Below are 72,089 nucleotides of genomic sequence, written 5' to 3' on the forward strand. Positions count from 1 at the left end.
TTATTCAGTCCTGTAAACACTGCATCTTGATTTTGTGTGATACTTTCTTTTCCCATGAAGACTGGATTTACTACATTGCGTTACCTTCTTCGTAAAAAGTTCCACTTGTCTCCTCTTTACCCCATTCAAAGTGGAAGCTTATGTATCTGATAATGCACACTTCTCTTCTCGGTTTGAGGTGGGAGTGTGGGTGGGGATCAGCCTTGGGAGAGTTGATACGCTTTGACTGCAGAGGCTGCTGTGGACACGCAAGTTCACAGAAGAGACAACTGAAATCCTTCTTAATCAAGTTTGGTTTAAGGATCAGGACGCAGAATGTTACCCCCCCCAAATGAATTCACTTTATCTATTTATAGTAGTGTCCTTCCTTCCTGCACGTGTTGGTATGACTGACCTTTAGCTGCCATGAACTGGTATCTCCATGTAGATGGTTTCTGGTTTCCTTTTGTTCTGTGAGGGGACTGCCTACATCATACCAGGTGTTAAACATTTTGCTAAATATGTCCTTGCATTTAGCTGATGCGCCATCCGCATATAACTTGGTCTCTTTTCGCAGCTTACATCAAAACTCATAAATAATCCATTAAACACATAAAATGTACTTTCTTGCTATGTGTATTTTTAGTGATACACAGAAAAAAGGTGTCAAAATATTCTCCCTCAGATATGCTATCCACAGAAACTAAGTGCTGATTTATAAGCTACACATTATGGTGCAAATTGATTTTGTTCACCTGTGGGATAAAATACTATTTCGACTCATCTGGAGAGTAACTGCTCTTGGTTACATGGCATTGATATTTTGCCACTTCCAACAGTGTCATTTAATAGACCGATTTTTTGCCAACAGGGTCTTTTGATTTCTCCCTGAGCATAATATTTGTGTCACCTTAGTGGCCGGCTTTACAATCTTCCAGGTAATACAGTGCCTTGTGCTTGTTCTTGAGAGGAAAAGTGTTCGTTTGAATGATGCCTGGATAATTCTGTTCTCTTCCTCCTACACATGGGAAAAAAGAATAACCAACTTGGTTCTCTAAGTTGTGTGCTGTTCTTCTTTTCATGCGTCACCATTTTATGCCAGATGTGAGGTTTTTCGTTCCTATATTTCTAAACAAAGGGGAGTCACACCCGAGAACGTGCACTTGAGGACTGGCATTCAAGGTGCTCCATCCACGTCTAGACTTGACTTAGAAGACAAGATGCTGTTTTGGAGGTAGGTATAAGAAGCATATCAATGATCTGGAAAGACTTGGATTTGGATAGATTTACACAGATGCCAGAATAACTCCTCCCAATGGTGCTGGCATGTTGCTTTTGTGCAGTGGCCTTCTTGCTTCTCCTGTCAAGCCGCGAAGGTTGATCCTGGGCCAGGCTCAAAACTGGTTTGTCCAATACAATGCAGAAGAAAAGGCATCTCAAGCTTAAGCCTCAAGTGTTTTCTCAGCCTCTGTGTAGCTGGAACGCAGGGCTGCCATGGCAGGGGTGAGAGGCTGTAACCATGTGGAGACCTCTCAGCTGAAGCTTTAAAAGCGGTCACTCTCCAGCACACCTCGGATGACCTCAGTCACAAGAGTGACACCTGCAAGTCCAGCAGCTTCCCTCATACGAGCCTAGCCCAAACTGCAGACCTCACAACATGATGCATAAATACATTCCTCATATTTTTAAGTCATACACACCACGGGGAAATACAATGGTAGTAATTTTAAGACTTTATTCGATGATGAAGGAAAGTATCTGAGAAGTTGAGTTGCTGCTGCCACCCTGGGAGTGTCAGGAGTCCAGCGGAATTTGGGGAACCCTAACCCCATCGTGCTCACTTCGTCTGCTCTCTCAAATCTTTAGGCAAAGCGCATCATTACAAGTTGTAGAGGCCATAGATGGCATGTGCATAACTCAGAGTGAGAGCACATGGGACCTTCATTCTCTGGGGAAAAAAGATTTCATCATCTTCTCATAAGAGAATCAGGGGGAAGGTAGAGAGAGCTATGAATGTTACAGGGTTTATCATATTTCATTCTGATGAATATAAAAGAGAGCAGCCTCCAAGAAGCTGAGTGGGAGGTGGCAGGTGAGTTGGGTGTCTTTATCACGGAGTGAAGACAACCAGAGAGAAGATGTTAAATCTGTCTCCCCAAAAATACAGTAAGGGAGGAAAAAAAATGCCAAAACAATGGAGTTCTTCTGCGGTGAAATGGGTTAAGGACCTGGCATTATCACTGCTGAGGCTTGGGTCGCTGCTGCGGTGCGGGTGCAGTCTCTAGCTGGAGAACTTCCACATTCCTCGAGCATGGCCAATAAGTGGAGGAAAAAAAAAAAAACAGAAAAAATACAGTCGGGCTTTTTTTTTGGACACCATGTAATTAAAACAAACAAAAAAAAATGACTTCTGTAATTTGGAACAATTACATTCAATTATATTTTTATTCACTAACATTGCTCAGTATTAACACATATTTTAAGTATACTACCCTAGATAGTGGCCTATATAACATTTTTCCTGGCTTACTTTTCTGTGAGAGCACATGGAATATATTCCCCTGATAATTCTGAAGTAGATTCCACATGAGTGCACTGCACTGGAGCCCAGCAAACCGAAGCCCCCCAGTCCTGGACTGGATAATTCTTTCGTACCATATTTCTTCCTCAGTAGGGTATGAAGACATTTCATTTTCCTGTCCTCTGAAACAGCATTGAGAGTAAACCAAGATTTCCTTCAGCGATCTCTGGAGTTGCTTTTTATTTATAGCCAGCAAAGAAATAGGTAGAGACACTCTATGTGACAAATGATAACAATTACGTCCACTTTTCTCCATTAAGATATAAAATATATATTCAATTCTGACTTCCTGCATCTTGGGTGCAGGTAAAATTGCCTACATCTACATTTTGCTCCAAAATTATGAACTCATCATCGCAGGCACTCTCAAGCTGCCTACAGGAATGCTGAGACTCCTCTGCCTGGAAGGACAGCACCCTGAGCCTCAAAGTTACCTGAAACAGCTTGAGAGCAAAGTGAAGGACTTTATCTTTTGGAACTTTGCAGAGCGTATGTCGAGTCATTTGACGTGACCATGACCTTCGGGAAGAATGAAACAAAAATTCGACTTGATCATGTGACATATAATTCAATAAAAATTGTAACAATGGCTACCTTTCCTATAAAATCTCTCCTTCAGCATGGATGGTACCTGTAAAAATAATGGGCCAGTTATCCTCTGGATTAAATTATTTTTAACAAAAATGAAGAATAGTCACTCCTGCAATGATGCTACTTTATGGAAGTCCCTATTAGAGGCTATTGTGGTGAGATGGTCCTGCTGGCTTTGAAGAAATACGCTGCCCTCTTGTGAGAGTGTCACCTTGCTAGGACCAGAGGGTGGCTCCAGGGGCTGAGGCTGATACCCTGCTGAGATCTCAGGAGCTGAATGAGACCTTGGATCAACAGTCCCCGGGAGCAAAGTTCTGCCAGCAGAGCTTGGGAAAGGACCTTGGGCCAGAGGTGACATCCCAGTGCCAGCTGAAATCTTGATTTCAGCCTCTCGGTCTGGAGAAATACAGAGCAGAGACCCCAGGTAAACCGCGCCGCCCACGTTCTTAACTCACAGAAAGTCTGATGGCAAATTTGTTTGGTTTGGGATAGCTAAGGCTGTGGTGGTCTGTTACCCATTGATAGAAATCTAATAGGGCCATTTTCCCTTTTAGTCCCCTCTTCGTTCTTCTATCTCTTCCTCCCTCCCTCCTGTCCTTCTTTCCTTCCTTTTAAAAATACATAGAATGTCTAGGACCTCCCTTGCAGCACAGTGGGCTAGAATCCGACTGCAGTGGCTCTGGTCACTGCAAAAGTTCAGGTTCTATTTCTGGCCCAGCACAGGGGTTTAAGTTTGTGGCGTAAGTCTCAGCTGTGGCTCGGATTCGATACCCGGCCCAGGAACTTCCCTACGTTGTGGATAAGACCATAAAATTTTAAATAAAATTAAATACATACCTAGAGTGTCTAGAAAAACGGCAGCCATGCTGAAACACTTTAGATGCTCGCATACGTTTTACCAAGTAGGTGTCATTCAGGGTAGAAATCTATTAGGACAAATCAAAGGAATTTTTGATTTTCATATATTGATACTAATGTTTGGGTTAGGAAATCCATTGAAGACCCACCTACAACCTCAGTTTGTCCTTGCCTTTGTGTTTCCACTCTTCCATTGAAGGGTCTCTGGCTATGAGAGTGAGGACAGGAAGAACACTGGACATACGCACATCATGTTTTAAATTTTTTGACCACCATGGGGCATATGGCATATGGAGTTACCGGACTAGGGATCAGATCCAAGCTGCAATCGCAGCCTACACTGCAGCAATGCCAGATCCTTAGCCCACTGTGCTGGGCCAGGGATCGAACCTGCATCCCAGTGTTCCAGAGATACCGCCTATTCCATTGCGCCATAACGGGAACTCTAATTCATGCAAATGGATGCCATCAAATCCTTAGGAGGGATTTGTCATTGGTAAGTTGCGGCAGCAGGAGGTGAAACAGGCTGGAGGACAATGTGTGAGAAGAAAACTAAAGCAGGGCCAAGCCAGAGGAAAAAATTAAACAAGGACCTGAAAGTTTCAGGTTCTAAGACTAAATTATTTTTATTTCCATTACCTTGAAGAAGGAAGGTTGTCTAAGGATATTGTTCTTGTATCAGAAACCTCAGAGCGACATCTGCATCACAGAGATAAAATTAGACAGAAGAAATGTGTGTCTAGGGAGCACTGAACTATTTCGTGTGGGGCTGGTTGAGCCTGAAATGGATTTCAGAAAATGTGGTCCCATTCCTTACTTTGTAATTAGAAATAATTTATACACAGCTATTAAAATACACCCAAATCACATCTTTTAATTGCCATCTACTTTGTCCAATATGCATAAAATATTACTCTGAATTCTGCATTCCTGACTTACACCGCTCTATCCCTCCAATATATATCATGAATAAAATGAGATAATGACTAAAATACACTCTGGAGGATATTTTCTGCAACACTTTTATGTTTCGGTTTTCTGTGTTTTGCCATTGAGGCTCACAACTCCAGATGAAAACAGAAGGAAATTGCGTCTTGATGTTACTTCTGAATGTTGTGAGCAGTTGAGATCAAAGTTTGACATTCTGAGCTGTTTAATTCTCTCAGGGGAAAGAGTTTCCCCAGTTGAGAGGCTTCAGAAATAAACCTCTGCATCCCAAGGATTTTTGAAACAAATCTAGAGCCTTTATAAGATTATTTTTAGATGCCTTAGCACTTGTATAGAGATAATGGCTAAATTGTTTAAATAAGGGCCTCAGGCAAGGATTATGGTCCAATTCCTGTATGTATTGCATGTTTAGAAAACATCAAAAATCAGGTACCACACTGCAGAAGGGCATTTTTTTAAACCAATAGATAGATATTCCTAAGAAGGATGTAGTTATGTATACATGAACACTTTTCCCCATTGACTCGTGATTATTATATAATTTCTTCTCTGTGTTGCTTGCTGAGTTTAAATTTCCAGAGTTCACTTGTAATGCTATATTAGCATAGTGCTTTCACATGTTACTAGAGCGATTTTACAGACTGGGAAACTAAAACTTAGCATAATGAAACCACTAATTCATCATATGAAAGGTGTGGAATGATAAGTACAAAACGAACTAATTAGTTTGACCTCAGCTATAGACAGACCTACAGATGCTACAGCTCAGGATTCTATTTGTGAAGTCAGGAGCACGGAGTGTCAAGTGCTGGGAGTGGAATTAATACAGAAAGGATGGGAAGAACATCTATATTCTGGAGATTCCAGTAAAATAAGAATTAAAGAGGCTAGTTAGAGGCGGAAAAATCCTATTGAAAATTAATTAGTAAGGGTATTTTTGAAGATTGTATTGAAAATCAACTGACATTCCCATAGTTCTTAATTAGCTCAGTTTATTACAGTCATCCAATATTGTTAATTTAGTGTCAAAAATAATGGGTGATAGTCTACATTTTCCGTAGTTCATGTGTCTTTTAATCTGCACTATGATTTTACGATGTAGCTAACATTCTTGCCCACATGTTAAAGTCAAGGAAACTAAAGAATAGAGAGCTTTTCTTGAGGTATCCCAGCCAGCAAATTAGGCAAGATTTCAATCAAGGCAGGATGACATCTGAGCTTATCGATTTCACCCCTAAACTGTCTCTTTTATAGATTTAGCCATAGGAATTTGCCAATATTCAGTGATGTTCACATATAAAAACAGTAATTTCCTCTGGTTCAAATGATTATTATTAGAATTGTTATTACCATCATTCCCCAAAGTTAAAAGCAAAGTTTCTATTTAATCGGTATCTGTATTTTAGATTTAAACATGAAGCATGCAAAATTAGAGTGTTATTTCTTTAATTTAGCTTCAGTTTTTCTAATTACATTAAATTAGTTATGGGTCATAGGATTAGTCAATTCAAGCTGTATGTCAGACATTACTTTTATATATTCTAGCATTTTCTGCTGGTGGTATATACACAGACTCCTGAGTATAATTTTCTCCTCTTGATGATGTCAATGAAACTCAAAAAAAAAAAAAAGACCAAGGCCCCTGCAGATTTGAAATTGAACATAATAGATGTTTCATGCTTAAAACAAGGAAGTCTTTGGTTCCACATCTAAAGATTTTTTTTTTTTTTTGTCTTTTTAGGGCTGCACCTGCAGCATAAGGAAGGTCCCAGGCTAGTAGTCAAATTGGAGCTGTGGCTAGTAGTCAAATTAGAGCTGTAGCTACCAGTCTATGCCACAGCCGCAGCCACGCCAGATCTGAGCTGCATCTGGGACCTACACTGCAGCTCATGGCAATGCTGGATCCTTAATCCACTGAGGAAGGCGAGGGATCGAACCCACATCCTCATGGTTACTGGTCGGGTTCTTTACTGCTGAGGCACTATGGGAACTCCTAAAGAGTTTTTTTTTTAATCTTCTATTCATGCTACTATCTTAAGTGTTCTGCCAATGTTTTGCAAGTAGAATTAAAAAGTGTTCAGAAGAATTATCACCATAAACCCTTCTTTTATAAAAGCAAAGAATGAGTCATTAGCCATTAATATATATCTATCATGGACTCAGATTTTGTATGTTTTTCTTAAAATGGTCTAAGATGAAATAGTTTCCAAAAAAATGAAAGTGGTTTTCAAAGAATTAAATAATATCATGAAAATTAATGTAATTTGAATAATATATTAAAATGTATCAACTCATAAAATAGTAAAATACAAAAATCTCTACATTCAATTAATTTCTTGCTCTAACAAATACTTTCTTACCCTAAATTCCAAGCAAAGACCTACATCAAACAAAGTAATATTTTGGGGAAAATATCATTTAACGTATCTATGGTGTGTTTATTTTTTTGATTGAATGAGGATAAATGAAAACAATGCTGTATTTAAGTAATAAATACGCTATAACTATTTTGACTTAACTTCACTAACCTGTAGCACGAGTTAAATAGTAGATTTGATTATTAAATATATTTATTAATAGATAGATTAGACAATAATAGGTAATATTTTTGATTAATAAATAGATTGATTAATATTCTAGTCATGGGTAAACCAAAGCAGGGAAGTGAAACGACAGCACCAGTATTGTGCAATTTTAATATGTGTGTTTAAGAGGAATAACTTACCTTAATGATATAATCCAAGGACATAATGTATGGTTTACACCAATTTGTAAAAATCACATTTATTAAGTTTGGTTCCCATCATTTAATGTTACATAGGAAACAGACTTCTAGTGGCGGAATCAGTAATAAATAAAGAGTAGGAATTTGTACTAGTTTAGGTCACAGTGACAGATGACGATGAAAGGGTTGAAGGATGTGATTATTTAGGGTGAAGAAGATTAGGCTAAAAAATTATTTAATATAATATAAGTTTTTAAAAAATATATTAAAGTGATGTCTCAAGCTAACAGTTTTTTTAATTGAAGCTTTATTTGTATTCACCAAAAATAATTACATGTGCAGAGATATTCATCTATGTCTCCTAATTTTAAAATGTATGTGGTTCTCGAAGTCCACAGTTCTAACCATAAACTGCCTAATTTAAGACAGCCAAAGGAGGAATTCTCTGGTGGCTCAGCAGGTTAAGATCTGGCATTGTCACTGCTGTGCCACAGGTTTGATCTCTGACCAAAGGATTTCCCATGTCGCGGGCAAGGCTGAAAAAAATAAAACAGTCAAAGGAAAAGAAAATAATCAAAGTCCACTGAATGTTACTCAGAACTGTGCTTTGGTTTTCTGAATACCAAATTTGTTTCTCTATTTGTTGCATGAAATTTACTCGCTGAGTCGGGAAGACAAAAGCAATAAGGAACTGGTAACAAGTAACTAATATCTTAAGGTCTTTATTTTTATTTTTTTGATAGGCAAGAAATAGATTTTTTTATAATGATGTTTATTTTTTCCATTGTACCTGGTTTACAGTGTTCTGTCAATTTTCTACACAAGTTGATCCAGTCACACAAACATGTATACATTCTTTTTTCTCTTATTATCATGCTCCATCATAAGTGACTAGACATAGTTCCCAGTGCTACACAGCAGGATCTCATTGCTAATCCATTCCAAAGGCAATAGTCTGCATCATTAACCCTAAGTTCCCAGTCCATCCCACTCCCTCCTCCTCCCCCTTGGCAACCACAAGTCTATTTTCCATGTCCATGATTTTCTTTTCTGTCTCATAAGGTCTTTTAATGAGAAATCAGCTGTTTTTATCAAAAAATAAATTTTACAATATCCAAAGTTTTTTCCACAATGTAATAATTGTCAATTATCAATTAATATTAATTGAGTGAATACCATAGGTCAGAGCTGAGGCCAGGATTCGATGCCTGGCCTGGGAACTTCCATATGCCATGGATGCTGGCCATGATTTAAAAAAGAAAAAAAAGATCAGTGCCAACTCACTGAGACCTATAGAAAAGGCATGATTTTCAGATGCTTAAAATCTAATGCACAGATAATAATTATGTATGTAGAAGTTAAATAGCAATGTAAGAAAACAAAGAATTATCCAATACATGCGACTGTTGAAAATACTTGTAGATTACATACTTTAATATTACAAACTTCAAAATTCTCTCAATATTTTGTAATAATTATATAACATTGAAAGAGAAACCATAAGACAGGTGAGAAAATGTTATGCCCAAGTGTGGCGGTTTTGTATTTAATTGAAGTATATTTGGTCTAGTGGAGGCTAAAGGTGAGAATCTAAGATATTTATTTCAATTACAATTATTTTTTGTACTTAAAAATTAAAGATTGGTTATAATATCTCCATAAAAACAACTATTCTTTTTGACTAATAAATGACTCCTGTGATCCCTAACACATATGATTTGTTTCCTTGAATTTCTCTCTTCAGAAACTGGAGCCTTATACCAAAATTAGTGTTTAGTTGAACGGTGGTAACTGATACTTCTGTTCCCCTCTCCTCATATTTCCCTGCATCTCAGTCTTATCCACTGCTATATAAAGGGGGGAAAGAAGAGGGCCTATATTAATACAAATACTTGGACCTCAAATCCTTCTTTTGTTGCCTAATTAATTCATTTTTTCGAAACCACTTTCCAAATGAGGTCTTGGTACCAATTCAAATGTGAGGTCTAAAAACCAGACACAACCTTGGAAATCCATTGGGATTTCTCTTACCGGAACCCCTTTATCTCCATCAAGAACCACAGCACCTGCTTAGTCACAGCTCAGCACTTCCTGCTGAGCCAAACCTAACCCAGCCACCATCAAGATGACATCCAATTCCGAGACTCTACCTCTGCTCCTTTTCTGTGATTTCTTGTCGGTAATCTATCCTCAACTATCCATTCCAAAGTATTTTAGAGTATTCTATGTCAGCAAGCCCATCCCATTACTTCAAGTTTAAAGTGGGATTTCTACTACACGCATAGTAGAAAACTACAAACATCATCAGTATGAAAAAAGTGAGAGAGGCTATTGCATTCATATAGGAATAATCACTAGGCATTGCAGTGATTATTGCTATATGAAGGTAGTCCATATAAGCACGTGTCTTTTGGTGTGGTGATTTTATGGAACCACTTTCTCCTTCCTTAAGCTCAGCTCCTTCTTTCCTAACAAATCATTGCATTTTGCTGACCTTGTTATGAAGAAACCTCACCTCCATCCCACATAGCAGATGGACATACTCTGCGGCAAGGCTGAAGTCATTCTTTGCTGGAAAGGAGATACTGTCCAAAGCCTTTCTATTCTGTGTGACTCACTCATGGGCATGCCCAGCTGCGGCATCCTTTATTAGTATTGTAAATATCATTCTTGCAGGATATAACGCAGGCTTCTTGTTTGTGTGTGGGAGTATAAAACCCATCTGCAAATAGAAGTCCTGGGAACACAATCTTTAATAGTAGAAGAAAGCCACTGAACTGGCCTAAGGCATCCATTGAACGTTCTAGCTGCCATTTCACTGGTCTCAATGGGATCTGTCAGAAAGCTCTAAGGCAAATGGTTCTGCCTGTCAGTTTATAACAGTTTGAAGAAAATGAACTTCTCAGAAATTGAGCTCAACTAGTGATCACTTCTGATTTCTTCTTTGCTGTGGCAGGCCACGGCTATGCTCTGTTGCTTTCTGTGTCTGCACCATTTCATCAAGAAAATTAGTCAAAGGAAAGAAATGGTCCAAGTTTGGTATCATAAGGCCTCTTAATAAAGTACTATCGTAATTACATTACAAAGACACACAGACACAACACACACGCCTACACACACACTGAGATATTTTCCTTCAGATTTAAGAGGGATGTTGTAAAGTTGTATTAATCATTTAATTTGACAGGTCAATGTCACATTTATTTACTGTGCTAGGATGACTAGGATGAAGTTATCCAAAAACTAAGGGGCCGTTGGACTCTCTAGCAAACAAAATGAAATATTGATTGCCATTAAAAGAATCACATTCATATATGTTTGGAGTGGATATAATAATCTAGTGTTTTTTAACCACTTATGACTACATTTGAAAGAAATTCTTTTAGGTTTACATTGTATTGGCAACTGGGTATGTAGTTTCTTATTTCTAATAAGAGCTAAACATTTGACACAATGTACTTTGAGAAAAAAAAATCACTTAGCAGATTGAAGGAAAAAAAGGAGGAGAAACTTGCATGTATAAAACATAATTAAATGATTGACGTATTAATCCAGAACTTCCAAGAAATGGGAGTTCTAGATATATCAAATCTCCTTATACTCAAATCTAGAACTTTAAGCAATCTTTCCTTTAATACTACTTACTGTGTTACCTACATCTCCAAAATGTATGCTTCATTCTCCCGTGTTTCATTCAAGTGCACCAAATCCTGTGTATCTATGTCTTCATGAATACCAGTTACTTGCTAGATGGACTTGAATTGTATGATTTGACCTCTGAGGCGAGCAACGATGTTCGCCTCTGTAATTAAATATAGAACCATGCTCATCAGTGTACACTTGTCATGTCTTGTCACACTTCATTCCACAAGAAACTATCCATGTGTATAAAAGTTAGTGCTCAGAGATGTTAAATATCTTTAAGATTTTTTTTGTCTTTTTTTTTGGGGGGGGGGATGCTGCACCTGCGGTATATGGAAGTGCCCAGGCTAGGGGTCAAATTGGAACTGCAACTGCCAGACTACACCACAGCCAAGCAACACCAGATCCAAGCTGTGTCTGCGATCTACACCACAGCTCCAATCCGCTCAGCAAAGCCAGATCCTTAACCCATGGAGTGAGGAGGCCAGGGGTTAAACTAGCATCCTCACGGGTACCTGTCAGATTCGTTTCTGCTGAGCCACAATGGGAACTCCAATATTTTTTTTTAGATTGTTCATCTTGCTCTGCAGCTTCTGCCTGCTCCCGTTCTTACTTTGTTTCCTCCTATTCCGGATTTTCTCCCATGACTTTTCCACCAGCCGAAGGCTGATTGTGATAGACATGATCAGCCAACAGCAGTGTCCACTTTCTTGGGCTAATGGACGGGTCAGAACCAGCAAATCCTCGACTAGCTGCACGTCTGCAGAGGTTCTTGGCTATTGAACCACCATAGATGTTTGGAAAATTTCTCTCATTACTAGAATTGAGTTGGCTGGAAGTTTGGATATGGTGCCTATATATCTAGCTTGAAAATAAAACATTAGAGAAGGGCTGTATTGGTAACTTTCAGTTGCTGGAAAATATGATGGCATTTGCTTTTCTGGAGGAGGAAAAAATACAAGAACACATTGATTTCTAGAACCCTGGTTCACAGCACCTTCCCGAGGGCAGCATGCAGTTAAATAATCAGCATTCTTGGCACTTTGGCACTTGCACAAATGTCCACCTCCCTCCTGCTTCCCCTGGGCGCCGAGCACAAGTCTGGCTACCTCACAGTTGGCTGTCCCTCCCTGGATGTCCTTCAAACAGATGATGTGCTTACTGGAACTGTGTTTCTTTTGCACAGTCCCTAGAAAAGAAATGTCACACAGAAACAGCAAGGGAAGGTTAACCATATGAAGGAAAGAGGGTGTTCAAAATCCCAGAACATATTTTTGCTACAATTCATAATATCAACAGATCACTTTTCCTTCAACTGGTGGGTTCTTCACAAAATAGACAGGCAATAGCCTCAGGAATTATATATGATAATCCTTGAGAATATGTAATGAATATATACACCAATGCAGCATCAGACACCTTATAGCATTATCTGCTCATACACATATAATTTAAAAATCTTACACATAAGTTTAAATATATGTACTATTTTGGATCTAATATTATTGGTTCCCAACTAAGGGGTTGCAAACCATTCTCTGAATACTACTCATGCCTTCTCCCACATGACTGCTTGCTCACATGGTATTATCCTGCTACTTTCTCAGGTGCTTTAAATAGTACCTAGAACGGAAGCCAGTCCCATTTGATGGAAACTTGATCAACTCAAGGAGGTAGGACTTATCAAAGAGTATTACAGATGACATCAAGCCCAAGGAAATGTAGCAACGATGAAGGTACCAGAAGTTGAGGGGTGATCTCAAGCAGAGTTAGTGAAGCCAGGAAAAATGCTTTTTAAAGTTTTCTTTTTTAAATGTTTTGTGAACGTACATTTCAGCAAGCTGTTGGAATGGATGTTAGAAAAACTCAGGCCCATTTGAAACTGGAAGTAGAGATTGATTTCATAAGGCGAGAAGTGCTTCAATCATTTCTTTTAAACTTTGTTTTCATATGAAAAAAAATTAAGGAAAACAAACTTTGAACAAAAACTGGTAACTTGTTTCACAGCCTTCCTTTAGAAGCTTGTTAAATGATATCACAAGTATATGATACAGAGAATGGGGACAATGAAAAAAAATAACTGAATAGATAACATGTTGATAATTTGGGGGTTGGCAGTGTCAGCAACGGTGGAGACACTGTGCAGAGAATAAAAAACTGGGAACAACTGGAGGCCAGCAGACAAATTGCGAAGAGACTCATCGTTTTCTGCGACCTCTGAATTGAGTTCTTCCTTCTCTTCTCTTTTTCACGTTACCAGTCAATTCTGAAGATTTTTCCAGCTCAACGTCTTCTCAAAGACTCTCCCCTGGTTTTTTAAGTATGAAGATAATTGGAATTTCCCACACTAGCCTAGATTAATATTGATATGTTTTTTTAAATAATACACTTTGTCCAAAGAAAAAAAATCTTTCTTAAATAATTTTATAAGATTCTTAAAAGAATGAAAGCATCAAACAAACCTCCTAGGTCAACCTTGAGGTTCAGTGCCAGAGGCAAACAACAAAGTTCTATATGACAATGGAAGTCAAGTGATGAGGGCATAGCAGATACTAGATTTTAACTTATGATCGAATGCCTTTGTTCAGTCAAATGGTTTTGTGCAATATTTCCTCCAAAAAATATATTTTTGCCATTTTTCAGTTCTAGGATCAGAAACATATTCTAGTAAAAAAAATCTTGTTTATTAAATTTAAAATATAGATTCAGATTATATTTTTATCATTTTATACCATATTTACAGTATTTACACAGTGGCAGTAATAATACCTGTGACTTTTTTTTACAGCAACATTACAAAAGATCACTATTCTAATCAATTTTTCTTATCAGTTTCTAACAAAGTTTAAGAAAGCAAAGTAATGATTTTAGGCCCATCAATCTGTTTTTTTATTTTAAATTATGAACCATCAGATAAATCGGTAGGGATCTGAAAACAGCATAATATATATGCCTATGAAGCTAGGTCCACGCTCCTTAGTTCCATGTATTGCTTAAAATTCTCATCACATATTAGGTACCCTAGTGAGGATATCATCAGCTGAGAAAAAAATATCTTGCAGGTCCTATCCCGTTCCAATCTATGTTTTTCATGAGTCAGTGTATTTTGACCCCTTTGCAAATTTGACTGAACAAGGGAATTCCGATCATGAGTTAAAATCTAGTATCTTTTATGCCCTCATCACTTGCATTGTCATATAGAACTGAGTCAATGACAAGGGCTTTTGTTTTCTTGTGTGATATTTATGACTCTTCTGTTACAAACCAGGGAAATTGGTGCGGGATGGGGTTTGGCCTGAAATAACCTCGGTTTTAGATGCTTATAAAACACATAAAGCATGAGAAAAAAACCAGTCAAATAATATACTATCATTACACCACATAGTATGCTATTTAAAATACAAAGCCCCTGTAAAACTAGGGCACTAAATATTTTAATTAGATACTGATTTTTTAAATGTTTGTCTCTGACAGTTTCTTAAAAAATGTTTTCAAAGTGACATATACTACAAGCATTTTAAAGGATTGTTAAAAGGAATATGTCACAATAACAGAACCACATCACCTACATGATTTGAACCTTAGTTATATGATTTCGTGACTAAGTTTTGTGCACAAACATTTTTTTCTTTTTTTTTTCAGGATATGCGAGGTCTTAGCGCTTCCATTTTTATGGTGCTAAGGAAAGTTTTGGTTCTTTCAAATTAAATACAAGTTAAATGAATGCTGTTTACACTGCTGTCTTTCCTTTGTTTTTTTCATTATCCTCTCTTTCAAATGTCATTTGATAACTTTCCAACAGGTGACACTTTAACCCAATGAAACAGCCTGGGAAATGTTTGGAAAAGACTCAGATTTGGAGTATTTTTAAACACCTTGTATTCAAATACCTGTTTCATCAAATAGAGTCTTCTCGTTTTTCTTCTTTTCTCTAATTAATTGTCATCATTATCTCCTGCTCTCCGCTGAGCGGTCATTCACTGACCTTCGGTAATTTATCCAATTAACTAACAGACATATTGAGTCAGGATCTCCTGTAGAGGTAACATTTCGGGATGATTTTTTTTTTTTTAATTTAATTGCCTCTTAGCTCCGTTACCTGCACAGCATTGATATTTGCATCTTTCTAACACATTTCTCTTGGAAGCCTGTCTCCCCAAGTCACAGCTTGCATATGAGTCTCTGCTTGCACAGATCTTTCAAAATTGAAGCTTTGACCATTGAGACATTTGAAGTGTGTTCATATCGTGATGAGGAAACACGCACAACCAGAAATTGTTTTAAAGGTAAGGACTCATTCTCCTTTTTAAATCTTCTTAGTAGAGACAGGATATTTAACGTTTTATGGTTCATCTTCTGCTGGTTCACATGTGTTTTTGTTACTCAGGAACAGAGCTCAGTAAGATGTTTATTACAAACTGAGTCAGGAGCAAGTTTGCCAAAACGTCTTTTTTTTCCCCCCTCCTTCCCACCAGTTCTGAGTTTAAGGAAGCCTGGGAAGAATTATGGTTTAAAATTGAGGTTGGTCTAAATTGGTCATTTAAGCTAAAAACCTTTGCAAAGCCTGTCTAATGTGAATTTTTCAGAACCAAAGCCTCCAACTAATGTCATTTTTCCTACAAATTCAAGGGGAAAACCCTATTTCCCATTTGTATATAAGATGCATGTATATAAAATTAAAAATAAGAGAAGAATTGTGCAAAAAAATAGTAAAATCTAAACTATAAATTTCATAGAGTTTCACAAACATATTTTGCTTTAAATATAAGCTGTTTTTAATTAGTCAAAGATTGACTGGAAAAAGCAATGACTTCCATAAAGTTAAAAGTGTAGTATTCTTTTAAGCAGCTTTAAGAACTTTATAAGAGAGGTGGAAAATAAGTATATGTGATTTTATATTTATTTAATCAATTAATTTAGTTCTGTCCTTTTATTCCACCTTGACATTTTCTTAAAAAAATTTTTTTTAAATGATAGGTACTACAAGCATTGCAAAGGGTTGTTATATAAAATATGTTAATATAATGCAGTAAAAATTAATCACATTGACAAATTATTTAATACCCTATCATAAAACAAGGGGCAAAAATTAATACTAAGTAACAATATGAAAAATGCATTTCTTCCTTTGTAAGTGTATTCCAATCATGGAATTTGTAAACAAATTTCAGAAAGAAATTACATAATTAGCAAAAATGCCTGTATAGCTAATGCTTATTGGGAAGTAAGCACTTAAGAGTAATCTGGTTCAAGGTCACAGTTGTTTGATGATGAGAGAGAAGTATCTTTGTAAAGGAGCATATATGAAAGGTAAAGCAATGTTAAGTGTTTATGGCAGGTGCTTAAAAAAGATCAGATAAGTCCAAACGAAATTATGTTTATAAAGTATAGTTTTTAAACACACAAATAAAACATAATTCATGTACATAGTAAAATTCATGCACATAATAAATAATTAAGGACTCTTTTGCCAGAACTTCCCATTGAAAAATTGTTTTTATAGAATTGACTGCTGTTTCTCCAGCTGAAAGCAGTGTGTTCTAGATAAAAATTCCAAAAGAAAATAAATTTCTTTATATTTTGCTTTATAACAAGATTTAGAAACTGTGCAAATTACATAATTTGCAAAACATAGAAAAATTTTAATGACAAAATAACTGATTATTGACAGTGAAAATAGTGGGGGATATACATGTATTTTATAATTCTTTTAAAATAAATTTATCTCTATCTGCTCCAGGTAAAGATACAAATTAATTTTTCAAGGTGATTTATTTTTTATTTAATATGAAATGTTTAATTCTATGGTCATAATAGAGGTTCACAAGAAATTTGGTACGTAAAATATTGTCAATACTACTGATGAACTCTTTAGTTTCTTCTTTTTATTAAGGCATAAACCCATAAATTGGAGACTGCTTGTATAAAATAAAGAATAGGCACAATTGTAAGTAATATTTAAAATGCATTTTAGTATATTCAAATATAGTGCTACAAAATTCCTTGGCAAATTAATGATGATATTAAAAATACTGACAATTCACATCTAATTTTAAAGATATGAGTTTAGTTTTAGTTCGCTCTATAACAATCATTAGAAGACAAAGTTTTGGTTACTCTCTCTTGGTTTTGTTTCTTTAAATGTACAATGAATTGTGAGCTATGTGTGGCCTAGCAATAAATTCTGTCTTCAGAGACTAGGAATTCTGAATTCCCAAGAGCATATATAAAACCATTTGATTCCACTGAGAAGTTTAAATAATCTCATTGCAACAATTTTGCTCACATTTTTAGTTTGCTCAGTGAATTTTATGTATAAATATGGACAAAACCTGAACTTCCATATCTCACCATGTCACAATTACTGGGCCACCTAATGCAGGGGTACAGGTGATTTTCTTTTCATGTTATTTTCAAGAAAGGAAATGAGTTGTCCTTTTAAGTTTAGAATTCCTGGAGTCAGAAGCCAAGTGAGTGGAAGTACACAACAAGAATCGTCGATTCTCTTTCAGGGTCATGATTCCCTGACCCACGGCTAGACACTGTCTTCTTTGCAAAGGATCACCTGGCATAACTGGCATAGTTTTTTGTTGTTGTTGTTTGTTTGTTTGCACCCACGGTATGTGGAGGTTCCCAGGCTAGGGGTCAAATCGGAGCTGTGCCGCAGCAACGCGGGATCCAAGCCTCATCTGCGACCAACACTACAGCTCATGGCTACACTGGATCCTTAACCCACTGAGCAAGTCCAGGGATCGAACGCGAATCCTCAGGGATACTAGTCAGGTTCTTTAACCACTGAACTACAAAGGGAACTCCTTAGGATAGCTGTTTTCTCACGTCCCTCAGCATGAAGAGAGTGATGCTGAGTAGTTTTTTTTTTTTTTTTCCCCTGTAATATTGTCACTATAGTATATGGCATTTGCTGAAAACATTTATATAAATAATACTTTATGTTGCATGCTTCTTAGAAATAAAAGTTAAAATTTCTTGTATTAACTACCACAGAATTAAAAAGTACTGGTTTGAATTGCCATGCTCAAAATGAATTTTACACTGTGCATAGTCTTTCTTCTTAAAACCCATCAAAAAAAAAACAAAAAAAACTAGCTAACAAATAATAGCTAATAAATTAAGCATGAATTTCATGAAAAATATCTTACATATTATTTTTCAAAAGAATCAGACCTGGGTTAGAACCATATTAGACTGGTGTGCGTTTGCAGTTTTCCAAAGAAATATAAAAGGTGACTATTTTGTGTTTGCAAAAGAAATCATATGATACCAAATAAAATGTAAAATTGTATACATATTGTATTAATGCTTTATAGCTTCAGACTTCTCTTGTTTAACAGAAGAAAATGACCCTGACCTTATCTTCATCCACAACAGATCTTCTGAACATTTATTTAAAAAATAACGACGACGACAAACTCTTGTAAAGACAGAAACGTTCACCAGCTCTCTCACTGCTGAAGTGTGAGGTTCAGCTTTGAGGAAGCACTGTAGGCAGCTGAAGTGAGAATTAAAACTGCCGAGTTCCTGAAATTTACACGTTCTTATACTCGCTTTCAAAGCTTCCAATGATGGCAAATTCTTTCCAGCCTTGCGATATAATTAATTGCTTTAATTTTAGAAATTTAAAAAAGCAAATAAGCCATTTTCAAATAAGCCATTTAAAAAAGCTAATAAGAAAGAGCCTTAACAGGTGTTATTTTGTTTGCATAAATTTATGAAAAACATCAGCACAAATATGAACATATATTGGATTTATTTCTACCTTAAATGGGAAATAGAATAACACAATTAATAGTAACTTCTTGTTAAGAAGCTGAAGGTATTTTTGAATGTCAATGCATTTTAATTGAAGTAGCCATAATGACTTCTACTCTGGCAAAAACACACGGGAAACACTGTAGATTTACAATGAACAAAGGGCGGCTGGAAAAATTTAAATCCTCAATGAGATCATGATGTTAATTATTTCACATCTACCAGAGCCTCTTAATACTAAGTCTGCACCCCACAGATATTGTTATAAGCAGTGACATCAAATATAAAAAGATAATTATCTGAAGTAGATTTACACTGTATAGCTCAGAAAAGGTAAGGATTTGTATGGTGCGTTTGTAATAAATTATCCAAATACTGTAGGGAGTGATTTTACACTAACATACATGCAAATTTATTTTGGTCAGTAGTTAATAGTATTTCATCTTGAAATTTCATCTTTTTTATCATGAATTCTTGTGACAATTTTCTATTTTCTCCCAGAGGACATCCTTTAAAGAGTAAAATTATGGACAGAGGATCGGGCGAAGAAAAGCCAGAATATTCCCTGTACTACACCCTTTACATAGAAAACCTTCCATTCTTTTTCACTCTTGTTGCTAATTTTCTTCAAAACCAGCCTGAATCTCATGTAGTCTAATGAGTTTTCCTTAATTAGTTCCATTTGATTGCATTTGATTCTTGTTTTCTTTTTGTTGTTGTTGTTTTTGCCTTTTCGGGCCACACCCGCAGCATATGGAAGTTCCCAGGCTAGGGGTCGAATCTGAACTACAGCTGCTGGCCTCCACCACAGTCACGGCAATGTGGGATCTGAGCCACGTCTGTGACCTACACCACAGCTCATGGCACTTCTGGATGCCTGACCCCCACTGAATGAGGCCAGGAATAGGACCTGCACCTCATGGATGCTCGTTGGATTCGTTTCCGCTGCGCTCCAGTGGGAACTCCTGTATTTGATTCTTTACTCAGATCCCCAACCTCTTTAATATATTTAACTTTTTTAGAATAAATAGACTTGCTTTTAGAGCAAGCTTAGTTTCCGCAAACTAAGCAGAAGGGACAGAGATTTCCCATACATGCTCTGCCTCCACGCAAACCATTTCTTTTCCATATTAGCTTTCTCCACCAGAACATCACACGTGTTTGACACACCACCATCGTCCAAAGTGTAAGACTCACTCTTGGTGTTGTACCTTCTATGTGTGTGGACAAATGTATAATGACATACAGCTACCATGATAGTATCATACAGAAAATCTATATATCCCTCACTCCCTCAACACCTAGGGACCACTGATTTTTTTTTATTGATTTGTCTCCATTGTTTTGCCTTTTCCAGGATGTCATATAGTTGGAATTGTAAAATACTAGCTTTTTCAGATTGGCTTTTTTTCATGTAGAAATATGCATTTAAGATTTTTCCATAGCTTTGATTGTTCATTTCTTGTGAGCACTAAATAATACTCTATTTTCTGGATGTATCACAATTTATTTATTCATTTACTTGCTGAAGGACACCTTAGTTGCTTCAAAGTTTTTGCAGTTATTAATAAAGCTGATATAAACATCCACGTGCAGGTTTCTGTGTGCACTTGTTTTTAACTCTTCAGGTAAATTCCAAAAACACAATTATTAGACAATAGGGTACAAGTAGTTTAGTTATGTAAGAAACTGCCAAATTGTCTTCCAAAGTGGCTGTACCACTTTGCATTCCCATCAGCAATGTTTAAGAACTCCTGTGGCTGCACAGCATTTTGTGTTGTCAATGTTCCAGTTTTTGGCCCTTCTAATAGGTGTATAGTAGTATTTTGTCATTTTAATTTGCTTTCCTTGTTGACAGGTGGAATGCAACACCTTTTCAGGGCCTTGTTAACTACCTGTGTATCTTCCTTTTTGAGATGTGTGTTAAGGTCATTGGCCATTTTTTTTTTCAAAATCTGGTTGTTTATTTTCTTATCATTGAATTTTAAGAATTATTTGTACATTTTGGAATACAGTCTTTCACCAGATTGTCTTTGGCAAACATTTTATGCTAGTCTGTGATTTTTTTTATTCCCTTGATAGTGTTTTTCATAGAGCAGAAATGTTGAATTTTATTGAAGTTCATCTATTTCTTTTGTAGATGGTGATTTTGGCATTGCATCCGAAAAGTTACCATCAAACCTAGGTCATTTAGGTTTTCTCCTATGTTATCACCTATGATTTTTGTAGGTGTGTGATTTACATTTAGGACTAATATCCATGTTGAGGTAATTGTTTTGAAGAACGTAAGTTTTTGCTTAAATTCATTATTTTTGCATGTGAGTGCCCAATTGTTTTACCACCATTTGTTGAAAAAATGATTATTCTTCCAATGTATTTCTCCTTTGTCAAAGACATTTATGGGGGTCTATTTCTGGACTTTCTATTATATTCCTTTGACCTTTTTGTTATTTCATCAAAACCACACTATTATTATTTTTTTTATTTTCCCTGTGGTATATGGACGTTCCCAGGCTAGGGGTCAAATTGGAGCTGCACCTGCCAGCCTACACCACCGTCCCCAGATATGAGATTCGTCTGCGACCTACACCATAGCAGGGCCAGGGATCAAACCCACATCCTCATTGATACTAATCGGGTTTGTTATCACTGAGCCACAACAGGAACTCCAAAACCATTCTGTATTGATTATTCTAATTTTTAGTAAGTACATCAAAGTTGGATCGTGTCAATCCTCCAACTTTGTTCTTTGACGTTGCGTTTGTTATTTTGGATCTTTTGCCTTATATAAAATTTAGAATCAGCTTGTGGTATCTATAAAGTAACTTGCTGGGTGTTTTATTAGGATTGTGTTGCGACTATAGGTCAATTAGGAAGAACTGGCATCTTCACAACTGGTCTTCCCATCCATGAACATGGGCTATCTCTATTTCTATTTAGTTCCTTGATTTTTCTAATCAGAGTTTCTTGCATAGATCTTGTATATATCTTGCTAGATTTCCTCTTAAAAATCTCTTCTTTTAAAGCTAATGTAGATGGTATTGTGCTTTTAATTTTAAATTTCACTTATTTATTGTTGCTATATAGGAAAGCAATTGAATTTGTATGTTAACTTTGTATCATTCAAACTTGTTATAATTGCTTTTTTGGCAAATCAGAATATTTTTGTCCATGCATTAGGATTTTCTACATAGATAATCACATCATTTGCAAGCAAAGCCAGTTTTATTTCTTCCTTCAAAATCTGGATACATATGATTTTATTTTCCTTTTTTTTTTTCTGCACTAGTTAGGATTTACAGTGATTTTGAAAAGCAGTGATAGAAGGGGTTGTCCTTGCCTTGTTCTTGGTCTCAGTGGGAAAGTGTGAAATTTCTTACCATTAAGAATTATGTTAGCTGCAGTTTTTTTTCCTTAGATATTCCTTATCAGCTTGAGGAGGTTTCCTTTTATTCCTAGTTTGCTGAGAATTTTTAATCATGAAAGGATGTTGAATTTTGCTGAATGCTTTTTTTGCACCTACTAATATGATTATGCAATTTTATTTCTTTATCCTCTTGATGTGGTGAACTACTTACATGGGTTATTGAAGTTTGAGCCAAATTTGCACACCTGGGGTATACCCTCCTTGGATGTGTTTAATAATTGTTGTTATATATTGTGGGATATTTAATTAGCTTATATTTTTTTAGGAATTTTTGCAACTACATTCATGAGAGATATTGATCTATAGTTATCTTCCCTCCCTCCACTCTTCTTTCGGTAGTCTATAAGTCACTGAATTCAGTTACAGATGTTAAAAATATGGACTTAGAGAAGTATAAAAATTTTTGTCTCTCATCTTGCCCACCTAAGCCATTACATTCAATTTCATATGAATATCTTTCATGTTTATTCATTCATGTCTATCTTTAGCAGATACTTTATGCCAAGCTACTATTATCAACTGGAGCTCACAATAGCTTTTTTCTAAGATTCACTCATGTCTGTGTGCTCATTTTTTTGTTTTTGTTTGGTTTTGATTTTCCACCGTTTTCTAAACAATATCTAAACAACTCACTCCCCTCTGAAATGCCATTTCTAGACACTCTCCTTTAGTTCACTTCAAATACACCACTTCTAACTCAAAAATTCAGATCCCTTTGTTATATTCTCTCAGAAAATTATGGCCTTTTCTTTAAAATACTCATCATAGTTGAAAGCTTATACTAACTTGTGCCATTGTTTAAATAATGGTGCGGTCTCTTCCAGACCACATGCTTCATGAGGGCAAACACTTTTAAATTCTAGCACTAAAATCGAACACAGCATGTACTTAGACATCGATAATGTATGTTCAAGAAAGCTCAGGACTGTTAAAAAGATTGTTAAAATTACCTCGTTGGTGGCTACTTTGTAGAAAGAACATTTCATTGTAATAATTGATATGTTAAGTCAGATTGTGGAAATTGGAATTGTGAGGCAGAGTAGCTATAGACTTATTTCAAAACAATAATAGCAGGGAGTGCCTGTGGTGGCAAATCAGAGATGAACCCAACTAGTATCCACGAGGATGCGGGTTTGATCCCCGGCCTCGCCTAGTGGGTAGAGGATCTGGCCTTGCTGTGGCTGTGGTAGTAGCCAGTGGCTACAGCTCTGATTCAACCCTTACCCTGGGAACCTCCATATGCCACAGGTGTGGCCCTAAAAAGACAATAAAAGAAACAAAAGAACCTTTATTTCAATTTTAGGATATAAAAGGCCTAAACAAAGTCTTGGTGAGGGAAAGGGACACGTAGAAAAGAAGTCGATTGTGTGACTCCACTAGAGAGAGATTCAAAATGCATTTTGGACCAGAGAACAGGGGATAAATATCACGGAGGGGAAATATTACTTCTCTCATATGGAGAAACGTGCACAAACATAAAGCATTAATTCATATTTGGTGCAATTACTAAAGAATTTTCAGCATTTCAATCGGAAAGATGTATCCCAATGAATTCTATTTACTGAGGAAATAAAATCCTGGAAATGTTGCTTTGGGAAAGAACTGGAGTTCTTCGCTTTAGCTGTTCCACTGCAGCCTTATGATTTTAATTTTCCCACAAGCTTCGCAGATAAAAACCACGATGACATCAATTATTTCTTAAAAAATAACAATGTTTTTGTTATCACAACACCATCCATTATAATTTGAGTCACAGGCTTATTTACTCTTAGACCTGAAAGGATCTTAGTGGTATATCATACAATTTCCTGTTATAGATCTAAAAACTAAATTCACATAGCTAGTTAAGAACAGAGCTAAAACAATAACCTGATTCAGTGTTTGAGCAAATGACATTTCAAAATAGACTCCTAGAATTTTACCTTTCTTGTGTAGTCTCACAGTTTTAATAAGATATTTCTGCTTTTTAAAATTTGGATGCAATTTTCCTGGTTAAAATCTGCATGGACTGCTTTTATGCATTGTACGTTATCTTTTATTTTCAAATGAATTCGTGTCCATGATTTAATGGACGGCAGGGGTTTTTGCTTTGTTTGTTTTTAGGTGGGATTATCATATATAGAGATATCATGGAATCCTCTAAAGTAAGGATGGAAAGAACCTGTCATGTCACTTATCTCTCCAAAAAGGCAAGGTTTCCCTCCCTCACCTCACTTAGACCATCTTTTTGAATATTTGAGTCCTTATTACCTATTTTCACAGTGTTTTCTAAAGCCTCCTAAACTCTCAGTTACGAAATGTTTCCTGAGAAAAAGTTTCACTATTAAATTTCCTTCTAACGTTCTCTCTTTCCTCAACTAATATTTGAACTTTATCCATCCAATCACTGAAACTTTTTCTGTTACCTCTTCTCAGCTTAGGGGTCTTTTCTCTTCAACAAACTTGGAGCCTCTGTCATTAAAACACCCAAAGTATTCAAGTTTTCAGGTTTGTTTTTTTTTTAAGAAAGTTTAAGAGGGATAATTACATTTACAGAATAATGATCTATATTGGATGAACAAAAGTTCTATTAACTATCTGAAATTTTTACACTGCTTGTAGCATAATTGATAAATTAACATATGCATTTTCTATAAAGTCATAGAATAAGAAATGCGAAAGGCACAGGAGAAATTATCAATCAGGGACAACCATGTACAAACTGACAAATCCAGAATGGGTCAACTCCTAGCTCCAGATTTTTTAAAAGAACTTTATGATTTTTATATCTGCTATTATTATATCCTATCTGCCGGTGAATTTTTATGCCATAATTCAGAATTATGTTTTTGATGGGTGATTTTGTATTTCTGTGGTTGAATTTTCTTCTAATTGAGGAGATGATCAACAGTGAAAAGTTATGTATAGCTATTTCGCCCCAAGGACATGAGGGGTTAGATTGAAACCCAACTTCTCCTTTGTTTGTTTTTACCTCGTATTCCACACAACTTTGTCTCCTATGACAAAAATAGATTCAGCTGAAATATTGGAACAAATTGTACACATTCACAAACAAGAAGCAAAATATAATAGAACTTGGACTACCTCTGGTATAAAAGCAGATTTGGAATTCAAGTTGTTGCTTTGGGACATATGAACTAATTCCAGGTAGTTCCACCTGCTTCTAGTATGCAGCTGAGGCGAAGTGGCTGTCCTGGAGTTTGGTCATGCTAACATGCACTAAATTAGGAGTAGCCAGGCATTGTGGCATGTTTCTCCTACAGTAATTCTTCAACAAGCATATATTGCAGAGATATAATATGCCACACACACACACACACACACAGAATAAAATAAAATAAAATAATACAATGAAAGAAACCCTCTATCTGTGCATGAAGAATTGAAGTAGCAAGCCATTCTACAAAGAGGATGATAGTCCGCTACTAGAAAGCAAAATTAGGTATTGTTCTTATATTTTTCTTTTATTCTATTTAAATTTTAGTTCCACTTAATTGATATTTTACAATATACTTAAAAGACTAGGAGTGTGTGTGTGTAATTTATCAATATGCTGAGCTTAAAAATCAAGTGGGATTGATAAAAGGAAAAGAAGTTTATTCATTTTCATCATTGCCCCCTCAAATCCATCCTTCCTTGTCTCTGGCTCTTAATGCATCAAACTGTCAGGTGTGATATAAGTCTCCTGCTACTCTTTACCTGGCACATGGCTCAATACTGTGTTTGCAGAGAGCAAATTTGAAGGATAACATGATGTCTCCCTCTCAGATTAAAACACAGGCTTGCTTGCCTCTTGTTATAAAACAACACTTCCCCGAACTCATGGATCCTCCCCAGTAAGGCAACCACCTGTATGATCCCGCCACCACCTGTGCCCTCTAGGGGGCTTGTGGTGTGAGGTAGGTGGGCAAATACTCACGCTGCTTCCTGGGCCAGGAGTAATAAAGTCTTACCAGGAAGTCTCACGCTTCTGTCAACTTTCTCTAAAGAGTATCATAGGGGAGTTCCCATTGTGGCACAGTGGGTTAAGAGTCCAACATAGTGTTTGTGAGGATGTTAGTTTGATCCCTGGCCTCGCTCAATGGGTTAAGGATCTGGCATTGCTGCAAAATGCAGCTTAGGTTGCACATATGGCTCAGATTCATTGATTCCGATAATTCCTAGAATGAGCACAGGATGCTAAAAGGGACGTGGGTTTCTGGGGGAGAGGAGAGAAGGATCCAGTGGGCAAAGCTTGTAGGTAGGAAAAGACATCCTGGAATCTGATAGCTATTACTTTGCCTGAGTAGCCGGTGAAGGAACAAGAGTAGCAGCTGCTCACTAATCTGCCTGCAAATGGTGAATTGGAAAAGGGACATCAGAACAAGCCATCAAAATGGTGACTTGGTTACTGCTCTATCCTTCAAGTTCCATGAAGACAGAACAGTGGCTCTGCAAGTCTTAAACACCTCCTCTGAAAGGCAGTGTGACTGTGGCTCTTGAGTCAAAAGAATAAACAAACATGAAATGGTCAGTTTCAGCGGTGTGGTATATCATTGGATCTGTAGTTTTGAGTTAACCAAAAACATCTGAATTTTGCTCAGCGTTGCTGATGGCTGCACTGAAATGAACATAAATGTAAAATATCACTGGCCTGGAGCCATTCTTTCCACTCATGTTCCCAGTGGCTCACTGCCCTTCTACTCAACCTCAGCTGATTTAAGGGGGAAAAAAAGATCATTATCTTTGGGAGCAAGATCTTTTTGTCCCCAAGGGAGACCAAAGGCCACATACACCCTTCTGAGTATCTTAGAGAAGTTAAGGAAAAAGCAGGCGTCATCATGTATGTCTCTGTTGGATTCCAGCACATCCGGGCTGATGGGAGTGGGCATGAAGGTGAGCTGGGGCTCCAAGGACTTCAGGTCAGAACCATGGAGGCATCATGAGGTCATAAAGAAAGGAACCCCTGAGTCTGGACATTCATGGAACACCAGTCAGTACACAGGGAGTAACCAGTCAAACCAAACTCTGGAGCGCAGGGCACAGCAGAAGAAGTGCCTGTCATCAACACTGCTGGCCCCGTCAAGCCACCTCAGCCTCCCCACTCAGCCTGTGCTCTCCACCTTCCAGGCTGGAAAGAGCATCACTCCTGGTTGTTACTGCTCTGGGGCATGTGGTCAGCTCCTTGGCTTGTGATCTCTTGGGGGAAAGAACACCCAAAAGCCATTGGCAGTATTTGGACAAGTCTCCTAGTGAAAAGGCTACAGTGTCCTAGAGGCATTGTCCCTAATAACACACAGCCACTGTGTCACCTCGAGAAAACAGACAAAGCCAAACTGGGGGACATTCTACAAAACAACGAATCCATGCTCACTAGAAGTATCAAGGGCGTGAAAGACAAGGCAAGACCGAGTAGCTGTCACAGACATGAGGAGATTCAGGATACACAGAAACTAAATACAGTGCAGGCTCTCGGATTGGTGCCTGGACCAGAAAAGGAACACTAATGGGAAAAAACTAGTGAAATATGAATCAGTGTTTTGCTTTAGTTAATAATGTAATACCAAGATTAATTTCTTCATTTTGATAAATGCTCTGCAATGACATGGGTTGTTAATATAAAGGGGGCTTGGGGAAGGGCAAATGGAGACCAATCTTGAATCTCTTCTGCAAGTCTAATATATCAAAATCACAATGAAATAGCAGAATGGTTACAAGTGCTAAATACTTTAAAAATCTTAAAATTATAGCAAACATAAAACACACACATGATAGCCATAATTTAGAACCAAAGGACTATGTATATAGCATATTAGTTTCTATGACCTGGAAAATAGCTACAAAGAAAATAACCAGAATGTAGCAGTTAAAGATTAAATTTGATACATATAGAAAAGAGAGACATGAATGCAATGAGAAAAGCTACCAGGGAATTTTTTAGCATTAGTCCCATTTCAAACGCTCCTTAGCACATATATTAAGGCTGATCATACCAGAGAGTTTAGAAACAGAAATGGTTCATCATCCCAGAAATCCTATGGAAGAGTATTAGTGATAGAAATAGTATTAGAAATACTATGAAACAGTATCTCAGTGATGTTGGCTGATAAATTATTTAAAATTAGAGTTTCAAAAAGTTTGACCTGATGGTTATATAATGAACTCCATACCCAACAACCTAAGAATACTCACTGTTTTCAAGAATACAGTTCACCTGCTCAAAAATTGGTGATAACATACCCACAAAGCACATCTGAGCAAATTGATATTTAAGATATATTCTCTTAAGAAGAGTAAAAAGCCAGAAATAAATAACAACCACAATGAAAGATAAAATTTCACCTTCTTTGAATGAAATGTATGTGTATTTATATTTATAAACTATATATGAAGGGAAGGTAAAAATCAAAATACAAAATTAGAAAATATTTTGAACTGAATAGTTATATAAATACTTTGGTCAAATTGGTAGGATAAGGCTGAGTCTAGCCTAGAGGTATAACTATCATGCTATTCCATTAATTAAAGAATGAAGACTGAAACTAATGGGCTAACCATCCATTTAAAGAACTTATCAAAAGAAAACACCGAAATAGAAAAAAAATGATGACACAAGCATAAATCTATAAAATAGAAAATAATTATACAATTGAAAATATAGAGACAAAAATACCTTATTTGAAGAAATGAAAACTACTGGTAAATTCCTGAGAAAGACAATGAGAACAAGAGAGAAGTCACAAAATAACTTAGGTGACAAATAAAATTTGGAACATCATCACAGAAGTTGCCAACATTAGAAGAATAGTAAGATTATATAAGCACAACTTCAGAGCAAAACTTTTATAAATAAATTAGATAAACTGGAAAAATATTGGAAAACACGTGACTCATAAATGAAATAAGTAGGATGCAGAAAAAATCTAAGTGATTATATAATTATTTAAGAAAATGAAACTCTAATTAATATTAACTTTCTTATATCCAAATAGTTTCCCTGAGAAACTATATTGGATATGTTAGGTAGAATTAACCAAATATCCAATTTCTTTCAGAATCCAAAAGATGAATCAATTCTAATTTTTAAAAGGTCAGAAAAACCATTATTCCAAACTTAATAAGAAAGCCAAGTTTAGAGAAAAGTAAAGGCCAAACTCATTCATGAATATAATTTTTAAAAATGAAGAGAAAATGTAAAAAACAAATTCCAGAAATATATAACTATAATAATATATCTATCATGGCATGACAAGGTTGTTTTTTTCTCAACAATTCAAAGGTAGTTTAATTTGAGAAAAATCTATCAATTGAGTTTTTTTTTCTGTCTTTAGAGGAAGGGATTCATGTCATATATTCATTTTAATAAAAGAAAAAAATCATTAATTCATCCTATGTACCTGATGGAATATTTGAACCAACTGGGGGAAACTTGAAGCTTCCTAGTCTAATAAAATGCATCTAAAAACAATAATACAAACGTAATAATGAGATGCCAAAAGTGTTCCTTTTGAGGTAGTTAACAAGACAAATACATGTACTACCAGAGAAATAACAGTTTCTCCTGGTCAGTGCAGTAAGGCAAGTAAGAGAAATAAAGGATGAGGACGGGAAAAGAAATAAGCCATAATTATTCGTAGATGATAGAATTTTCTACCTAAAACATCCCGAAGCAACCATAGAAAGTTATTAGAATCAATACGTGATTTTAGTAAGTTTTTTAGAAGCTTTATAATACCTGAAAAGCACTCGCATTCTAGAGGGCAACACTAAGCGTTAGTAAATGCAAAATTTTCAAGAGATATCACTATCAACAAAAAATACATGGCTGGAAATAGGCCTAATAAAAATTGTGTGATATTTCAACTCAGAAAAAAAAATTCATTGATGGTGATTAACGATACACTAAATTAGAGAAGGAACGTGTCTTTTGTTCATGGAAGGAAGACGATCTTGCAAATATGTTAGTTCCGCCTAATGTATTACATAAATTAAACAGAACTCCACCTGGTACCTTGCTGAGCCATGATAAACTACCGAAATGCATGTGAATCAAAGGAAATCCTAACGGATATTAAAGTGGAAGAAGTTTCTATACAGAACATGAATATTCATTATTATGCTATGATAATTAAGAGAGTACAGCAGCAGTGCAAAGATAGATAATTGAACCTATAGGACAAAGTAAAGATCCAGAGGGCCTCTGCATATTGATTGATAGCAAATACGCACTGCTAAGTAGCGGGGTGAAAGAACAAACTTTTCAAGATATGTTGCTCAGGAGAGAACTGGTTACCCATGCATAAAAATAAAATACAAATTGTCTTTTATCTTAATGCTATATTAAAAAAAAAAAAAAAACTAGTGTTTTGTAGTTCCAAATACGGGATGATATATTCCTGGTGTTGGGGCCAATGAGATTGGTTAAACTCACCTAAAAGAAAAGCTTCATTGCACTACTTTGTGGTTAAGAATTTTGGTCATTGAGAGACACCATGCAAAAAGTGAAAACACCAATAACAGAGTGCGAGATCTTTTAGAACATAAAATTGGCAAGCTGCTCATATTTAGAATATAGAAAGAACACCTGACTGTGATTGAGAAGACAGACAACTCAGAGAAAGACAATTATCATATGATATCACTTATTTGTGGAATATAATAAAAATGTACAAAAAAATTTATAAAACAAACGGATTTCAAAACAAGCTTATAGTTACCATGGTGAAACCATTGACGGGAGGGAATCATTGGGGGGGGAGTCATATGCACACGACTGTATCAGATAGAGGATTAATGAGAACCTACTGTATAGCACAGGAAAATCTACCCAATAGTTTGTAATAACCCATGTAGGAAAGAAGAATGTATATATTTACATGGATAACCGAACCCCTTTGCCGTATACCTGAAACTGAGAAAACATTATAAGTCAGCTATACACCAATAAAATTAGATTTAAAAAAAATTTAAAAAAAGAAGACAGAAGACTCAATAAAAAAGTGTACAAGAAATTCCCACAGGCACTTCAAAAAAGAGGATGTCCAATTAGTCAAAATGCCTTCAGAAAAGTATTTAACCAAAATAGTTATTAGGAGAATTAAACTGAAAACCACAGTGAAATACTGCTACGCACCTATCAGAATGTCTACAAGATGATCAAGTCTGAAAACATTTGGTGAGACTGGAGTGAAATTGGAATTCCCATCCACTACTACAATTGGTACAATCATTTAAAGTGTTTATTTTTTATTTATTTTTTTTACCTTACCTTTTGGCCATGCCTGCAGCATGCAGAAGTTCCTGGGCTAGGGATCAAACCCAGGCTACAGCAGGGACAGCACTGGATCCTTAACCTGCTGAACCACTGGGAAATCCAGGTCATCATTTTGGGATAATGTTTGACATTATAAGTTAAATAAGCTTAGCCTATGATCTAGTAATTATATTTCCAAGTGTGATACCTAGATATAAATCCATGCATATGTTACAAGTCACACATGAAAAAAAATTGAAACAGCAAAAAATAAATTAGGATAATGTAAGAGTCTAGTGAAGTAGAATAGATAATTATATATTTGTATAATCATGAAGTGGGAAACTGCTCATGGAATGCTGTTTGCTAACTATAGCTGCAAATAAAAACATAAATCAATCTCACAAACATTATACTAAACAAAATTAGTCTAAGTCATATTTTCTATATTATATTATTCTGTTTACATAAAGTATAAAACAGAAAAACAAAACCGTAGCGTTTGGAAAAGCATTCTCCAATGGTACTCCAAAATCAAAAAAGACAGGTAAAGATATGAGTACCATCAAGGGCAGGGCAGATTATTTCCAGGAACATGAACAGTGCGGTGACCTGGAAAGGTGTAGGTTAGGGTATCCTTAGGTGTTGACACTATTCTGTGTCTTGACCTGGAAAATGCTGACACTGGTGTTTACTTGAGAGTTGATCAAATTAGATCCCTTTCGTTATGTGATTTTATAGAAAGAAATGACTGAACCAGTGATTTTACTCTAGATGCAGTGCCCATAAAAGTTTATCTCCATTTACCTATAAAATGTACGTGATTCCTGAAGATGGTTTGGGGAAGATAGGACTGAGGGCTCAGCCTTAAGTTTTGGTGTGAAGCAAATGAGAGGATTGACCTTGGATGGGTGACCATTCTCTGCTAAAGTAAATTAAGAAGGAAGAAGTCATAGGTCAAGACGATGAAGTCTCCTGGCTCAACTATTCTGGCTCCGTAGCACGGTCTGGGAAGTAGGACTCCGGATATGATTGATAATGGTGCAGGCCCCAATTACTTAGAGTAAGCCATTGTTTGGATGGGAGTCAAAAAGTTAGCTTTGGCCTGATGTCTCACCAGTTCTGGAGAAGAGGGTTTGCCAGCAGCCCCCCTTGGAAAATGCTGACTCAATACCTCATGTGTATCACTTGGCTCTTTCCACCTCCTCTTCTACTGGAGTGAACCCTTGCACAGACTTCATCTCATGAGTCTTTAAACTGGTTGGGTAATTTTTTATATTAAGTAATAGACAAGAACCTCCTGCTCAAAAAAGTCATGAACACCTTGAGCAATTAATGAGTGGGTGAAAAACATGCCACTCATGTTTGTACTTTTCTTGGTGAATCTTTTTCTCCACGTATTTTCTCCATGTATTATTGCATTATTTTACAATCCAAGTCTGCCCCATGTCTTCCGGCACTTGGGGGCACTTTCCTGATTCCTGATCTATTTCTCCCTTCAGACAGTGGTTTCCCACCCCTACATTAGCTAGAGGATTTGGCCATCTCCAGTGCAAGCGTCAGGGCTGATACGCTTTACTGACGTGACAACGCAGGGAATTTATTTGTAACCACAGATCCCTTTCTAGTTTGGCAAATTTCTTGATAATCAAAGCTTTGCCAACTGATTGCTAATCCAGGCCAAAAGCCACTAGAAGAGTGTTCTCTATATAGTACATCCTCAATGTCTATATCTACATCTATAGATACAAGATAAAATTAATATATCAAATCCACATATGTCTTGAGTATAAATTAATATACCTAGTGTATGGATACATATGTGTACAAATGATATGGACATATAATTTTCCTTAGAATTTATTTATTTTAAATTTATTTTTTAAAATTTATTTGTTTATTTTTAGGGCTGCACCTGTGGCATTCTGCAGGTCCCCAGGCTAGGGGTTGAATCCGTGCTGCAGCTACCGGTCTGTATCACAGCCACAGCAATGCCAGATCTGAGCTGCGTCTGCAAATTATACCGCAGCTTGTGGAAACCCCAGATCCTTAACTCACTGAGCAGGGGCCAGGGATCAAACCCACGCCCTCATGGATACCAGTCATGTTTATTACCACTGAGCCACAAAGGGAACTCCTTCCTTAGCATTTAAAGTTAAATTTCTCGTAGTCATTCCTAATAAAAGATCATGCACAAACGTAATTGGGGTTTGGACCCGTAAGTGCAATGTGAACTGGTTTCCCCAAAGTTATGTAAAGGTAATAATAATTTAACCTGGGTGAGGAAAACAATTCAAAATGGCTTCTGCTCTGCATTAATCCCTGTCATGAATTCCTTGTTTGTGCCCTACTGAGCCCTAAATCCACGAGCTCATAGAAACCACTATAGGTCACCCTAGCTCCTTCCAGAAATCTTGTGTGAGTCAAGCTCACACATCATCTTCACCCAGGAGGGAGAGGAAGATATGTATGCATATGCAGCCACATTGAGCTTAGGGGAAACTGGGCCATACTTATATTCAATAGTTCCCAGGTGCTCCCAGGAGACGGTTTCCTGAAAATACTCAGAGAAATCCACCTTAAAAGCTTAATCTAGCACTTTGAAAAATGAAACACCTTTTCTGTCCTTCCCTGTTCACATGAATTTCATTGAAAATATAAAACATGAAGCTTATGCACTGACAGGGAAACACAATTCTCTTTATATCCGTGAAGACAACTAATTCAATGGTGAAGAATAAAAGCTGTATGTATATATTCCTTGGCAACTGGGAGACGAGTAAAGCCTTGGCTTTATATTTTTTCTAAGAAGATTTCTGCAAGATTTAGATCTTTCCTATATTACCCTTCATCAATGTAAACAAGTGTAATTATTATTATTTTTTGTCTTTTTAGGGCAACACCCATGGCATATGGAGGTTCCCAGGCTAGGGGTCCAACTGGAGCTGTAGTCGCCAGCCTAAGCTAAAGCCATAGCAACGTGGGATCCAAGTCATGTCTACGACCTACGCCACAGCTCACGGCAATGCCAAATCCTTAACCCACTGAGCATGGCCAGGAATTGAACCTGTGTCCTCATGGATGCTAGTCAGGTTTGTTAACTGCTGAGCCACCGTGGGAACTCCATAAACAAGTATAACTATTTTAAACAAAGCTCACCTCCACCGCAATTGTAATTCTACATGAAGAAATGCAAGATGCAGTTTTTTTCAAGCTCCAAACTATTCCAAGTGAATGGAAATTAAATCTGAAGCAGTTTAAATATTGTACGTTTATACATGTGTGGCCTACCATTTTCCAACTGCTTATAAACGCATGCAGTTCATCATTAAAAGGAAATTAAACTCAGGCAAGAAAAAATGAAGTTATGAAAATAAGTTGAAGGTGGGAAAAAATTAGACACAAAGGGCTAGGTGTGGGCTGCTGGTGTGGGTTGACTTCCTGGCGCTTTGCTAGCTACAGATCGAAGCCAAAGAAAAACATAAATACATGATTCATACTGCCCAATAGGGACTAAGCAACAGGTAGTTCTGGAGAGGAAAATCTATTGTTTTTTTTTTTTTTTTTTAATTCAAGCAATGTTCCGCAGGGCCTCTCCTAAAAAGAAAAAAATATGACAATGAGGGTAGATGTGGTTATGTGTATACACATAACATAGCAAAGGTCCACAAAAATATTTGTCATAAAGCAACGTGAGCAGGGATATAAAATGGTGCACCAGATGTGGACAAGCGTATGGCACATCCATCCAAAATTAAACGCACAACTACAACATGAGTGAGCAGTTCCACTTCTGGATACACACTCAGAAGAAGTTTAAGCAGGGATTCATCGCACCTAATCCACAAGAGCCAAAAGGTGGAAGTAACCCAAGTGTCCATAGACAGGTAAGTGCATGCAAAGATGTGCTATAAACATACAATAGAATATTATCCAGCCTTAAAAAGAAAGGCAACGCTGACACAGGCTATAAAATATATGGACCCGCAAGGTATTTTACTAAGTGAAATAAACCAGACACAAACATTCAAGAACCGTATGACTACACTTCTAGGAGGTACCTAAGAGTCAAATTCATGGAGACAGAAAGGAGAACGGCAGTTGCCAGAGACTGAGAACAGAGGGGAATGGAAAGTTAATATTCAATGGAAATAGAGTTTTAACTGGGGAAGATGAAAAAGTTCTGAAGGTGAACGGTGGGAATGACTCCACAGCAATGTGAATGTAGTTAATGCCACTGATCTGTACATTTAAAAATGACTCAAATGGTAACTTTTAAGTTATGTCTATAACAGAAACAATGAGTTTTGCAATACCATTTCTTGTAAAATCCCTAGATGTAAACTAATAGGGCAATGCTCAATATGCCATTCACTAAAAGCATTTCTGCAAAGGCTGACATAATGTCATCTAGCTATACGGCTGTCAAACGGTCTGATCTGATTAAGTGGTAAAATTTAGAGATGTTAGAATAATGGCTTTCAAGATCATGGGTGACTGTGCGTCTAACTGGGTTTATCCATTTCTTGCTGAAACTTGTGTATTAAAGAGTGGGTCTCAGGGGTCTGCTGTAGGAGGGCTCTTGGTCAGGGTCAGGAGAACCCTAGAAACATGGTTCAAGACCAGTAGTCTCGAAAAATTAAGTGGGCAATTTATTTTTCTAGTATCATGGTTGCATCGTCTGGAGGCTTTTAGCATCAAAGCCATCACTAGGTAGAGTCCACGTTTACTCCGTAGTGAGTTAGCAGAAATAATGTCCCTGAACCATGACACACCAACAGTTGTCCAAAACCAACCTTCAAGTTTTGGATATCAGATTTTTAGCTGAATTACAAAGCTCAAAGACCATTTAATTTAATAAGAGTTTTCCATGAACACAAAGGACTATGAGAGATTTTGACTTATGTTCTATACAACCCTTTGATTAGGGCAGAGGGAAAAAATTCTATTTCTAAAGAACTAAAATTTTTGATGACCCAAAACATATAGAGCTGGCATTAAAACTGTGGGGACAGTAACTGGAGTAACTAGTAACTAGGAGTTCCCTCGTGGCTTAGTGGGTTAAGGATCCAGAGTTGTCATTGCAGGGGCTCAGCTTGTGAATGTGGCATGGGTTCGAACCCTGGCCCAGGAATTTCTGCATGTTGTGGGTATGGCCAAAAAAATAAAATTGTGAAAATATCTATTAAGTAATAAATAACACTCTGTCTTAACAAGATAAATAAACAAACAAAAAACTCAATAAGCTTTTAAAATGTAAGCTCTCATGTTCCTTAAAAAGAAGAAAACCAACCATATGTTTCCAAGTACAAATCTAAACTTGAGCCACCTCCTTATACAGGTGTTTTGATGAATCCTGTGTGTTGGAGAGTTGTCCAAGACGTTAGGTAAAATGCTTTCCCCCTGCAGGAGCACATCATGATTCCCCCCAGCTGCAATAGAATGTACGTCTCTGTGGTTTCAGAGCATGGCTTTCTCCTCATCCTTTCTTCCTGTGGCATCTGCCACAGGATTAGCTCAGCTTTTCTGATAGGGCACTAGATTGCATGATTTTCATCAACTCTGAAATGTAAATTGTACATTAAGATACTCTTGTTTCAAACTCACGGACGTGGAGAACAGTCTTGTGGTTGCCAAGGGCGAGGGGGAGGGAGTGGGATGGACTGGGTGGGATTTTGGGGTTAGTAGATGCAAACTATGGAATTTGGGGTGAATAAACAAACAGATCCTGCTGTATAGCAGAGGGAACTATACCTAGCCACTTGTGATAGAATATGATAAGAGGATAAAATGAGAAAAAAATATGTATATATATATTTGGGTCACTTTGTTGTACAGCAGAAATTGACAGAACATTGTAAATCAGCTCTAATAAATAAAATTAAAAAAAAAATACTCTTGTTTCTTTCTTATTTCTCCCTTGATCCCAAAATAGATTTTTGGTACTTGTTAGATTATTCCTAGGAATAGCTCTCGACCCACCCCTCAACTGTATATACATGATTCGTATAACCAGTAGTTATATTTGAGAGTGGAACTCAATTTTCCAACTATACTTAAAGCCCAATTTATGGCACCTGCCATGAAAGGCAAATACTTTCATTCTAATAGGTATGACCTACTTGTTGGAAGTATTGGTGCCCATCCACGTGGTTCCAGACTTGTGGAAACATATATAAGCAAGGCAGAGGAGCTGGTCTTCAAGGAACAGGAGCCAAAGAAGTATCTCTGAGCCCAGGAATATAGCATATACTTTATGACAATTCCTGGTAAAAAGATGAGCTATTGAGACCCCTAGGAGTTCCCTGGTGGCTCAGTAGGTTAAGGATCCGGCATCATCATAGCTGTGGCTTGAGTCACTGCTATGGGAAGGATTCGATCCTTGTCCTGGGAACTTCTGCATGCTGAGGGCAAAAAAATAAAAGGACAGCCTCCACATTTTTATCTTTGTACAATCTTACTAACACATGAGCTATGAGCTGTCTCCTTTAAAACAAAAGCTTTGCACTGATGAATGTCTTGCCTCTGATAAATGTAAGCTATGGTGTTACTCCTTTGCTTGTTCATCGAGGGTGTGGAGTTTCCTTTGTGCAATTGAGAACACAAATTGTGGAATGAGAAGTATGCCTGAACACTGAACAATAGTATTATTTCCCACAAACAACATCGATACTGATTAGTCACAGTATCCTGTGAGCAATGTCAATGTTTTTATTGGTGTAAGTAAACTCTCTTTATTGGTGCATCCGATTGCCTGAGAGCGCCACCCCCCACCCACTGGAGCTTTGGTGTCAATTATTGCTTCCAAAGTAAGTCTAGCTTCTCATGGTGCCATTGTTCCAGTTCCAGGATGCAAGCTGATTGGCTAAAATAGTTGGCCAAACTGTATTACAACTGCATGATACATTCCTTTGGTCATTCCCGTGAGCAGCTACATTCTTCTGCCCTCCTTTGATAAATTTCTAGTACTGGAGTCCTGGGTTTAAGAAGAAAATAGGTAAAGTTTCTTAAGTTTTTGTATCAAAGTTAGCAGGTAATTTTTGCCCCATAGGTCTGTTGTCCTGGTCTGTATTCATGAAATTATAGGCAATAGTTATTTAGGACCCATGACCTTTGGAATTTCAAAGGAAGGTGATGCTGTCTGTCTGTTCTGACTGGACATGGAATACTTTTGAGAGGTAAGCTACACCCAGGGTCAGTCCTTTAATGAGCTGGTCATGTTCCCTGGGCTATGATGGTACCTGTGTTCTTGCATGAGAAGATGCTGCTTTTCCATTCTTCCCAGTGGTTTTCTAAGGCTCGATTCTGAAGAGGTGGAACGAAACAGTGCCTGTGTCCTTCTTGATTGGCACAAGGAGTCCAATTAGTGGAGAAGTCAAGTCAGAAGAGGAAGGAAGCTTCCCTGAGCCATCACCTTGGCTCATCAACATTTGGGTATTCAGGGCAACAAAGGGTCACCTAGACTTGCAGGTGAATTGACCTGAATTATTTCCGCGCACAAACATAAGCTCGTGCTTTCACACACCCATTCGGCTCACCCGTATGATCTCTGCTTACTTAGAGGTTCTGACCTCTTCTCATTCTTCCAACTGAAGTGGATGGCAGGGATACTTACCAGTCATCCCAGTACTTTTGCCTATGGGCTTGGTGGCAAAAGGAGCTTTGCTAAGTGCTCCCCATACTTGCACTGAAATTCTCCTTTCCCTAGTTATGTTTGGCACCACCATGACCATTATTGCCTGATATTTGGAATTTGCCGCCACCATCATCTTACTCTTTTTTTTTTCTTTTTCTACACTAATGTGGAGCTCAAATGGATATATTCAGGCCTTCTCCGGTGGATCTATACAGTACTTTAAACAGATGTCCCTGGGTCTCTGGGAGCAAGTTAGACATAAAGTAGCTGATGATGGGATGGAAAAGACATTTCAGAAAGTTTATAGGAAATACACATTCACTCAGGAAACAGCCACATTATTGATTGGAAATAGCCACCAAAGCCAGCTGACTACTTTTCAAACAGACACCTGCTCCTAAAGCCAAGTGTCATCACTGAGTTTTTCCTCTCTGTGAGAACTACTGTAGATTCTAGGTGGCCAGGTTTCATTAGTCCAAATAGCTAAAGTTATTGGAATCCGGGGGTTGGATTTCCCAAGGATAAAAATCTATCATATGTGTCTTTTAATCTCTGTGTCAGAGTCCCACCTGCCTCCTACTTTTATTCTTATAGATGCTATATCACTTTATCAGTAAGCCTGGGTCTCTGGCATCTTCCATATGTATCCCAAATTTGGCCCAGGGACACTGGGCTTAATCGGCCAGGAGATTAGTACCATATCAATCAGGTCAGAGATACCTTCATCTCTTTGACTGGAGGCTTTTGTCTCCTGCCAACACCCATATATGTGCCATTGGTTGCCCAATCTCTGCCTTCGAAGTTGTCAAATTTTCCTGTGATTGATATACGAGCCAGAATTACTATCTGGATTTCAGGAATCCTATTTCTAGCTGTGCTTCGAAGTTTAAAGCTCTTCCACTTGACTCAGATGATTTTGGCTATGGGTTGAACTATATCCCCTGCCCCCCAATTTAGATACTGAAGTTCTCACCTCCGGGACCTCACAGTGTGAACTTATTTGGAAGCAGGATCATTGCAATGGAATTAGTTAAGATCAGTAATACTGAGTAGGGTGGGCCCCTAATCCAACAGCTGGCGTCCTTGCAAAGGGGACGTTTGGACACAGACGTGCACCTGGGAGGATTGCCGCATGAAGAACAAGTCAGGGGTTGGGGTGATTCACAGTAAACTGAGGAAAACAAAGATTGCCAGCAAACCACCAATCGCACAAAGAAGCACAGAACAAGTGCTCCCCCTCAGGCCTCAGAAGGAAATAACCCTTCCAAGTGTTCTGGTCTTGGGCATCTAGCCTACAGAACCGAGAGAACACATTTTTGTTCTTTAAGAACCCCAGCGAAGCAATGCTGTCTCCATATAGTGTAACCCCAGCCTTGCGATTTTCAGACAGAATGCTTCTCTATGGCCAAACAGTCTCATAAAAAAGATGATATAGTTTGGACTCTTCTCTAATTTATCTTGTTGATATTCCTCTTTTTATTAAGTTATTGTTGTCTCCAAGAACTTTATCCTTGCACAACCCACTACTGTTCTTTAATATTTGCCTACTGTAGAAAAATGCACGTTTCAAAGTAAAATTGAAGGGGCAATATTTGGGCTTTGCTGATAAATGTTTACCTGCTTTTATAAAAAAAAAAAACAAACAAGAGTGGTACAGATATTAAATCTTCTTGCAGAAGATTTATGAGACCTACAAATTTTGTTTATTGCTGGAATAATATCAAACACTCACATGGTTAACAATTTGATTTTTTCCATGTTTTTTTTACTCCTGATGTATTTATATTTTTATGTTCCTGACATGGCATAAATTTCTTTCTGGGAAAAAATATAAATTTCAGGTTAATTTTGATAATATGTGTACTCCTTAAAATGCCCAGCATTATTTTCTGGCTGACAACTTCAAACACTCTGCAAAGGATTCTGTACTGTGAGGTTGCATAGTTATTGCTCTACTCAAAAAAAAAAAAAAATGTTTCGTCAGTGTAGAACAGTATTTCTATTAGATTGTCTTCATGAATGATACCTGTATCTATTTATGCCTAAATGATATATAGAAGTTATAGAATTGAATTAAAATTACAGAAGCCATCAATTGAATATTTGTTAAGAAAGGTGAAACAAGAATTATCGCTTGAAGGCACCACTAATTGAAATAAAGGTATCTCTGTGTGTATGTATAAATAACATACACGAAATGATTTATGTTGAAATATTTCAAGTTATTCAATAGCTATGCGTTTTTTCTCCCTTTATCAGATGTTTTGTTGCTCATATATATTCATGAAAAACTAATGCCGGAATGGAATTTTTTTGAAACACAGCACTCTCTAAGTTAAATTTTATTATGTGAAATAGGCCTGGAATAGACAAGTGAGTATATTCAGTTTGATGACTTGTTTATAGAGCAGAGATGACTTCTTGCAGCTCTTTATTCTTCTGTCTCACTGATCATTCCATGACCTAGAGAAGTTCTAGCTGTGTCCCACAAACTTGGAGATGCTCAGGAGTATTCAGGGCCTGTCTGAGGGGCACGCGCGAAATTAAGTTCAGGAGGTTCTTTTCTATATCTTGAACACTTGACCAGAGTAGCTCTATTTTTATGTATATAAAAATATGTATGTGTATGTGTATCATAAGATTATTGCTAGCTGTGATAGTCTTCTGCCGATTAAGTTACTAAACACAGTGGATTTCACATGGTTTCTCCCAATAACATTACTTCGAAAAAAATTCTTTTTAAAAATTTTTAGCTTTCTTCTTAAAGATTCTCACTGTCATAACCAGTGTGACCTTGAACACACACACACACAGAGGAAAGCTTTTAACTTTGCATAATTATACGGTAGAGTTTCACACACTTAACTGCAGCTACGACAGGCTCTAGAAATATATCTAATGGTTTGTGTAACCAAATAATTTACTTTGCAATTTTTTTTCCCAGATAGAGATATGTTTAATCCATTTACCAAAATAGTTCGCTTCCTTTTCCCACAAGAAATTTTTGTTAATGTGGTTTGGAGTAAAACATACCTACTTAACATAAAGAATTTAAGAAATGTGAAATGTATTAGAAGATAAAGGAAGAAAAAAAAACAAAACCTTTCCAATATCTCCAAATACACAGTACTATATACAAAATCAATCAGTAACAAGGACCTATTCTATAGCTCAGGGGAAATCTAGTCAAAATTCTGTGATAGCCTATACAGGACTATTCAATGAAAGTTCCTTAAGTGAGCTCTCTATTATTTTGTTTTGAAGAAAGAGTGTAAGCAGCCCCTTCACATACGTTGCCTTTTAGCAGCCTGTTTCTGTTATTACTCAAGTCCAACTAGGTTTGCTTTCTACAGTCTTAAGGAACAATTTAGTCGATAGTCTATAATTTTATACCACTTCTGTGTTCAAAGAACAGAACAAATAGGTATGCTTTCCCCTTGTAATAAAAAGAACAAAGTGGTTTTAGTATAACAAAAATGTGATGCTAAATATCAGCAAGTAGAGTTAAAGACATCCATTCACTTTTATTTATGTATGTATTCTGTACATATATTTAAAATATAAATATATTCATATATTTGTTTGTTTGTTTTGTCTGCACCCAAGTTATGTGGAAGTTCCCAGGCCAGGGATCAAATCCATGCCACTGTTGTGGCAGGCTTTGTCATTAACCTGCTGTGCCAAAGGGGAATTTTCCATTTTTCTTTTTTAAGTATCGCACTGGTAGCTAGAATACTGTTGGCTCACTTGGATTCTCTCCAGGTTTGGTTCTTAGATGGTCAATTGCCAAAACTTAATCTAGCCTGTAGTGAGAGAGAGCAATTTATGTTTTGTTCTATATCTAGTGATTGCAAAACCTTCATATGTTTTCAGTCCCAGTAGACAATTATTTTTAATTTCTTTTTTACATTTTTCTCAGAATAGCTTGTTTTCTTAAGTGTACTCATACTTTAGTTCATTGAAACTTTTTATGCATAGGATTTTAGGATTTATTAAACCCAAGTCTCCTTAGGTTTGCTCTTACTCTCAGAGCACAGTTTATTCCTATATGTAGTCCTTCCTCTTCTGCCCTGACCCTCTGGGGCTTCAGCTGAAGACGTGGAATATCGAACAAGATACCTTCCCTTTGGCTGGCATTGAACTTCAAGGGTGACTAACTTCTGAAACCACTTTCTGCCACTTAGCATCCTGGCTATGTGTTTATGCTGAGTATCTTCGGGTCTTGGCTTGCATATTTGCAGCTTAGGAGTGAACCAGTGATTTGGGGAAAACTTAACCTATAGATTTTTAGGTGCTTCTCTTAAGTTTCCTGATGTTTATTTTGTCTGATCTGAATTAGCTCTGTCTTTTTGGTGAGATCGGACCTTTCACTTGAGTTCCATTTCCTCATGCCATTAGTTTGGCACCAGTCACTGCTGTGGCACGGGTTTGATCCCTGATCCGGGAACTTCCACATGCCAAAACAACAAAACAAGCAAACAAACAAACCCAAAACAACAATGAAAAAAGAAAACTCCTAAAGAAAAAGCCGGCTGAACGTGCCACTCAAGGACGCCAAGCCTCTCTTCATCCCTCCATCGTGGTTCAAGGGACAAAAATCTTGCATTAGCATTTTGAAGTTAATACACTAAATACAATGGAGTTCTTTCGCCATCCAAGTTTTAGTGAACAGAAACCAGGTGCTAGGCTCAAGGGCAATAGGCAAAATACTCCATCCTCTCCTTTCTTTTTCTGCATATGTCGATTCTTACATGTTAAATTTCTTTTACTTTTCTGTGACTGGTTTATTTCACTTAGCATCCTTTCCTCAAGATAGGTCCACATTGTCCCATAGTGCAGGATTTCCTTCTCTTTAAAGTCTCCGTGGTACTCCGATGTCTGTCTATACCACATTTTCTTTAGCTATTCATCTGTTCATTCAACATTTAGGTTGTTTCAACATCTTGGCTCTTGTGACTAGTGCTTCAACGACCAGGAGGAGGTTAATAGCTCTTTGAGGTCCTGAGGTCAATTCTTCTGAATAAATACCTAGAAATTGGATTGCTGAGTGATATGGTAGTTCTACTTTTACCACTTTGGTAAAACTCCATACTTTTTCCATAGAAGCTGTAATATTTTGCCATTCCCAGGGAAGCAGGAGATGGACGGGTCCCAGGCTGGGCAACTATAATCTGTTCCCGGTGGACAGATAACTTCAAGATAAATATTATGGCAGGAGCAAGGAAGAGCTTCATCCTGAGTGGATAAAAGATAGAGACTACGTATTTCTCAGTCTAGAGGTCAAGGTGACTTCCAGAACTACACATGCGAAAAAGCTTCCTCGGGGATCAGAAAAGGGAGGGGCACCAGACCACGGTACTGCCTGTCAACTTCCCCAAAACCCTGGTGGTAGACTCCATCCTGGATAAAAGATGTGCAAGCACACAGGAGAGGATCCTGAGTCATAGACTCAAGACCAGCGGAAGCCCAGAAAGACTGCCCCATACAAGTGATTTAAACAACCTCCAAAACATGCGTTACTCTCTCTCTCTGCACCCACCTCTCTGAAATTTGGAGAATTGTACAGATTCTACTCATTATCCCCTTATACTTTTCTGTATGATAATACATCCACGTACATTTATTTGGGTACCTTTTCTTGTAACTATGAGTGTCATGACTTGTCTAGCTATTGGGGATAAAAAGCAAATTTTGTGCCTTTGTGGGAGAGTGAATATTTCTCAGTCCCTTTCTGGTGACTACAGTGTAGGGCCGATGGCTCATGAGACGACCTTGGGAATGGAAGTTCCACATGAACAGAGCAACAAGGCTGCACAGTGCTTCAGCTGGATGGCAATCTCTGCACTTGGTTAGTGTGATGGAGGAGTCAACTTCTCTCATTTTTAAGCTGGCAGCTATTTTTATATTTCTTATAGCTACATCTAATCCTAAATTATACATCCTTTCATTTGGACAGCATATGAGGATTTATTTTAAATCTTGCATTATTCAGACATTACATTTATGAGGACATAGATACAGAGCAAATGGGAAAATAATCAAAGTTTATAAAAATAATTTTCTTTCTTTTTCTTTTTCTTTCTTTCTTTTTTTTTTTTTTGACTTCACCAGCAGCAAATGGAAGTTTCCAGACTATGCCAGCCTACGCCACAGCTACAGCAATGCGGAATCTGAGAAAAAGAACTTTATTCCTGATTATTCTCTTAAAGCAATTGTTATTTATACTCTTGATCCCCAAGGCCATAAGCAGTAAGAAATCTTGAATGATGTCAGTATTTTAAATAAGGGGAAAGGCAATGCCAATATTAGTGAAGCAAATGCCCAAATCTAGCCGTTATGCTTCTATTAGAAAATGTGACAAGTGAGCATGTAAAAGTTGCACATCAGACGATTGCAGGCGCCTTTGTAAAGACATTAAAATGTATTGTTATCGGTATTGACCTCATTAAAAAATAAAACAGATAAATTAAAAAAAAACACCTTTCCTCTTATTTTAATTTACGGTTTCAGTATGTATGTTTTAAAACTTTCTCAAAATGCTTTAATCACGATTCCTTCCAATGCACTTTAAATAATCGTAAATTAAACCACTTGCATTATTCCCAAATGGCTGAAACACCTTTGGCAGATTGGCTAGGCAACAGATTATTTTGTCACACTGCAAATTGATTAGACTTGAGGATACTACATTTGCATAGTTAAAATCACTTTCCCCTATATCAGTAAAAAGCAACAACTCCCAGTATGAAAGATATCAGACACATGCCATTAAGCCTTCACTAATCATTTGATTTTAAGCGAAATCCCTTTGCTTCCTATAATCACTTGTATATATATTTTTAGTTTAGGCTAAAAAAAGTTATGTAAATTTCCTATGATTTTTTTTTTGAGCTGTATTGAGATATATACTTTTCGGATGACTCATGTTGCATTGCAGTAAGCATCTGCTCAAATTACCAAGAGGGCATTAAATAAAAAGTGAGCATGTGTGCATCTTTAAGATATTAGACATGACCAGCTGTTTCATATTCTCAGAGCCCTTTTAATAATAAGAGGCTCCCATGCAGCTTCCAGGTAAGGACGTTTGGAGAAGTATTGGGAGGTCCGAGGTTGGGCTTGCAGGCAAGGAGCTACCAATAGCATTGCTAAGCAATCCCGCATTTCCTATGGCCTGCTGGTGATGGCTGCCCAGCAGGTGAGCATGCCTCGGGCCAAAATCTATGTCTTTCAAGACAAAACAATCTACAGACTCCCTTCGAATGCCTCTTAAGACATAAAATATTTAGGTGCTCACTGTAAAGCAATTCTAAATATAGAATAATCTGGCCCCTCATGTCTTTTCGGGCTATATTATAAATCATCTTGAATCAGCACAGACATATCCTGTTGTGCTTTAAAAGAAAGCTTTTTCAGACCTGGTAATTAGAACAATTAATTAAACTTTTTTCCTATCCTACCCCTTGCAACATCACTTGCTAAGTCAGTTATTCATTCAACACCAAAGTACACAAGATCTTGACAGCACTCACATTTTTCTTGGGGGCTCATGCCCTCAGCACGTGGGGGTTCCCAGGCCAGGGATCAAACCGCTGCAGTGACAATACTGCATCCTTCACCTGCTGAGCCACCAGGAAACTCTAACATACTTGCTTGAAACAAAATCTAGTGTAATAGACCCAATCAGTATTCCCAAATTCTAGTGAGTCCTCATTCTCCGGAAATGATCTGGTTACAAATAGGTATGGATGGCATCAGTGCCCATGTCTCCTGCTCCATGACATACCCACTGGACTTTGTCATCTGATCCAGGGTCAGACACTTGTTTCCAGCGATGACAATCAGCTTCTCATGCCTGGTTGGAGTCACTCACATTGAATTTCAGCAAAAGCAGATTTCCCAAGGCAAAATCTTCAAACTCTTATTGCTCTTTTATGAGTGTCATTTTGGTTTCATCCCTAGTTCTCTGACTTCACTAAGTTCTTATTTTAATTCTGTGAGCTACTATATTACCAACCCCCTAATAGTAAGAGCCAATTTCTGCTGCTTGTAATCAAGAAGCCATTACTAAGACACAAACTAGCGTATGCCCTTTTCATTATTTTGTGCCACTCTAGCTCTTGTGCGTAGGTTGGTATGGATATCCATATTTTACAAACTTTCTGTTTCAAATATATATCATCTCATATGGCAAAAAATATTACCTATGTAAACTTTCTGATGGTTTAAAATTACCCTTTTTAAATTTCAAGAGTCTTTTCTTTCAATATTTTCAATGGAAGGAAATGCAGAATTGATGGCACATGAATGACAAGAAGAAGGTTGGTGAGAGAAAAAGGGGCATCCTCTACGGTCCTGTGAGGGAGTTAAACTCTGAGATACTGGAAAAATTTGAAGTATTTGATGTTGAAATTAAACATTACCAAATCGTGCTTGGTAGGAAGCGGAGAGCAGGAGAGCAGTGGAGAAAGTGTGGCAGCGTGGGAAGGTGTGTTCCTGTGTTTTTCCCAGGGATGGTCACAAACCTAGTTTAGATTGAGAGACAGCAATGATTTTTTTTTTTCTTTCCCATCTCTGGATTTTTTTTTTTCAAGTGTGTGTGATAGAATAAACAAACAAACAAACAGAGTAAATAAAACATGAGAAAATGAGTTTAGGAAGCTGATAGAGGCATTGTTAAATCCATGGATCTCTAAAATGAATAGTAAGAAGAGGATTTTATTTATTTATTTATTCTTAAATTTAATAAAGTTCACAGAGTACCAGGCAGTGTTCTCGGAACTTTACAAAAATTGACTCATATGAGCAATGACTGAAGTGGAATCAGAGATAGGAGAAAACAGAGTGTTAAACAGAGGCCCTAAGGCGAATGAAGAACTAATTGCTGGGAGCGACTGAGCTAGAGACGGTACGAAATTCTAAATACTATTTGGTGTATTGCCTCATATTTTATCCTTCAGTCACATTCTTGGAAACACCATGTAAACCCATAAACATAAGTAAGGTAACATAACATTCATTCCTTACTGAAGGAGTATATGTTTGGATCTGAGAACGAATGATATGACAAAGCTCACAATTCCAATCATAAAAAAAGAGAATGATAGCCGTCGTCTTTTTTTTTTTTTTTATGGCCAACCCATGGCATACGGAAGTTCCTGGGCCGGGGATTGAATCCCAGCTGCATCTGCAATTTACCTAATCTTTAACCTACTGGGTGGGGTTGGGGTTTGAACCCACATAGTGGTTGGCCCTAGCTGCTGTGGCCCTAGCTGCTGCAGTCAGATTCTTAATCCACTGTGTCACAGCAGAAACTCCAAATCACAGCCTTCTTTTGGCAGTTGATAAAGTACAAAGGCTTTGTTTCCATTTCTCATTCTGTTGAGGAAACCCGAATAAACATTTTGTTTGAAAAGTTAGACCCGATGGGCTTTGCAGCCTTTCCTACTAGCCATCAGCCCATTTTATCCCATCTTCTGAGTTTGCTCTTGACTCGTGCTAATCTCCATTGCATTTTGCATGAATTCTCAGGTCCTTGGAATTTTTATTGTTTTTGCGTTTGTTTGTTTATGCCAGAGAGAAAAAGAGAATGTTAATCAGGTCAACAGGAATTAATAAAAAAGCCTGGTGCTTCCTGATTTGTTTGATTTGTTTATTCTCATCTTTATCCATCCACCCTTGTGCTAACTCTCGACTATTTTGAGTTCATGACAGCATCATCCTGAGTTGTATTTTACACCTGAAGCTATTCTCTTACTGAAATTTGAGTTCGTTGCCAATACGTCTGTCTTTTTTGGTTGGCTTTGCTGCTGTCACACAGTCTTGGGTTCTATGAAGTGTCCCACATTTGGTTTATGGATTGATTTTTCTTTCCACTTCCATGGAAGGACAGAAGAAAAACCTACTTCTCTTCATAAAACCTTCATCAGAGATAATGGACCACCAAAGCATGATCATTTAGGGTTCTTAGATGATTCTTGTTCACTTGACATGTGCAAATATGGGATATTGCCACATTCAGAGTGTAGTGATTGTTTAATTCCAAGTTGGCTTTAGTTTGTTTTATTTTGCTTTAATATTCTGTCCATTCCTGGCAACTTCCATCCTTTTCTTACTTGGGATGATTTACTTTTCAGTGTCTAATGATTTACAGTTTTTAATACAGCATTCCTGGAATACCCATGTTTCTAAAATACTGGCAAACTCAATCTGATGGATGATTTTTACAACACCAGTATATTCCTGTGATTGTACCCAGAGTCCTGCCAGCCTGATGCTCATAAGGAGAAACTGTGTGACTTAGATTATATTGCTAACGTAACACCCTTGAATTTAGTTACTCGACTATTTTTTATGTAGCTCACAACTATTCACAGAACTTCAGACTAACAAAACTGTAGTGTTTAAACACCTGCAATGGAGATAGGTGTCATTTTTATCTCAAAAGATTTTTTTTAAAGATTTAAAAATCTTGAAACACATACAATGATTTATGTCCAAAACTTTGAGAATCATTATTCTGAAGAATCAAGAGGGAGGTGAACACCAAATCCAGTGTAGGTGCTGCTACTAAACTCACAGCTTATTCCCTACGTGACCAGATATGAAATCCAAGAAAGCAGAGCTTCCTGCAGGTGGCATTTTCTTTGCGTTGTACCTGTCTTGACGCTATACTCAAAACTGTATCCCACCTATCATATAGCTATTATTCATCATGCTGTCTGGAATATTGGGGGTATTTGGGGGTTCTGCTTGTTTTTAATATGCCATGGCAGAAAAACAATCGAACTTTCCAGTAGAAATGATCTCTTCCTTCAACAGTCCATGACTTCCACTAATTTCACCTTTCCTCCTTCTTGGACCATCCATTGACTAAAAGTCCCCTTTGTTGGGGGAAATTAAAGGGTTTTTTGTTTCGTTTTGTTTTGTTTAGGTTTTATTGAAGTGTAGTTGATTTATAAGGTTGTGATAATTTCTGCTGTACAACAAAATGATTCAGTTATACATATACACACATCCATTCTTTTTCAGACTCTTTTCCCACATAGATGGTCACAGAACATTAGGTAGAGTTCTCTGTGCCATACAGCAGGTCCCTGCTGGCCAATCTTTCCTATACCACTGTGTGCATATGCCAATCCCAACACCCCAGTCTATTCTCCCCCACCCCACACCAACCTGTCCCCTTTGGTAACCATCAGCTTTTCAAAGTCTGTGAGTCTGTTTCTGTTCTGCAAATAAGTTCATTTGTATCTTTTTTTTTTTTGATTCCACATATATATCACATGATGTTTGTCTTTCACTGTCTATCTGACTTCAAGTTTTATTTTCACTTTGCTGAACAACCCAGTCCAGGAAATGTCCATTCCAGGATTCCTCTCCTCCCAACCTGCCTTTATTCACCATGATTTTTCAACCGGGTCTCTCAGAGGCTGGGGGCATCTATACATCTCAGGATTTCTTCTGTTTCACCAATTCTGTGTAATTCTAAACCAACAGAAGTTCTTTACCTTAAAGAGCCTTGAAATGACATAGGAAAAGAGATGTTTAGTGAACATGTTGGTGTTTTACAAAGTTTACGTAATTATTTTTTTCTAGAGAAAATGTCAAAAAATGTAGTGTCAGAAACGGTTATAAACATGAGTCTTTGCGTAGATGAGGCTGGAAGAAAGGAGATGCTCCCATAGGTGCTGGTTGTTCTAAGAAGGCTTTTTCCATTTTCATAAAAATATCCCGGATCTACACCCTGTCAAACTATGGCGCTGTAGTCTCTCTGCTTCATAATGTTCACGACACAGTGGGGTTAGTAGGAAAAGCATCATGACATAAAGGGGGAGTGTTGAAAAGCCATCGTGCTTGCTCTGTTCTGTTTTGTTTTGTTTTAGGGTGGAATTACAAACATGTAGGCTCTACTAAGAAAACTACCTCTGTGCACCTCACATGGAACACCTGACTTGTGGTGGATAATTAAAAAAAGAAAGAAAGAAGGAAAGGAAACAGGCATAAAAGCACTGTCAACTGCCTTTCATTTCTTGCATTATGGGATTAGATCAAGCAGGCGGACATCCAGACTCCAGGTCCTTGGGGTATCACAGTTCATGCTTAGAACATGCTCTGGTGTTAGATGTTAAGACTACTGGCCTTTCCATGGTTCCCTTTTTTCTTTGCTGTTACCTAACGCAATATCCCTAAGTGAACAATAATGTGCGGTCTTGGAATTTCAATTCCCATACTAACTCTGCCCACAACTGCAATCTGTTTTCTATTAGTAATTTAGAGCTAATGCACTTTGCAGAAAGTCTCCCTGTTCTGAGGTTATTCACACCTGGAATGAAATTCTGAAATATCCAAAGAGGGGCATTAATTTTACCAGTCATAAAATTCCTAGACTACAACATTCTACTTCTAATGATGTCCAAAAATTCTTCTCTTTTTTTCCTTTCTCTCTCTCTTTCTTTCTCTCTCTTTCTCTCTTTCTCTTCTTTCTCTTTTTCTTTCTTTCTTTCTCTTTTCTTTCTTTATTTCTTTTGTTCTTTCTTTCTTTTTCCTTCTGTCTTCTTCCTTCCTTCCTTCCTTCCCTTCCGTCCTTCCTTCTTTTGTTCCCTTCTTCCTTCCTTTCTTCCTTCTTTCCTATTTTCCTCCTTCTTATTTCGGAAAAACTATGGATTTGGTTTTGGTTAATTACATTGCCCTGCCTGGCTATATAGACCTTCTGGAGTAAAATTTATCACTTAATTTTTAACTGGGTTAAGATCTGGTTTCTCTACATATGTATTTACTCTGAAAAAAAGTTAAACAGAGAAGTTCTTGAAGAAAATATTTACAAGAAAAAATGCCCTCAGTAATATTACTTATCATAGAAACTTCAAGAGGAAAATGCATTTGTGAAAATTGAAATTCTAGAATATCTGTCTTGACACTAATCATCAATAGATACATGCATGACTGAAAGCCAAAATGTTAGATTCAATTGACCACTTTCTATACATATAGTGATTGAAGATGCATATGAACATTTTGGAAAATGTAGTTCTCAAGACCTTGGAGATAAATTTGAAAGAAATAACTAAGACAACAATGTTCGTTACATTTTTTCAGGCCAAAACTAAAAAAAAAAAAAAAAATTTTAGAAAGAATCCATATTCTAGGATTGCTCTGAAATTTGTGTCAAGTTGAAATATAAACATTAGTAAATACTGGGAATTTTGGGGTTGTTTAACCTAATTACACAGAGAATGAAAACTTTGAAGAGGAAAACCAGAAATAAATTAAAAATATAAGTATCACTTATGTGCTAACATAAAATGTATGAAGCAATGACACTACTGTCATTTTAAGGGCTGATGGTGTCATTTTCACCATTACATTCTTTTATATACAATTACCATGGTGACGAGAAAGCATATTTTTCTTGAATGATGCACAGGTTAGAATAGAGTAGAAAAAAGGAAAAAAAGAAAAAAAAAAACCAACCTACAAAACAGTGTAGTCTTATGAAAGAATCCTGCTAAAAAGTCTATTTATTTGGTTTGTCTCAGGTCACAGTGGTTAGAGGCTTCAAGCCTCCTTCAAGGAGATTAAACTCAAAGGCCTCTGGCCATGTCTCATTGCGATGCCCCTCCCCTCACCTTGAACAACCAGGCCTGCTGGCTCCCTAGGAGGGAAGGAATGTCACCCATTCTTCACCCTGCCTCTGTACAACCTGTTCCCCATGCAAATAAAGTATCCTGCCCAAGACCAATCAGAAGATTCTATGCCCATACAGAGATCAAACAACACTCAGCCCTTACTCAAGGCATAGGGGGCCTGGGCAGGAGACCTTAGTGGGTTTGGGGCAGGAGAAATTGGGTCTCCACTCAGGTCTGCAGAATGGGGATATAAAAACAACTGTAAAGCACGGTGGGCCCTCTTTTACTTGCCCGGCGCATGTACGGGCACCTTCTCTTGCTTTCTCCGAAAAGGTACTTTCGCTTTAATAAATTTGCAACAGGCCACTGTTTCAATGCTTTGCTATGGCAGGGCAGGGACGAAGGAAACAAATGCAATTCTGTCATTCTATAACAAATTCTATCAAAGCCATCAGCCTAGAGCCACGGGAGACAAGTGGATCTGGTTTCACGTCCAAGTTCAAAAGCTTAATAGTTATGTGACCTCAGACAAATCAGGTGATCTCTCAGATTCTGTTTTCTAATCTTCTGTTTTCTAATTTGTGCAACTAAACAGTAACCTTTGGAAGTATTTTGTAAAGATTGTATGAGACAAAGGGTGACAACATACCTTATGGGTAAAGAGTCAAGTGTTAGTACATATGTATACCAAAAAAGAGAATACGGAAAGTTTTGGCAAAATTAGGCTTATTCAATATTATGTCATTTTATCTTATGCTTTAAGAATTTCCTCTCGCATCCACAGAAATTATGGCTAAAATAAAATGCTTGTAAAAGCCCTGACAGTTTTGTAATAATAAAAAAAAATCTTACACTCTTACAGCCTATTCTTTCAAAAACTGGGAGTTCTTAAACTGGGCTAAGTTTGTGAAGTACATACAATCTGCCTTGGAAATCATCTGGTAATGAGGCTGTGAAAGGCCCTCATAGCTCCAGGAAGAATATGTTAGGTCTTTTCTTATCATCTCCTCCAAGACGCATTACTTCCTAACTCCTGTGCTGTAAAAAACAGACACAAAAATACAGTGACAGACGAAAATAGATGATTAATCAATGGATTGATTTATACACAGCTCTGAACATTTGCAATGACTAAAAGACAATTTTTGAACAAGTACTTATTATCAGTAAACTGGTTTATGATGAAGTCCATAAAAAGTCTAAAGATATTATTTATTTATAGCCACAAACTTAAACAAAAGCACTAGTATGTTAATACAAACTAAAGCCTGATGGAATAGAAATAACTCTGAGATAAGCGATATGCGAATTCATTTTCCTGACTATTGTGTTTGCTTGCTTTGTCTTGAGGAAATCCATTTAATCACCTTGTAGCTTATCCACGAATTTTTTGTTAAAGTGAGAATATCCTTCATTCTTACCTTAAAGAGATGCTTCGAATATATATGAAAAATACATGAAGTGCACTGGTCTTTAGATTAGAAAACTTACCTAACTCTCTTATCATTTCTAAATAGAAGTAAAAAACAACACGTTTATATCCACCTAGTAGGTCATGCTATACATTTGCTTTAAAGACAAAAATATCTAAATGAAGCAACTACCGAACTAAACAGTTACAATCCATGATTTCTCAAGAAAAAGATTTGAGTTATTTCTTCGTTTTATAAAAAGTTGTCAAAAGTTGATGTCATAGGGAGTTCCCATTGTGGTGCAGCAGGCTAAGGACCTGATGCTGTCTCTGTGAAGATGTGGGTTCAATTCCTGGCCTCGCTCAGTGGGCTAAGGATCCAGCATTGCCACATTCTGTGGCATAGTTCACAGCTACAGCTTGGCTTCAACCCCTGGCCCAGGAACTTCCATGTGCCACAGGTGCAGCCATAAAAAGAAAAAAAAAAAAGTTGAGGTCCCAGAACTTTGGTTGTCCTGTTTCATTCAGTTGGGAAAGCAAAGCAACAGGGAAGCAGAATCTGTCTACCAAGTAATGCAATAAAAAAAATCTGCCATTTTATAAGCAACAAGGACTCTTTAGACATGTTGTATAAAATTTAGAGGTTGCTTATGAGAACTTAAGCATAAATGTTGCTTATGGAGATCTTAAAATTTTAGGGCATTTTTCCTTACTTTTTCATTTTCTAAACTATGGAAAACTTCCTTTACTCATTAAAAATTCAAGGTGTGTCATAGAATATTTGTTTATTAAATATTAGCTTGCAAGTTTAGAGAATGTATCTTAATAGGTGTCATGTGCTTGGCTATTAAGGAAACACTGTAGTTATCGAGAGGGCTGATATTTTAAAAGTTCATGCCTTGTAGTACAGTGAATGTACTGAATGTTCAGAAAGAGTTGGTTGGAGTTCTCGTCGTGGCGCAGTGGTTAACGAATCCGACTAGGAACCATGAGGTTGCGGGTTCGATCCCTGCCCTTGCTCAGGGGTTAACGATCCGGCGTTGCCGTGAGCTGTGGTGTAGGTTGCAGACGCGGCTCGGATCCCGCGTTGCTGTGGCTCTGGCGTAGGCTGGTGGCTACAGCTCCAATTGGACCCCTAGCCTGGGAATCTCCATATGCCGCGGGAGCGGCCCAAGAAATAGCAAAAAAGACCAAAAAAAAAAAAAAACAAAAAACAGAAAGAGTTGGTAAGTTGGTCATAAATAAAGCAACATTGGTATACTCTGGTGGAGAAACAATGCAATTAGTGAAAACAAGTATTGATTAACAAAGACAAACATGAGTTTGAATAACAAATCCTTCTAATTTGGCTCTTTAGCAAACCAGAGTTTGTAGAAAACCATAGAGTAATATGCTGCAATATTCAGATAGTAATCATAAGATTCTGTTTGCAAAAATGTCATTTCAGGAATTTCCTGGTGGCGTAGCAGTTAAGGTCTGGCATTGTCACTGCTGTGACTCAGGTTCAATCTCTTGCCCTGGAACCGCTACATCGCGTGGGCATGGCCTCTCTCAATAAAAAAAGAGTGTAATTTCTGCAGATCAGATACCCCGTTCTGAAATTTATAAAGAAAAACATTATTTACTTTTACTGCAGTGCTTGTCCTGTGAAAATGACCTTAGGCGGGAAGAATTTTAAGTTGTCCTTCCGTTTTGTCCAAATATTGTCCCATAACACCTCATGCAACCCGAGTTTTGAAGAAAATTTTGCACTTCTGTACAATCCCTGGTAATTTTCTTCATTTCACATTTCGCTCTGGCCTCCCTCTTTTAGCCTAGTCTTCCTTCATTTTTAGCCCACACCTCACCCACTGTGCCATCTGGAAATAGTATTAGATGAGGAACAATTATGATTGTGCTGAAAGACTAAGGATTATCCGAAATATTATTTGATGCTGCATCGTCCTACAGGATGTAATACTAAAACTGTCACATACTATATCACACTAGCACCAACTAGCCTATAACACCTGCACAGGCCCCTCCATCAAGTCCTGATTACTGTCGACAAGAGGTTAGCAATCGAAAAAGAGAGTAAAATTGGCAGAATAATGGCATCTGACATGTCTCCACAGCTGGCAAAGACATGTAACAGATGAAAAGGTAGCACATAATATAACTTTCATTTCTCAGCAAAGGCACACTCTCCATGGTGGGGCATTTCAACAACTGCTTATGACTTCTGGTAGATTCTCCTTTTGCTCTGAAAATGCAATTAAAAGCAGGAAGGCTCTGCTATATTTTACATAGATATTTGTGTCAATTCAGTGAACACTTCCTAACTATTCAAACTGGACTGAAGTTTTCCTTCTTGGACAAAAAGCCATTAGTTGAAACACATGGTCTGAGGTTCCATGTTTGAGGATGAAATTTCTACCCCTCCAAAAAAACCCTCATTTCAGTCTCCCAACCACTGCTGTCTTCTCTTTGCTCTTGTAGCAGGAGCTGTTTTTTATGCTTTTTAAAAAATTTTTATTTAATTTTATTGGCGTATATTTGACTTACAATGCTATAGTGGTTTCCAGTGTACAGCAAAGTGAACTGGTCCTGCATATAAATGTATACATTCTTTTTTTCCATATGGGTTATTAACACTATTGAGTAGATTTTCCTGTGCTATACAGTAGGTTCTCATTAATTATCTATTTTATACAGAAGTGTGTATATTTTATTCTTAGCCTCAAATTCTGCAGCAAGAGCTATTTTTGCTTAAGTGGGAGATAAACAAAACAAAATCCTTTTATTATAGCATTAAAAAAAATGGCAAAGTCCTGTTTACTGGATACTCTCTGGTTTCTAACCATGTACCTTTTAATGAGCCTGGAACATTAAAACATTTCACTCTGCACATAAGTCCCTCCCCAGTGGGAGAGCATGGAGCAGGATGGATGAGCCACTCTTTCATAAGACTATCCATTCCTTTATTTCCTTGTTTTCATAGAGAAGAGGTTGAATCAGAATGAACTGATGCAAAATATAGGAAAGACCCTTAACCTCATTTCCAAGAAAGTCTCATGATGATATGCACATTTCACCTAGCCCTGCAATTCAGTTCTTCCTATCTGCAATGACTTAAACATGGCTGATCAACCCTTGCACGGAGTATAAGTCTCCGACCAGCATTTGACTTTTGTAATTTACTTCCAACTATAAGGACTTTCTGCAAATGCATTCTCTGTGGTTCTACAAATTTGAAACGCAGATGGTTAAAATGTTTGGGGGAAAATGTTAGAATATATAAGCTAAAATAAGTGCTAAATTATTACGGACATTAAAATTATCTATGTTGTACAAGGGATTCACATTCGATGTGTTAAACCTTTGAGAGTGGGGCTTTCAGTCAGCTGTGACATGGAACTTTATTCATCCTAAGGCAGAAAATAGACAATCAAGGACAGGTGAAGAATTAGCTTAAACTCTCAGCTGAGCCTATTTTGATATCATTTTGCAATGCTTCCTGAACATAAATATATATAATTATAGAGTACAGTTTGGGAAGAAAAATGAAGGTTTTGCCAAAGCATTCTGGAAAATAAGTTGCAAATTTAATATTCTGGCAGGCTTTATGCACACTGCAATATTTTTTGCTGGTAGGTGTACAATAAGCGTGGGCAGGCTGCATTCATAAAGACAATAGTTTCAATATTTTAAACATGGTTTATATCAAAGTCTTAAATGTAAACTTTAATGTTAAGAAGCACTGGTTAAGGTTCTAAATATGCTGTTAATATAGGTCATTGTTTTTTGCAAGTGATTTTATGCTCTTAAAAAAAAAACAGGCCAGACTTCTACCTCAAAGAAGTGCTTCAAACATGGAGAGCGTTTATGACAAAGGCTTTGATCTCTGTGTACATCCAGTAAATACAAAACGTTCCTATGTTTTCAGGATGTGCATACCTGCACGCATTATGACTTTAACAAGTGTTTTTAAACTGCATTTTAAAAGTTATTGATTTGGTAAAGTTCCAAACACATTTCTCCTAGTGAGTTTCCAACACCAAGTCCATGAGCTTCAAAGTTTGATGATTTTGCATATTGCAAGGGGATGAGCATGCAAAATTTGATTCTATTTCACAGACATATTGTTTTGTGTTTCATATGATGAATGTGCAATGCAAATAGCTATAAAAATGAATGAAAGCACCCAACCATTTTGATATAAGCACTGTTATAGATGAGATTTGCCTACGAGGGCTGAAATTAGATTGGGTATACAGCAGAAAACATATTATAACATTGAAAATATTTTAGTCACTTTTTTGAGTTCCAGTGTCACTAAATATTCTTCACAGGCACGGGATACAGTTTTGAAGACCTTCTAGGATATCATTTTGTTTCTTTCAAAATTGTGGGTCTGTGGCTGGAAGCTGCTACTAGGTGATTTGCTATACAATGTTGTAGCTCTGGGCCATCAGGTAGATTTGAGTGGATTTAGACAAACTGAAAAAATGGATTTACCATTTACATATTTATTAGTATTACTTTTAAATTTTTTATTTTATAATGATTTTTAGTTTACTGGTTTACTGTGTTCCATCAATTTTCTACTGTACAGCAAGGTGACCCAGTTACACATACATGTATACATTCTTTTTCTCACATTATCATGCTCCAGCATACGTGACTAGATCTAGTTCCCAGTGCTACACAGCAGGATCTCATAGAGACTTTCCTACTACGTAAAGTAAGTTAGAAAGAGAAAGACAAATACCCCGTGATATCACTTATTAGTATTATTTTAATAAGAAAATGCCCTTAACTATTTAGAACAGTGAAATAAAACATTGGAAATATAGATCAGATTGCACAATATACCAACAATTGAATGTTTTCTATAATAAAATTCAGTTCTATTGACTTAAAGCTGTGGAGAATGGGAAAAAACTGTAGAATCATAGGTGGTTCTTTTCAAATTGTGTCACATGAAGACTTTGACTTTCACTATGGGTCAAGGGTTTCCATGAAGAAGAGCATGCAAGAACATTCATGAAGTGTGACAAACAGGTCCATGGCCCTTTTATTGTAGACTGGGGCTGTATACAAACTTCTAGTAAAACAAAGACTAAAAATGTACTTATTTTTTGGCTGCAGCGATGATACGCAGAAGTTCCCCGGGCCAGGGCTTGAAGTCACACCACAGCAGCAACCTGAGCCATTGCAGTGGCAGCATCAGGTCCTTAATCACTGAGCCACAAGACAACACCTTAAAAATATTTTCTAAAGAGATATTATTGCTTAAAACAATATAAACACTGACTTAAACCCAAATTCTTCTTTTAGAGATGAAACATACTGATGCTTTACAGTGAGAAACATTTGATTTTTGCTTACCTGTGCTGGTTTATTTTAACTTCCATTTCAAATACCCTATATAGCTTTATGGATTTGAACCTCTGAGGATTTAGACAACATTAGTGTTCATATTAATATATTATGACCAATTATTCTGCCAAGTTATGCAAATCTCACTTATTTGTTATCAGGAACCAGAATGAAACAATTGTGATACTGTATTTTTGAGATGCAAATTTATCTTCTTCACTTCTAAGTTTCACAGAGGCCCTCCCCCTCATAAGATGCTTAGAGATTAACAATAAATTGGGAAAACCGCCAGATAAATACATAATAATGATCAGTCATTTTAAGGATCATGAGAGACATGTCCACAAAAACTACACAAGGAAATAAAAGAAGGAGAATACAGGGTTCCTGTCGTGGCTCAGTGGTTAACGAATCTGACCACGAACCATGAGGTTGAGGGTTTGACCCCTGGCCTCGCTCAGTGGGTAAATGATCTGGCGTTGCTGTGAGCTGTGGTGTAGGTCACAGACACGGCTCGGATCTGGCCTTGCTGTGGCTCTGGCGTAGGCTGGCAGCTACCGTTCCAATTGGACCCCTAGCCTGGGAACCGCCATATGCCGCAGGTGTGGCCCTAGAAAACACACACACACACACACAAAAAAAAAAAAAAAAAAAAGAAGGAGAACACAGGGACAGCTTGGGGTGGAAGGGGGTGTATGAAAATCCTAGACCAGAAACAGGTATTTGAGCTGTGGAGAGGGATGGGAAGGGCTCAAAGGTTTAAGGCCAAGGCTGTGATATTTGCAGATGTCCTCTGATGGAGAAGCAGCTGGAGTATGAAGCGAAGGCAGGTGTGAGGTTAGGAATGGAGGCAGGGCCCACCTCCCTGGGGAATGAACTGCTTTCTATCATGTTAGCGCCTTAATGTAGTTTTCCTTTCTTCCTCTATTTCTCTTTGCGCTGACTTAACATGTTAGGGGTAAGGAATCAAGACTGAGGGAGCTACAGTTGGCAACAAAATATCCGGGAGGATGCTGATGCAACTGTAGAGCCTACGCTTCCTTAATATTGCATCATGTGGGATATGCAGCCCCATTAATTGTATCAGTGCATAATAAAAAGTTGTATACCTTTTTTCAATAATTCAAGAAAAATGTGTCTGCTCATAAAAAGAGCTGCGGAGCCCAAAGTGAAGGAGGCCGTGAGGATTGGCTGATGATCTGTAGTAAAGGCTGCCACTTGTGCACACAAGGGTCCAGGTCACAGGCCAGGCCGGCCGGCCAGAGACATCAAGCTGGAACACAGCTGCCTTGCAGAAAAGAGGGAAACGGAGGAGCCAAGTGCAGTGAAAAGCCCCTTCTTTATTCGGACAATAGACAAGCCAAGGAAACAGAAAAGATTACTGTGATGGGGTCAGGTTTTTACGTGTCTGGTAATGCTGGTCTTGAGCTAACATTATTATGAGTAGGTGTATGAACCACAGCAGGAGAAATCACTAATCCAGAGACATGGTATTTTGCGGAATTAAGATGAATTACCAAGCATTTCCTCCTAGAGCCCTGCGTGTCCTTTCTTCTGCCTCTCCCTAATCTCTTCCTGCTTACATATATTTGTTTTCCCTTTCTTGGCTTATTTCTGCTCAGCTTGCCACAGTTCTCCCTTGGAGTGCTGGCATTTCCCTTCGCCCCATCTTGTACTTTTGTCTCTTGCATTACATACTAGCATAAATATCTATGTGGCTGATTTTTGTTACTACCCATTCTCAATCTGATCCTGTGCTTTGGAAGCTTCAGACTTGCTATGTCTCAAGATCACTGGTGACAAGACCCTGAAAAAAATTTAGAAAAATAGCTACAGAAGGGACTGGCTGTAGAAATAGCTGCTTATTCCTGAGCTGCATCTAGGATGTGCCTGTAATACAATAGGACCAACTTACTGGGGTCTTGCTGGGTATTAGCCAGGCAGTGCTTCTAACTGCATGGATTTGCAGAAGTTTTATTGTTGCCTTTCACACTGTGAATATGTGGCATTATTACATTCCGTTTCAACTGTTGTTTAGTACTTATAAATCTGACTTTTTTTTTCAGAAGTCTATTTGTTTTGCAAAAAACATAAATATAAGTTAATATCAATATATCAATATATATAAATATATGCTATTCACATCACACCTACATAACTATGTATGCTTGTACATATATGTGTGTGTGTTTATATATGCTAGCCTATATCATACCTATATAACTATGTATATATGGATATATACACATATATTCTATATTATGTGTATAATAATATATTATATTCTATTCTATATTATACCTACATAAATGATTTTTCCATAAAAGTAACCAAACAGCTTTCTCCTTGCTAGGTTTGAATTTGTTTTGGCACCTGTCAACTCTTCCTTCTTTCTCTTTTCTACCATTTGAAATACAGAAGCCTCTGTCCTCTGCCTGTCCCATCAATGTATCTCGGAAGGATGCAGTTTGTCTGGTTTCACAAGCTCCTAGCTGGAGAGGACTTCTACCTCACGATTAATTGTACCTTGAGTCTCACTATTATCTGATGTAGGTGATATTAAGGTGAGTCTTTAAACTTTAGAGTTGATGTAGGTATAAGTTAAGCCTTTGGGGGTCACAGGATGGCATGCATGTACTTGGCATATAAGATGGAGAGGCAATTTGAAGGGCCGGGTGTGGACAACTTTGGACTGAATTGTTGAACCCTCCCCATCAATGGGACTTTGTGTGAAGATAAGGCCCGTGAGGTGATAAAGGTTAAAGGAGGTCATAAGAGTGGAGCCTTCATCCAATAGGACCAGTGCTCTTATTAAAAGAAGAGACCGCAGTGCCCTGTCTCTTCTGTGTCACTTGAAGGCACAGGGAGAGGCTGGGCATCTGTAAGCCAGAGAGTGAGTTCTCACCAGGAACCAACTTAGCCAGCACCCTGTTCCGGGGCGCCCACCCTCTGGAATTTCTGGGGTTGAAGCCACCTGGTCTGGGACTTTTTGCTGTGGCAGCCTGAAGAGTTTAATGTGACCATAAACACTTTTATGTACCTTGTACCCCGAACTTCTCATAATTCTTGAAACCCAGCTCTTTCATTTCCTGCACTGTGTTATCAGCAGGATAATGTTATCAACGTTCTCTCTTTTTTGAAATCGCGTGAGCATTTTTCAATGTCGGTTTAGGTTTCATCTTTATGATGCAGATATTATCAATTGACAAGGTATGGAGTAGCCAATAAACTGATTATAGACTCATTTACTCATTGGACATGTGTTACCCACCCTTTTCATGTCAGCCAGTGTCACGAAAGTCCTCAAATAGTCCATCAAGGGATTTTTAGAAGTGAGAAAAAACACGTAGCTATTCAAATAGAAAAAAATGAAGGCATGGTTCACAACCATAAAAAAATACATTTTTTATTTCCCTTTTTTTTCAACTTGTAAAGACAGGTGAAGGAAGAAGAAAAGCAAGGCTCACATTTCTAAGTTTTAGCCAAGACTTCTGACTGCTCAGTGTGAAACCCATGGATCTTTATTAACGCAAAGCCTGGACCAAATGGAATGTCAAATTTTTCTGCATAATAAAATGTAGGGAATGCAGTTTCTTGGAAGGATTTAAAGGGAAATAACCTAGGAGAATAAAAAGCTGGGAGATTTTGTTGGGGGGTGGACTTGGGAGAGGAGGAGTGGGGTTCAAATAACACAGTAAGTAGGAGTCTGGAATCTGCAAAGAAATGTGGCAGCTGAGACATTCTCTGTGGCATTAAATAAAGGGATTGCAATAAGAAGTATATGATACACAAGTTTGAGTCGTTTGTGTTGTTTTCACGTTAACCCAAGATCACTTCTAGTACTTTGTGAATAGTCTTTAGAGAAATCAAGGGACATGGGCCATTTTTTTGTAGATTAGCACAGTGCAGAAAACTGAGAACATGTCTGTCTGTCCGTCTCCCAGGTTCCACAGGACATTTTCACAGAGACATAAGTAGTAGAGTTTGCTAGCTTCTAGGCACTGGAGCCAAAAGCAACCATTGCCTATGGAACACCTGAGACTGTGTGAGTTTCCTAGGCTTCCCAAAGTACCACAGTTAGGCCACTTGGATAACAAGGATTTACTTTCTAGCGGCTCTGGAGGCTGGAAACCCATGATGAAGTTTTGGTGGGCTTGGTTCTCCCTGAGGATAAAGAGGGAACGATCTAGTCCTGGACTCTCTCCTTGGAGTAGGTGGCTGTCTTCTTTGACGGCTTCACATTCTCTTCCCTCTGTGCGCGTCTGTCTAAACGTGCTCTTCCACGAGGAAGACTATTACATTGGACTAGAGCCCATCCCAATGACGTCATTCCAACTTAATTACCTCTTTAATGATCTATTTTCATCCATGGTCACATTTGGGCGATTAGGACGGTGATGTGAAATCTGGGGTGCCCACCGTTCTGCCTACAGCAGGGATTTAGAGCCATCTTGAGATTGTTCTTATACTTTCTAAGAAGATAAAGTAGGGATATTGAGCCAATGGTTTTAATCTCAAAAGACAGAGTAAGCCTCAGCTTATACCTGGGTTTCATAGCCAATCTAAAGACTTACAAAAATTAGATTCAATTATATTAAATAATCATATCTGACTCCTAGTGTTGCTGTGAAAAATTTAAGATTGAAACCCAAAGGATTGCAAAGACCATACGTTTTCAATGCAGCTTTCTGCCTCTGAGTCATGCTCACAAAGAAATACAACTAGCGTATGCATTTCTGGTATATTAAAGTAACATTTAAAACCATTATCAAAACTAATACAACCTCCAGTTTCTTAACTAAAACTTTTGAGCCAGAAACAAATTACAGTAAGAACCAATTTTATCATGAGTAATTTATACCAATTGTTAATTTTTATTTCATGTAAAAAGAACATGGAGTTTATAAAAAAATAAGTAAGGAAAAAAGCATTCTTTGAGTAGATACATGTCTTGAATTTTTACCCATTGATAAAAGTTTAACATTTTGGTATATTCCTTGAGAGAGATTTTTAAAATTACAAAGAAATGTTCATATTATTTTCATCTTGATCATAAGCATTGACATTTATTATTCGAGATGCCATAATGAAACTTAGTCATGATAATATTAAGAAAATTAGGACATTTTCGAAGCAATTTATATTCCTATTTATTAGCACTATAAATTCTGTTAGCTTAAGTACAAATAACAGAAAACCCAAACATAAGCTGTAGATAAAAATTATACTCTATCAAGAGATAGATGCATTTAAATAAACTAATATCAAGAACTTTTGTTTCAAAGAATTGACATCTTAAACAATGATTCTTTTTATTTTTTCTTTCTAGGGCTTCACCTGCAGCATATGGAGGTTGCCAGGCTAGGGGTCAAATCATAGCTGCAGATAAGGTCTACACTACAGCCACAGCAATGCCATATCTGAGCCCCCTCTGCCACCTACTCTGCAGCTCACAGCAATGCAGGATCCTTAACCCACTGAGCAGGGCCAGGGATTGAACCTGCATCCTCATGGATACCAGTTGGTTCATTGCCACTGAGCCACAAAAGGAACTGCAAACAATGACACTTCTGACTTACTGGGAATGCTAGCTGCCAGTGCCGGTATAATTTAAGTGAAGGAAAAAGCGTTTCTGTGATTAATTAGGCCTAGGAAATGAATGGATAAAGTTAAACAGATTTCCCTACTGTCCACCTTGTCAGAAGACAAGTAAACCAACCCTTTTAAAGCTTCCGAAATGGCAATGGAGTCTAGAACATGCCACCACTGTGTGTGATTGTGGACCACCTCCTGGAGCGTCACCCTTCAGAGACCTCACTCTTCAGGATGCTCTTTTGGAAAACTTGTTCCAAATACATCTCAGACTCAGTATATTCAGACGCCATTCATTTCAATAAGCATTTGATAAGGACCTCCCGTATTAAAAATATTGGGCTTAGTGCTTAAAAGTTTAGCTTGAGGATAGAGTATAAATATTACGCTTTCAAATAAAAAATAAGCTAGGTTATCTTTATTTTTTTATAATTTATTTATTTTTAATTGTTATTTCCCCAATACCATTTTTCTTTCTACTGTACAGCATGGTGACCCAGTCACACAAACATGTACACATTCTGTTTTCTCCCATTATCACGCTCCATCGTAAGTGACTAGGCATAGCTCCCAGTGCTACACAGCAGGAGCTCATTGCTCATCCATTCCAAAGGCAATAGTCTGCATCTATGAACCCCAAGCTCCCCGTCCACCCCACTCCCTCCCCCTCCCCCTCCCCCTTGGCGACTTTAGAAGTTCATTTCCTAAGGGCTTCACGTATTCCTTTACGTAACACTCATCGAGCAGAAATTATGTGCCCTCAAGCCTCTTATATATTCCACATTCCTTGTGTATATAGAACGTTAAAATTATTATTCCCAATGATCAACCTTGAAGAAGGAGGAATTACATTATAGAGGGAAAACTATTTCTTGCATAGTTTTAACATTAGACGTAAGTTGTTCTATTACATTTGTCTTTTAAGATTTCAGTAATAAAAGAATCTGATGGCAGTATTTATTGTTTACTAACTTATAATTTCATGTATTCATGAAATATGCCAAGTATCTATACAACATATAGATGAAAATAATTCATCCATATATGAGGTAATTATCTCTCAATAAATCTGAATACGTAATAACTTAAGGCACCAAATTTTGCACATATTCTGGAGGAACCATAGATTACTCTACAAGAGTCTTTTTAGGGTCATCAAATAAAATTCCGATAGGTAATTTGCTCTGAAAGGTATTCTCAGATCAGGCACAATACAGGCAAATTGTGCACAGCCTTTAATTAATGAACCATCGACTATTTTCCATTGCTTTGCATTATTTGAAAGTCAGAAGCATTTATGCACATTTTTAAGGATGCCACTTCCATCTTGAAATTGAGGTAGTAAAGTGGTCATTCTAATGAGGGCTGTGTTCGAACTAGGGACATAGGAAGTTAACCGAAACAGGAAAAGGAATCACGAAGAGCAACAAGAAATGGCCTCTAAACCACTCAGAAAGGAGCAGTCAAGGAGGAAAAGAAATAGATCCTGCTATGCCTGAAGATGACCTCAGAAAGCACAGTGACATTAGAGGAAAGTCCAGGGATTGAGGTCAAAGCAGCCTTGTTCTACGTCTGCCAGCCACGACCTGTGTGCGTATGGTCAAGTCACTTCATTTGTCTAGGCAGAAATGTTCCACCTGAGCAATGCAGATGACCGTGTTTACTCTGTTGGATTGTACAGGCAAGCGAGGACACACAGAGGGCCAGGGCTCGGCACAGGGTCTTCTACTGCAAGCGTTAAATTGGTGGTTGCTCTTGTTACGCATAAAACATTTTAAAGCACCCTGAAGGAAATTCTGGAGAGCAGTTTTTAAATAGTTAAATGAGGTTTTCGCCTCTTAGTCACATTAGAGATAACCTACAATGTGCGTGGTGGAAAGCTTCTCCATCTCTTGCTTATCATTTTCTATACATAAAACATGGGACATTACCTCCAAGTTTTATGATTCTCGGAGGTTATCTGGCTGCCCACAGTCCTGTTTCTAGTGAACCAGAACAAAATATGAGGTAAAGGAAAATACCCTGAACTCTACGCAAGCCAATTGAGATACTAAGCCCTGTGCCCACATATCCAAAATACACATAATGTAAATGTGCCCCATTTGTTAGCAGCAGAACCAGGTAAAACCCAGCCAAGACTTTTATCCAATAACTTCGTGAATTCAGTGCCTTCTTCGGGAAGCAAGAAAAAGCCAACCAAGAGTCAATTAGAGCCTGCTCAAGCTACCCCAAATGATCTGTCAGCCGGAGCTCTCCTCTTCATCTCGTGCATTTCTCATGTCTTGAAAGCAGCTTGTAAAAATCTTTTCTGACTGACAGCTACGAACTCTCAAAGGTATTAACGCGAATGCTATCATTCAGCTGCCAAAAGACCCCATGTAAAAGAGTGATTGAAAACACAGCCTCACGTCAACTAACTAGACGGCACATTTTGTTTAAAAATGGTTGTTAGCCAAAAGGATCTCAAGGATTCTTAGGAGTTCCCATTGTGGCTCAGCAGGTTAAGAACACAACACAGTGTCCGTGAGGACGAGTGTTCGATTTTGGTCTTGCTCAGAGGATTAAGGATCCGGCATTGCTGCAAAAGCCTCAGTGTAGACCATAGATGTCTCAGATGCAGTGTTTGCATGGCTATGGCACAGGTCTGCAGCTGTGGCTCTGAGTCAACCCCAGCGCAAGAACTTTTGTGTGCCATGGGTGTGGCCAAAAAAAATAAAATAAAATAATTCTTGAAATAGTAAGCCATGAAAAGGTGAGCTTATCTTCTTCATATCATGTTACTATCGGATAGACAATTTAGTCCTAAGCATCATTAGAAAGTCTTGTTTTTCTACATATTTGGCATCCACGCAAGCACATCAGTTTGGAAATCTGTCTAATCATCCAAAAGTTTCAAGCAAAAGTACATGATTTGGTCACATTCGCAGAACATCAGGAGGAAAATGCATTTGATGTCTGGATTATGGGAATAAAAAACAATTTTCTACTTTACTTTGAGCATGCAGACAATTTCAGAAATAGACACATATAGCACATGCTATTGTCTGCATCAGTTTTCAACAATCCTGTTGAGAGAAAAACTGCTGGCATTGAGCCACTCTAATATATATTTGAACGAAACTCATAAGAAATAAGGATTTGGGTTGTATTCCTGTGGGAGATCGAATGCCAGCGTACTTGTACTTGGCAGAGTGAATAAAAACGTGCATAAATTTACAACCAAACTCTTTTCAGTTTGCACTGTAATATTTTCTCAGATTGTTTACTTTTATTGCACTATTTATGAGACTTACAATAGGGTTCTGTGACCAAGACCAAGTAATGGACAATGTCTGAGGAAATGGATAATGAGGATGAAGGTAACACAGGTGCAGTCATGCAATTGAACCATTTATTAAGTTTATTAGCTTTTTTATTGCACGTGCCCATACAAAAGCTACATTGAAACAGACGGAAAGTTCTGGTGCAAAAGCTGAAAGCAAAGAAATATAACATGAAGGATGCACTTTTATTTCAGAAGGGCCCCAATGAAAAGTCTACACAGACATAAAGCATAGAATTACATTCTTCCAAAATAAAAGAGAAAAACTGGACATCGAATGAAATTCCTGTGACAAAAGATGACGTATATTTGCTAGAGAAAATTTCATTTTAAAATAAATCACGCTATGTATTTATATTTCACATTTGGGATATGTGACAAGAAGCCATATTTGATTGACTATTTTACTAAGGTAAAACAAAATGTTGGGGAGAATACGCTAAACTTACCTGCCAGCTTAAATCAGGGCTCTGAAATGTACCACCAATACCAAAGTGACAAAAATGATCATTTTGAATGGTAGGGTCAGGGTGGCCTTAGGCAAAATATTGAAAAGTAGTAGTTATCTTTCTCCCCTCCGAGCAGACCTAGGAGTGTGAATCTTCTTCCTTTAGGCCACCGTCTGACCTCCAGCCCAGGCCCTTATTCTGGATTCTAGGCAAGGCGCTGTAAAACTTAAGAAGTCCCTTAACCAGTAAAGGTTTTTTTACTTGACCCTTTCATTAGTAAGAAAATGCCCCCAGGTCAAACTTTCCTCTCCGAACATCACCTCCCTGACTGCTCACTGCAAACCCTTTTGCTTGAATGTGAATAAATGAAGGCTAGACATGACATATCTAAAAGTGCATCAACTCTTGGTCCAAAATATTACGCACTTTACAAGATACTACTTCCAATGTCGCGGTCGTAGCCTAGCATGATAGACGCATTTACAACTCCGTTCTCTGCTTGGAGGAATTATAGGGTCCAAGTTATTCTATGCAATCTACTCTCTTTACATGCTGATATGTTCTCCGAGAGAATTTACGCTCGATTTCTCCACTCTTCTGCCGTTGATTTCGGGTACGCAGCAGCTAAGTCCTGTGATTCACAACTTCTCTTGAGATCTTGACACATTTCGTTTTCATGTGATATATTTTTTTTAAATTTAATTTCTGGTCTATGTTTTTCCACAATAATTGGTTGCATATCAATATCATTTGGTTCGTATGTAATATGCACGGATTCACCTTGGGTTTTTAAAAAAAAACAACCTGTTGATGTGAAAAATCTTTTTCTTGTTGTATTATCCTTTGTCTTAGAGAGCTGCCTCACCCAAAAATGTAATTACTGTATCAAATGGCAGTTTTATTTTTAATTGCTGAGGAATTTGTACACTGTTTGCCATGGTGGCTGCACCAATTTACATTCCCAACAGTGAATGAGGGTCACCACATTTTTTTTTCTCCACATCTTTGCCAACACTTGTTATTTGCTGTCTTCTTTTCTTTTTTGGGGGGGCACATGTATGGCATGTAGAAGTTCCCAGGCTAGGGGTTGAATCAGAGCTACACCCACTGGCCTACACCACAGCCACAGCAACGCCAGATCCAAGCTGCATCTGTGACCTACACCACAGCTCATGGCAATGCCAGATCCCCAACCTTCTGAACGAGTCCAGGGATCAAACCCGCACCCTCATGGATTTTAGTCGGATTCATTTCCACTGCACCACACTGGGAAATCCATTATTTGCTGTCTTTTTGATGGTACCCATTCTAACAAGTGTGAGCTGGTAATACCTTGTGTTTTCTTTTTTAAACTGAAAATCTTTAATTCATAGTTATTATAAAAATTATCAGTTGGTTTACAAAATAGCTTTGTTTTAAAATGACAATGCTTTTATAGGTTGATGCCACCACTGTTATTTTTATATACGTCTTGTCATATTTATTAGGCAACTACATTGATCTTCTATTTCTTTTTGCAATATATAAGCCTTTGTCACCATACAATGTACTTAGGAGAATCTCAATAAATATTAATTGAATTTTTAAAAAGAATTAAAAGAGGAAATTATTTAAACTGAAAAAAATAGTGCATGCTATTTTATTGTCTATTTTAGTTTCTCTATACACTTAGGACATTACATATCATTAAACACCACCAATAAGAATTTCAATAACCACACACTATTCTAGACAATGGGCTCATAAACTGTAGTCCATGAGCCAAACCAGCCTGTCTTCTGTCTTAGTAAGACTTGTAAACTAAGGGTGATTCTTAGAAATGGACATGTATCATTGTTTGCATTATGGAGAACACTGAAAACATTAATTAAAGAAAATATTACCCCACAAAATAAAAAGAATTTTAAGTTCATTTTTCATCATTATACAATTTTGAGATATCGAATATATTTTATTTCCTAATTCATAGTGTGAAAATCACACACGTTTTTCCGTGACTCATTGTCTAAATGCAATAAAATAATAAAAAGTCAATATAATTCTTAAAATTTTTGTGTGCCCAGTTTAAATGTTAATACTCCAAATAATTTGGGAAGAATAATAATTACGATAGCATCTAATACCTATTAGACCACCTTGCATTAGTGCTTTAATATTTGAAAACATCTCTTGCCTTAAAAATCCTAAATTTGGAGTTCCCATGTGGCTGAGTGGATCAAGTATCTGGCATTGAAAAACAAACAGGGAAGATGGCAGCATAGAAGGTCTGGAGCTTCAGAGATGACATAAACAGATGGAAAGGCATACCATGACGTTAGATTGGACGAATCAGTATTGTCAGAATTGCAATACTACCCAAGAAAACCTACAGATTCAATGCAATCCCTATCAAATTACCAAGGACATGTTTCACAGAAAAAGAACAAAATATTTTAAAGTTTGTTTGGAGGCACAAAAGACCCAGAGTAGCCAAAGCCATCCTAAGGAAAAAAAAAAAAATGGAGCTGGAGGAATCAGACTCCCTGATTTCAGACTATACTAGAAAGCTACAATCAAACCATATGGTATTGGCACAAAAATAGAAATGTAGATCAGTGGAAGAGGATGGACAGCCTAGAATTAAACCCATGCACCTACAGTCAACTAATATATGACAAAGGAAGCAAGAATATGCAGTGGAGAAAAGACAGTCCCTTCAATAAGTGGTGCTGGACAGCTACATATAAAAGCTTGAAATTAGAACACTTCCTAATACCGTACATGAAACTAAAGACCTAAATATAAGACTGGATACTGTAAAACTCTTAGAGGAAAACATAGGATGAACACTCTGACGCAAACCACAGCAATATCTTCTCAGATCCACTTCCTAGAGTAATGACAGTGAAAACAAAAATAAACAAACGGGATCTAATTAAACCTAAAATTTCTGCATATCAA

Source organism: Phacochoerus africanus, chromosome 13, assembly GCF_016906955.1.
Source record: "Phacochoerus africanus isolate WHEZ1 chromosome 13, ROS_Pafr_v1, whole genome shotgun sequence".
NCBI classification, from domain to species: domain Eukaryota; kingdom Metazoa; phylum Chordata; class Mammalia; order Artiodactyla; family Suidae; genus Phacochoerus; species Phacochoerus africanus.